This window comes from Diospyros lotus, chromosome 11 (assembly GCF_014633365.1).
Source record: "Diospyros lotus cultivar Yz01 chromosome 11, ASM1463336v1, whole genome shotgun sequence".
NCBI lineage: Eukaryota > Viridiplantae > Streptophyta > Magnoliopsida > Ericales > Ebenaceae > Diospyros > Diospyros lotus.
In genome coordinates this window covers 21,799,872-21,871,960 of record NC_068348.1, presented here as the reverse complement: position 1 = coordinate 21,871,960, position 72,089 = coordinate 21,799,872, and the positions used below count along the sequence as shown (strand labels likewise).

The window sequence follows — 72,089 nt, the reverse complement described above, 5'->3', positions numbered from 1 at the left end:
TAGCCAAGAGCAAAAATCGTCACTTGTTGGAAGTTGCCCGATCCCTCATGATCGCTAGTCATGTCTCTCACTCTCTTTGGGGAGAGACTCTTTTGACTTTAGCCTACCTTATCAACTGGTTTCCATCCAAGTTCTCAAGTTTAGCACTCTGCTTAGTGCTTAACTCTCTGCCTTTCCTTCATCTCACATTCATAACTCTTTTTCACTTTGGGTTTTTGGGTGTCTTGCCTTTGTTCACAATAATCAACCCAATCCCAGTAAGCTTGACCCCAAAGCCTACAAGCGTATTTTTCTAGGCTACTCTGCTTCTCAGAAAGGGTATGGGTGTTATCATCCTCCTTCCAAAAGATTTCTGATTTCCTGCGATGTTTCTTTTGTGGAACACCAATTCTTCTATCCCCAAGCTACTCTCTAGGGGGAGACTTCATCTTCATTAGGAGATCATCGTTGGGATCCAATAGCCGTATAACTTGTTAGACCGAACCTTGAGCAACAAGTTTTTCCTTTGCATCCTGTAACCTTACCTGCCCTTGATTTTCCCAGCTCTTTCTCTCCAAACACTCTAACCGAACTGGTCCCAAGAAAGACGAGGTGGGTGTGATTTGGCTGATCCCTTTAATTGCAGTTTTGGTACCATCAGTCAGGGTAACAATAGGCAAGGTATTAGAATAGGTAAGTGAGGAAAAAGGAAGTTCATTACCACACATATGGTCAGTGGCGCCAGAATCTATAATCCAAGGACCAATAGATGAGCCTTGAGTAACACAAGCAACGGGATTACTAGGATGAGACTGCTGGGTGGCCTGGAACTTCAGGAAGGCATCATACTTAGTTGCAAATATAGGTACCAATTGCGAACGTGGTGGAGATTTAGCAGGACTAGGATCGCTTTGAAATACATGAGCTGCATTGGTAGATGATGTAGGTGGAGCAGCTGGACATCCATGTTTCTTCCAGCATTTGTCCTCAAGAGGACCTAGTTTCTTACAAAAGGTACACTGTGGACGTGGGCGACTATTATTGCGTCCTCTATTTCCTCCTACAGTGGATGCCTGAGACATAAGAGTTGAAGATTTGGTTGGAGGAACAACATGAGAAGAAGAGGTCATATGATGCGCACCTATCATATTCAACAACTTTTTAAAAGAGTCCTTCATGGTAGGATTAGTGGAGTTGGTCAAAGTTTGATGCCTGATGGCATCAAACTTTGGTTTTAGGCCGGAAAGAGCAATAACCATAAAAAACTTCTCTCGTTGAGCAATCTGTTCGGTGCAGGTCGTAATAAGAGGAAGAAGAGCATCAAATTCTTGCTTGAGAGCCCAAACCTGCCCCAGATAAGATTCCATGGACAACTCCTGCTTGAGATTTTTGATATTAGGGACCACAGTGTACAAACGTTGGATGTTGTTTGTATAACACTCTTCAGCTTCCTTCCACACATCAACACAAGTTTCAAAGGGGCGAAAGAACTGCATGATGGACGGATCAATAGATTGCCATATGAGGCTACATAACTGGGCATCAACTTGTTCCCATTTAGCCCGATTAGCTTCTAGCACACTTTCAGCCTTTGTGGTAAGATGATTAGCTTAACCTTGCCATTTGAACCACATTTTGATAGAGGTTGCCCATGAGAGATAATTGGTAGACCCTATCAACTTGACAGTTGTAATATTGATTGTGCCAAGATTGGAGACAATAAAGGATTGAGAGGCAGCAGGGGAAACATATGTCGGTGTGACAGTAGCACCAGCAGAAATCGCGTCACTGAGATTAGACATGGCGAGGACTTTAACATCGGAAATAGCTTGAGGAGTAGTCGGAGATCAGATTTGGAGAAGCCAGAGAGAAGTGATCGGCAGACGCACTATCACGTGCTGATGCATGGAGGCGGAGGCAACGTGTGGCTATGGCGCGTGGGTGGTCCATTGGCGGGTTTTTGGCGGTTGGTCTATCTGATCGTGGCGAACCCTAGGGTGGTAGCGTTGTTAGCAAGTGGTGGCTGGACAGTGGTGTTCTTGCATGGGCAGTGACGGTGATACTGACGGTGACGATGACGGCTAGGGTTTGAAGGTCGCCGAAAAAAGATATACAGTGACGGTTATGGTTTTTCTCACTGGTGGCTCTGATACTATGTAAGAAAATAATTATGAGAGAAAAATCTAAAAGATTAGCCTCTCTTAATTTGTTATTTATAATATGCATAGTGAGCCTTAAACACATACGGGCTTAATCTATGGACTTAATCTAATTATAAATAAAACACACACATACAATAATTACAATATATACAGTCATACTAATAATTCTAATAGTTTTCTTATCTGATGTTGACTATAAGGAATTCCTATAGTTTCAAACAACTAAATTGTAAAATAAAACAATAAATATCTGTGTATTTCACTAATTAAGTGTATAAGGACTTGTATACATGCATATTGAAGCACGAAGAAATCTATGCGTGTATGGTAATATATTGCAGTAGATATTGTACGAGGAAGATGGGCAGATTGACCGATTCAAAGCTCGGCTAGTAGCAAAGGGGTTCACTCAATCCTATGGTATTGATTACCAAGAGACATTTTCTCCCGTGGCCAAGTTAAATACCATCCAAATCCTATTGTCTCTAGCTGCAAATTTGGATTGGCCTCTTCACCAACTAGATGTGAAGAATGCTTTTTTAAATGGAACTCTAGAAGAAGAAGTCTACATGGAAATTCTTCATGGCTTTGAAACCAATCATATGAGAAACAAGGTATGCAAACTCAAACGATCCCTCTACTGACTCAAACAATCACCTAGAGCTTGGTTTGAGAGATTTAAAAAGGCAGTCAAACAACAAGGGTACAATCAAAGTCAAGATAATCACTCACTGTTTATCAAACATACCATGGGAGGTAAATTATCCATTCTTATTGTATATGTGGATGATATTATTATTACATGAGATAACTAGCTGGAAATAAATAATCTCAAGGGCATGCTTGCAAAGGAATTTGAAATTAAGGATCTCGAAAATCTAAGGTACTTCTTGTGTATGGAGGTTGCAAGATCAAAAGAAGGTATCTCTATATCCCAAACAAAGTATACTCTAGACCTACTAAAAGAAACTGGGATGTTGGGTTGCAAACCGGTTGATTCACCTATGGATACAACTACAAAGTTAGATCTTGGCAAGGAAAGTGCACCAATTGACAAGGGAAGGTATCAAAGATTGGTGGGAAAGCTAATATACTTATTCCACACGCGGCCTGATATAAGCTTCTCAGTAAGTTGTGTTAGCCAATTTATGAATGATCCTAGAGAAGTACATATGAATGCTGTCTATCGCATCTTAAAGTTTGTAAAATTGATTCCGAGCAAAGGCTTGATGTTCCGGAAAACAAATAATCGAGGAATAAAAGTGTATAGTGATGCTGATTGGGCTAGTTCTGTTTGTGACAGGAGGTCAACATTTGGCTATTGTTCTTTTGTTTGGGGGAATTTAGTTACTTGACGTAGCAAAAAACAGTCCGTGGTTGCAAAAAGTAGTGCGGAGGCTAAATTTCGAGCTATGGCTCAAGGGTTTTGTGAAGGAATATGGTTGAGAAGATTATTTCAAGAACTTCAAGTGGCTATCCCTAAACTAGTTCAAGTTCTATGTGACAATCAATCTGCAATCAGCATTGCAAAGAACCCGGTCCATCATGATTGGACAAAACATGTTGAAATAAACCGGCATTTTATTAAAGAGAAGTTGGAAGAAGGGATGTTTCAGCTGGTATATACTCCCATTACAAATCAAGTTTCTGATATAGTAACTAAAGCTCTATCGAGAAGAATTTTTGATGGAATGAGATCCAAGCTTGGTTTGAACAACATTTTTTAGCCCAAGCTTGAGGGGGAGTGTGGATAATTAAGCTAAATTTAGAGAAGATTTATCCTTAAGTAAAAAACCGAGATAATGCCCCTAAAGTTTCAGAATTCTCAAAGCTGAATATAAGGCCGAATGTCTCTCCTTTTATTTAACTTATTTTGTTTCTTGTTTCTATAAATAGATTATCTATAGATTTAAACTAATTATGTTTTGTAATTTGGATAAGTTAGACTTGTACAATAGGTAGGATTCTTATCTCCTAATCTTGTATAAATCAAAGTCTATCAATGAAACCAGAATAACCTTTTTTCTCCAATTAATTCTTCATTTACCAAACCCCTCAGAGGTCCTAGTGTAAATTATATTTGTGACAAGCTTGGTACATTGATAGGTCCCGGTTCATTGGACTTATCAAAGAAGGCCCAAGAGGCTGTGGTAGGGTGGTAAATTGGCTGGCTGGCATAACAGCCAGCCATGTGCATAAGGGGTAGAGTGGGGAACACAACCCAGCAAGTGTGCGTAACAGAATGCGGATGAGGAGGAGAGAGGGATATATGTAGAGGGTGAAGATATTGGTAGGGAGAGAAGATTTTGGTATTGAGTTCTTGGGAGAGTTAAGGGCCTCTCGAATGCCCAATTTTTTTTTTCATTTTGTTAATTTCCAGCTTGTAGTTCCTTTCGATAATCAGTATCCTATCAGACATATGATATATATATATATACATGCTCCAGGGGAGTTTTTGTATATAGCTGTATGGTATGAGGGTATTTGTGTAAATTCATGTTATGGCACCTCATGTTTTATTCTCTGACCTGTATATAAATAACATACTTACTAGCGTATGGTGAGATTGACTAATGCCTTTCTACACTTTCAACTTAATCAATATCATTTCTTGGTTCTTGACACCCACAACTCTATAGGCTGTTACAGTAACATAATGTTGCTTCCATTTGGCATTTTTGTTACTGTAACTGTACCTTGTCAAGGAAAAGGACTTGATAAAATATGGCAATTTGTAGCAATCTATCCCTGGAAAAAAGAATTGATCAATCAAGACAGGTTCTAGTAATCCAATCTGTCAATAAAGAACAGATCTGAGACACTGTTGTGTTTTTGCCGATTCACAATTAGTGTATTCTTCAATTTGTGAGGATTTGGTTTCTCTGTTAAAATTTATGTTCTTAACTCTTGGCAGTTTCTTGTTTTCTGCAGGCAATGCATATCTTTTGGACATTGGAGATGATTATTCAAATACTGTTACGATGGGCTATGTATCTGCAAAACTATATGAACTCTTTCAAATTTTTAAATCATTCCGGTAATAGAACATCCTAAGTGCCTTTCCATTTAGTACTTTGACTTGGTCTCAACTTACTGTACTTATTTTGCTTGCAGAGAAGCTAGGCAAATGTTGTGCCTCATTTTTGTTGAAAGGATTGTAACAGCAAAAGTTATTGAAAGAGTTATGAAGAGAGTTGCATGTTTTTCTCATCTCAGAGTTTCTTATTTGACTGGAAGTAATTCATCAGTTGATGCCCTGGCACCAAAAGTACAGAAAGAAAATCTGGAATCATTTCGCTCTGGAAAGGTATCAACCGTCTTGTTTACATATGTGTACAGGCGGGTTTTCCATGGGAATTCCTACTTAATGAGTAAAATGTTAATAGGTCAACCTATTATTTGCTACTGATGTGATCGAGGAGGGAATTCATATACCGGATTGCTCTTTTGTTATACGGTTTGACCTGCCAAAGACAGTTCGCAGCTATATCCAATCACGAGGACGGGCTCGTCAAAATGAGTCCCAGTTTGTTATTATGCTTGAGAGGTAAGTTAAAGGCCATATTTTCTTTTTTCCTTTTATTGTTTTTTTTTGTTTTTTTTTTTTGGTTTTTTGTTTCTGGACTTCATGTCTTACATGTTTGTCTAATAGAGATGTAGTCTATGGGTGTTCTACATTTCTGTTGACATCCTGTTTCTATTTAGCATGCATTATTATTGATGTTTTTTTTTTTTTGCTGGTGGGCTAAGTACTACGTTTTCAAGTATTTTTAGCATTCACGTTTCCAAATGTTCTTATATCTGTAGGGGGAACATAAAGCAGAGAGATCAAATATTTGATATAATCAGAAGCGAGTATTCTATGATTGGTAGAGCAATTAATAGAGATCCTGTTACTGGGTTTGTAAGAGCATGCACTATCAGGGAAACAGATGCATATTATGTGGAGGCAACTGGAGCATCAATAACTGTAGATTCTAGTGTCAACCTCATTCATCATTACTGTGAAAAGCTCCCTGGAGATAAGTATGGATGTGCACTTTGTTTTTCCTTAAAGTTCCATTATCATAATTGTTGTGCTCAGCAGTCTTTCTGTGTTTGAGTAAGACTGCACTATCCTACGTATTCAAAGCTTGAACTAAGATATATTTCCTTTCTAGGTACTTCACTCCAAAGCCCATTTTTCAGTTCCTGTTGTTGGGAGAGTTATATCAATGTAAATTGACATTACCTCCTAATGCAGCCTTTCAAACTATAGTTGGTTCTCCATGTGGAAATTCTCATTTATCTAAACAGATAGTATGCTTTGATGCATGTAAGAAACTGCATAAAATGGGAGCTCTTGATGATCATCTTCTTCCCTTCAATGAAGAAACATCAGAAAATGATTCTGTTTCAAGGAGAAAAGGATCAATTTCAGGAGCAGGTAATGTATATACATCTACATTTTTCATGCCCTTAGAACCTTGGTCTTCTTTTTGAGTCTAATTTTTGTTTGTTAATGCATTCATATTCTAAGCCTAAATAGAATTAACTTAATGAGCTCATAACTGACATACACTAGGGAGTTCGGAAGCTACAGTTAAACAATTGCTTCCTGGACCTTATCGTTGATGTTGTTCTTTCAGGAGCTTAGTAGCTATATGTTGAATAATCGAGTACTATGCAATCCTACAAATCTTCCTAAATCCAGAAAGTTACCATATCTTGCAGGATCTGATCATATCCTCAATTCACAATCATATCCTCACTTTTTGGAAAGATCCTATTCTATCTTGAATATATTCTTGATTGTATAATCTATTTAATTTTGGCATATTCCTAAATGTACAGATTTCCCAGCCCTATAAGAGAAGGGTCTGGTCATGTAATCTGGATGTAGCAATAATATTTTTCATCTTCCATCTACATTGTTCATATTCCTACACTATATAATGTGCATCAAATACTTGATTCAATTTTTACATCTACAACCAAGTACATTACTTAAATTAGAACAATGACATGCCTGGTATGCAAATATCGTGACTTAAATTAGAACAGTGACATTCCTGCCATGTCAATTTCTGACTCTGGTAGATAATTGAGCAATAATGGCAGATCTTTTAACATCTGCTGGGGCTAGCTTGCTGGTGAACTGTTAAGCTAGAATTTCAAGGTAAAACAAGTCAATTGGATTTTGGACTCTGTGTTCATATTCTATTTGATGTAGAAACTCAATAAAGCATCAATATTGCATAACGTTAGCGCACAATTCATTTTTCTTTGATTTTCTTCTGAATTACATAGAAAAAGCCTGCATCATATTTAATGTTGTTGAATCATTGCATCTTGAACATTGGGAATGTGTGTGATTAGGACACACTGTTGGGTTTGGACTTGTGTGTCTGTGCTATTATCTCTAATATCTTATTGGAGATATTTTATGTTTTTTTTGGTTGTCTATAGGTACAACCAAGAGGAAGGAATTGCACGGGACGGCCTGGATTCGTGGACTATCTGGGAAGTGGAGTTTAAAACATGACACTGCCATTTTTCATGCCTACAAAATATGTTTCTCTTGTAATATACCTAATGTGATGTACTCCAGTTTCGTTCTTCTGCTTGAATCAAAGCTAGATGATGATGTGGGAAATGTTGAAGTGGAACTTTATTTAGTTTCAAAGTTTGTGAAATCTTCTGTTTCTTCTTGCGGGGAAATACATCTAGATGAACAGCAGGTTCAAGCATAACCTTAATGTAAAGCCAATCTTGTTTTATATCTCAACACCTCCAGTTACACTAATGCACTTTGTTTACTTACAGGTGGAGAAAGCAATGTGTTTTCAAGCATTTTTCTTTAATGGATTATTTGGAAAATTGTTTATTGGTTCAAAATCAGGGGGAGGAAGAAAGTTTTTGTTGCAAGAGGAGGAAGAATCATTATGGAATCAATCAAACATGTATCTGCTCCTACCATTGGCTTCATCAAATGATCTTCATTCAGAATGTTGGAGAATTAATTGGAAGGGAATCAACTCTAGCGTCTCTGTGGTAGAATTTTTGAGAAGAAATGCTTGGTTAAGTGCTGATCAATCTACTAGTGACCGGAGGAATTCATTAATTCAAGATAGGAACCACATTGACACTGACCAGAGTAGCACAAATGTCATTCACTTGGCAGATAAATCCTTTGATATGAAGAGCCTCAAGGACATGGTGGTTTTGGCCATTCACACGGGGAGAATTTACACTGTCCTAGATGTGATTGATAATACATCTGCTGAGAGTCCCTTTGATGGTAACTCTGATGCATTGCCTTCCAATTATTCGTCTTTTGCTGACTATTTCAACAAAAAGTAGGTATCTATTTGATGTGAAATGTTATGCACACTGCATAGTCTATTTATACTTTCCATTTTCGATTTTCTGATGCATAACATTTTCACTATCAGGTATGGTATTGTATTAATGCATCCTGGACAACCCTTGTTGCTGCTAAAGCAGAGTCATAAAGCACACAACCTTCTTGTGGATTTTAAGAATGAAGGTCTGTCAACTTGCATGCCAAGTATGTTTCTTTTGAATTTTGAGAAGGAATGCCTGCTGCTTGCGTGCTAAATATTTATCATAACAAATAAGTTGTCTTCTACTGCTTTCCTCATTCTTTGGTTTTACGGGCTGGAAGTCTTCCTGTGTTTTGTTTTCTTCAGTCTTGCATTATGATATCATTAGTAGGTTTATTTTGTATGTTATATATTCTTTTACCTTGTTCTTTAAGCTCAATATGTGCCTCAGAAGAGAAATTATGGAGACAATTAAATTCTAAAAGAATCTGCCTTATCTCTCCGTCTTTGTCCCTAACAATAAATAGGTTGAATACATATTCCTGGTGCTAGCACTTTGCACAAAATGTGCCTCAGAAGAGGCACAAAGGGCCCTTTTAGGGGAATCTGAAAAATCAAAGGGGAAAAACACACTAATGTCTGGCTAAGCAGTGCTTCAAATGTTCACTGACATATTTCATGCGTTCCTCCATTTGCTCATTCCAGGATCATAGATCCCTTGTTGGCTGGCTATCCATCCCACCCATCCACAAACAAGGAAACAATCGATCTCAGAATTACTATTTGATAATGTTGGAGAGTCGTAAGCTATTAAGGAGTTCATTAGAAGAATATGTAGCTGAAAAGGAGACATGCAGTGAATGGAGCCTGATCTGATCAAATGCAGTGAAGATAAGTCCCTAAAATAAGGATAAAAAATAGGATTAGATAGGAGTTATCTTACTTCGGTTGTATCCTAAAATCTGTTGTGTAATCTCCTAAATAGTAGGACTAGATAATATAGAAACTTGTATAAGTAGAGTTCTAGTTTTGAATCAATGTATCGAGTATTCTTCATCTTAATACTCGACCAACCTTTCTAGGTTTCTTGCCTAGGGACTGTGTTCATGGTATTAGAGCTCGGTTATCAGAGCTAGTATTTTAATCAATATGGTTGATGCTAATCCAGCAATCCCAACCCCTACGATTGAGGAATCCTCTCGAAGTTCAGTTTCTCAACCACCGGTGCAAGCTGCCATGACTCCTACCAACACTCTCACCATGGATAGCCAAACCTCGCAAATCACACAACACAAGTTGAACGGTAGAAACTTTAGTGAATGGTTTCAGTCCGTGACTTTGGTGATCAAAGGCAAAGGGAAATTCAGCTATCTCACTGGGACTGTCCCAACTCCTTCGGAAGAGTCCGTAGAATACCAACGATGGGAGGTAGAGAATTCTATTCTCGTGGCTTGGCTGATCAACTCAATGGAACCTAAGATAGGCCGAACCTATCTGTTCTATAAGACCGCAAAGGAGGTGTGGGATGCAGTCCAAGAACTATACTCTGATCTCAAAAACACTACCCAGTGTTTTGAGATCAGAGCAACCATTAGGACTACAAAACAAAGTGGTCTTAGTGTCACCGAATACTACAACAACCTAGTAGATTATGACAAGAGATGGATTTGTTTTATGATCCAAAATGGGAATGCTCAAGTGACAACCAGAAGTATAATAGGATATTGGAGAAGGAATGAGTATTTGATTTCCTCCAAGGGCTTAATTTAGATTTGGATGAAGTCAGGGGACAACTCTTAGGTATCAAGCCACTGCCATCTCTCAAAGAAGTATTTGCAGAGGTCAAACGTGAGGAAGGCAGGAGGCGGGTTATGCTCACACAATCAGAACCAAACACTGGTTTTGCCCTTGCTACCTCTAAGAAAGAAGAAACTTCTAGGGTTAAACAGTGGTGTGAACACTGTAACAAGCTCTATCATACAAAACAAACCTGCTGGAAGCTTCATGGGAAGCCTCCAAACTGGCAACCGAGGATTAAGAAGGAGAAAGAAAGGCCAACTTATGCAATTGCAAGTGTTCAGAATGCAGAAAAAGGTATGTGATTAAATTTAAGAGCTGATCAGGTGGAGTTCTTACAGAAATTACTGAATGGAACACATGTTTCAAAGGAATCAGATGGATCAGCAGCCAATCCTTCAATGCCTATACCTCAAAGAGGTAATTCAATGTTTTCTTTAACTACTAGAAGGATGAGTGATAGTTATTGGGTTGTAGATACCAGAGCATCTGATCATATGATTGGATCTATCAACATGTTTAAAAACATTCAGTTGAAGGATAAGGAACTAACAGTTCTAATGGCAGATGGAACAGTGTCCTCGGTTAAGGGAAAATGAAGTGTGTATGTGGCTGGTTTATCACTTGATTCTGTTTTATATGTGTCAAATTTGAAGTGTAGCTTGCTATTTGTGAGTTAACTCACAAAGGATTTGGATTGCATTGTAACTTTCTTCCCTTCATATTGTGTTTTCAGGACTAGTCCACGGGAAAGATGATTGGCAGTGCTGAGGAGAAGGATGGTCTTTATTGGGTATTGGATAACAAGTCTCTCCCTAGTTAGTTAGCTCCTAGTTTTTCCCTTTTAGTTAGCTTGAATTCTAAAATTTTGTTATGACATAGATGTCTTGGTCATCCTAGCTTTCAATATTTGAAACATTTGTACCCTGATTTATTCATCAATAAAGAATTGTCGTTTCTCAACTGTGATCACTACATACTAGCTAAACAAACTCATAGTTCTCATCAACCAAATTCATGCACTCTTTCCAAACCATTTCATTTGATCCACAATAATATTTGGGGACTAGCTAGAGTTCCAAACTTAAATGGTGCTAGGTGGTTTGTGACTTTCATTTATGACCACACAAGAGTATGTTGGGTATACCTAATGAAGGAAAAATATGAGATTTGTGCAATTTTTCAGAATTTCCACAAGTTCATCCTAAACTTATTTCAATCCTCTATTTGCATTCTTAGAACTGATAATAGCCGAGAATACTTTTCATACCCATTCACTCAATACCTTACTACAAATGAGATTTTACATCAAAGCACTTGCCCCTATACATCCCAACAAAATGGGGTAGTTAAGAGAAAATCGCCATTTACTTAAATGGCTAGAGCCCTAATGTTTACAAGTTCTACTCCAGACAAATATTGGGGTGAAGCTGTCCTATTAGCCTCTTACTTGATCAATAGGCTGCCAACCAAGGTCCTAAAATACCAAACTCCATTGCACAACACCGTCTTTCCTCATGTTAGGATTTTCAACACTCTTCCTCCAAAAGTATTCGGATGTGTGGTATATATCTACCAAACCATCCCCAATCGCCATAAACAAGAACCTAAGGCATTCAAATGCATATTCATTGGTTACTCACCCACTCAAAAGGGATATAAATGCTATTGTCCTACATCACAAAAATTGTGTCTTGTGATGTAACTTTCGATGAAACTAGATTCTACCACTTAGGTAATCTGTCAAAAACAGGGGAAAATCATTGGGATCCTACTGTTTAAATGCCTGTTATATTACCTATCTCTCCTTCTATTCCAAATGATGATCCTATTCAAACAGATGCAGCTGATTGTTCTCAGCCAACCACCTCAAACCCAAGAACCTTGAATTTTTATCTTCTTCAAGCCCTAAACCAATTCACCCATCAGTTGAACTAGGGGAGACTGATACAAGGGAAGACTTGAGTCCTGAAAAACCAATTAAATTGTACTCAAGAAGACCAAAGCAATTGGATCCTCAAATTAGCCAATTGTTAGAACCAAAGACTGGTCCAACAAGTGAGGATAACAATACAACAACCAGCGATTTAAATTTGCCAATTGCCATCAGGAAAGGGATAAGATCTTGTGCTAAATATCCAATGTCAAATTACCTAACTTATTCCAAGTTATCCTCCCAGTTTAAGGCATTCAATACAACCTTGGATGGAGTGATTATTCCCAGCAGTATACAGGAAGCTTTGAGCAATCCAAACTGGAAAAGGGCTGTGATGGAGGAGATGAAAGCATTGGAGAGCAATCAAACATGGGAACTAGTTGATTTACCAAAAACCAAGAAGATTATAGGCTGTAGATGGGTTTTTACCATCAAATATAGATCAGATGGGAGTATAGATCGTTATAAAGCAAAGTTGGTTGCCCAAGGGTACACTCACACACATCATAGTGAAAGGAATTGACATCAACACCTTTAAATAGATTTGGGAACATGGTCTTTAATAAATTAAAAGGTAGATGCCCAAATCTAAAATGCTGAAGCCATACATTAGGGTGAGTAGAGGTTAGCAAAGAGGAGTAAGGCTGGAATGGTCTCCTGCAGGTAGCTCTTTGCTTCTTTGTAGGCAGTACAACCCATTCAATGCCTTAGCAGTACCAATCATCTTCCCTGTTGTTAGATCTTGAAACACACAACCATGAGGTGAGAAATTCACATAGCAATTAAGGCTTTGGGTAAGCTTGTCAATAGAAAGCAGATTGGTGGAAAGGCTAGGTACATACAAGACATGTTGGGCAGGTAGGGATGGGTTCAAACGGGCATTTCCTTGTCCAACTATAGGAATAGCTTGGTCATTAGTAACAGTGATTTTTCTAAAGCTAGTTATTGGTTCATAGGTTTCAAAAAAAATCAGATTAGGTGACATGTGGTCAATTGCTCCAGAATCTAAAATCCATGGTTCATTCCTAGTTGTATATGAGGCAAGTGAAAGCTCAAAATTAAGGCACATACCTACTTGAGTTAAGGAACATTCACCTTAGAGAGTTTTAAGGAAAGATTTCAACTTGCCAATCTCTTCTGTATTCAATTAACCTAGGTCTGAGGAGGCTATTGAGTCAGCCTTTTCAGTTGTCTCCTCTGTTTCATTAGTGGAGAGATAGGCTTTTCCTTGGTTCTTTGGCTGCAAGTTCTTGAAACCTCCCAGCTTGCTTAGGACTGCCTCTTTACCATGCAATTTGAAGCATGTGTCTCTTGTATGTCTAGGCTTTTTGCAATACGAGTGTCACGAACCTAGGATTCGTGATAGGTTAAAAGAGGAATTGGAAAGAATTGAGGGAGGGAATTAAGGGAGAACAGTATAGAGAAGAAGATTTAGGGGGAAATGAGAGAAAGGGAAATTGGAGGGAGACAGAGAGAATTCTAGAGAGAAAATGAGAATATTCATTCAATCAATTTAGGCATAATCCTTCCAACCTCAGTTGTGGCTTATATAGAGCCTAACAACCTCCCACATGCTCTCATGTGCAATATAACAACTAGCCTAATTGCCTATAAAATAGGACAAAGCCCTATAACAAAAAAAAGAAAAAGAAATTACAATTATTATATATTGCATGCCAACTCCTACTATTATATTTATTAAACTATCCTTGGGGTCATGACAACGAGCACCAAAGCCCCTCCCTTTGCATGCTTTGATGAGGACTACTCTCTGCCTTGCAGAGGCTTCATCCATGTCCCCTGCACCTTTTTAGTTACCATAGTCGATCCCTCCATGCCATGATCAGAAAACATAGCTGCCCTTCTATATTTCTTCACTTCTCACTATAAAAAAAGATCTCAATTAGTGATGGCATTTTTTCCATGCTAAGTACTTGAGCCCGCCCTTAATTAAACTCATGGTTGAGACCTGCCAAAAATTCCACTATCTTATCTCTTTCCAACATAGAGGTTAAGATAATGGCATCCTCACTACACACCATTTTTATATCCTGACAGTGTAGATATTCAAGCCAAAACCCTTCCATCCGGTTGTAATATTCAGTTACAGTTAGAGTCCCTTGCTTTGTACTATTGATTTTAGTGTTAATCTCATGCACAACCGATGCGTCTTGCACTTTAGAATAGGTCCTCTTCACCGTTTCTCAAATTTCTCTAGCAGTAGATAAAAAACATACCTCTAGAAGCATGCCACTCCACAACCAGGACATCAACATCGAATCCTCCACATCCTAGGCAGCAAAGCTCGGATTTGTCGCCTTAGGAGCTGGTTCGATGAGATGGGCTATCTTCCCTCGGCCCTTCAGAAAAGTCCTCACCAATTGAGACCACTGAAGATCGATTCCACCATCCAATCTGTAGGAGTGGTGCATTCCCGGTGGTTCACTAGTTGAAGCTCCACCAACAGTCTGCTCAATGGGCATTGCTTCCCTTGTTGTCATAGGAGAAGCGGTTTTAGAAATCTCCAACATTATAGGGAGATATGTCACCAGCAAACAAGACGAGAACAAACAAATGAGGGATCGTGGCAATGAAGGCACACTAATAATCAGAGGTTTTAGGCTCTGATACCATGTAGAAAGTAGGCTGATGGATGTAGAATAAACAAGAATAAGCCACTAACTTTCTTGATTATGCATGGTATTACACTTTAAGAAAACTACAAAGAATGGAAAAATACTGTTGGAGAGTCCTAGGCTGCTAAGGAGTCTCACCGAAAGAAAAAAAGAGTAAATGCTAAGGAGTCTACGCAAGGAACTGGTCCCAATCTTGTGCTGATAAGTAGTGATAAGGAGGATTTGAAGACCCAAAGTGATAATCTAGATGAGTTCGTAAAAATCAGGGGAAATAATAGGAGTAGGATATGGTAGTTATTTTATCTTGTGTATCTTAATTTTCTGCTATATATTATCTCCTAAATATTAGAATTAGATAGCATAGAATTATATATAAAGACAGTTTCCTCGATTAATCAAAGTAAGATTTTGATTTTTCTCAAACTAAGCTTCTAGGTCTCTGGTTCTCTGCCTAAGAGACCTTACTTTGTTCAGATACATCATACACTATACACGGAAACAAAAGATACAACACAGAATTGGGAGATCTGTAAAACTGAACAGCTTTCTAAATATGGAGGATAAGATCAGGGCTGATTTTAGAAAGCTGATTTAGCATTCATCCCATTCCATAATTCCGTAGATTATTCAACAGTAATTTTTTAATCTATTTTTTGTAATAATAAATAAATATCTGAAAATATGAAAAAATGAGCAAACTACTGAAAAATGCAAGGAAAATGATAAAATAAATCTGGAAATTTTGTGTGGAACTTAATAAAAGAGATTCAATGAATAATAACTTGTTTTTCTGGAATTTTTGGAATTTGTTCCTGAAATTTATTTCTGTAATGTAAAATAAATATGCTAAAAATATGAGAAAATAAGAAAAATACTGAAAATTTAAATAAAAATGATGAAATAAATCAGGAATTTATTTTGGGAATTTAATAAAGAAATTCCAACAATTATAGACTTTATTTCTGGAATTTCTGAAATTTATTTGTGAAGTTATTTCTGCAATGTATAACAAATGTTGCTGAAAATATGATGAAATGAGAAAAATATGAAAAATTAAAAGAAAGAGGATGAAATAAATCTGGAATTTACTTCTGTAATTAAAAGATATATGGAGATTTGATTTTATGATTTAATTTTGTAAATATTTATGAAATAAATTATGAGCTTTAACAGAATTTCCAGATTTATTTTATTCGTCAAATAAATAACATACATGGTGAAAATGTGAAGTTTTAATAAAATTTGAGAAACGAGTTTAGGGAAATTTTTCAAAAAATTGAGGCGAATTATATTTTATCTGAACACAATTGGTCCCTAGGCAAGGAACCTAGAAAGGTTGGTCAAGTATTAAGATAAAGAATACTCGATACATTGATTCAAAACTAGAACTCTACTTATACAAGTTTCTATATTATCTAGTTCTACTATTTAGGAGATTACACAACGGATTTTAGGATACAATTGAAGCAAGATAACTCCTATCTAATCCTATTTTTTATCCTGATTTTAGGGACTTATCTTCACTGCATTTGATCGGACCAGGCTCCATTCACTGCATGTCTCCTTTTGAGCTGTAGATTCTTCTAATGAACTCCTTAATAGCTTAGGACTCTCCAACACCCCCCCCCCCCCCCCCCCCCCACTCAAGCTAAGAATAGATGTCTCTCATTCCTAGCTTGTTAATGAGAGTCTCAAATCCTAGTCTTGACATAAATTTAATGAGTACATCTGCCTCTTGGTCTGCTGTAGGAATGTATACCAACCTTATACCTCCCTCTTCAATCTCTCGTGGGATGAAGCTTTGATCAATCCGGACATGTTTCATTCTATCATGCTACACCGGGTTGTTGACAATGCTGATGGCTGACTTACTGTCACTGTATAGCTTTATTGGTTTGGTTAGAGGCATTTGTAGATCTTCCATCAGTCTTACCACCCAAATTAGTTCACAAATTCCTTGGACAATTGCTCTAAATTCTGCTTCAGCACTGCTTCTAGCCACAGCGGATTGTTTTTCACTTCTCCATGTGACTAAGTTTCCCCATAATTTTGTGCAAAATCCTGATGTAGGCCGACTATCTATAACCGAGTTTGCCCAATCTGCATCGGAGAACCCTTCAACCCCTCTTTCATTAGTCTTTTTAAATAGTAATCCCTTACCTGATGTGCCCTTTAGGTACCTCAAAATGTGATAAACTACCGTCAAATGTTGTTGAGTTGGAGCATGCATAAATTGGCTTATGATGCTCACGGAATATGCTATGTCTGGACGTGTCAAGGAAAGATAAATCAATCTCCCAACTAGCCATTGACACCTTTCTTTGTTTACTAGTGGATCATCATCCCTTTTTTCATACTTCCAATTTCTTTCTAGTGGGGTATGTCTTGGTTTGCATCCAAGCATTCCTGTATCTTTTAAAAGATAAAGTGTATATTTTCTTTGAGATATTATCATTCCTTCTTTGCTCCTTGCCACTTCCATCGCTAGAAAGTATCTCATTGTTCCTAAATCCTTTACCTCAAACTTTTCTTTCAATCTCTATTTTAGGGCTACAATTTCATTAGTATCATCACCTGTAATGATTATGCCATCCACATATACTATCAAGATGCATCTGCTTGATAGCTGGACCAAAGGTCATGTGTTTGATGTAAGTGTGGCCTATGAGTTCTTTCGTCTGAAGGGGCAGGCCAAGGTTTGGGCAAAGGCTGTGTGGCATCCTTGCCTTGTTCCCAAGCATGCCTTCATGCTATGGCTATGCGTTAGATCCAGCATTCTAACAAGGGATAAACTCCTATTTTTGGACATTGATCGGACTTGTCCCTTGTGCAATGAGGCTGAGGAATCGGTGGCTCACCTATTTTTCCTGTGCCCTATTAGCTTGGCAGTTTGGGCACATATCAGAGCGTGGTTGGGCATCTCCAAGGCCATGACTTCGATCCTGAGTACTCTTAAGTGGCTAAAGAAAGAAGCCAAGGGCTCCTCTTGGTTAAGTAATTTTTGATAATGTCCAATCTACAATTGAGGGTCTCGTTCGTAAGATTAAAACCTTTGTATACAAAGTAATGTTTACTATGTATTCTTATGTTTTGATCCATTTTGAAGCCCTTGCTTAAGGCCTATAGTATTTGGATGTTTATCAATGTTCCTGGGTATGCCCAGTGATTGTACGTACATTTTGATCATTTATACATATTTACCGATTGATCAAAAAGATGCATCTTTTTCCATTTTCATGTTTAGTAAATAAAGTGTGGTCGGTCTCACCTTGCTTGTAGCCAAATTGTTTCAAAGTTGAACTGAACTTCTTAAACTATGCTCTAGGGAATTGCTTCAACCCATAACGAGATTTATGTAACTTGCATACCTTGCCAATTGCTCCTTGTTCCTCAAAACGGGTGGAATCTTCATATATACCTCTTATTCTAACTCACCATTTAGGAATGCATTCTTGATATAAAATTGAAACAACTCCCAATCTAAGTTCACAACAATAGATAAAAGCACCCTAATAGAGTTTAATTTCGCCACCGGAGCAAAAGTCTCCTCATAATCGAACTTTCTTTGTTTCCTTTTTCCTTAGGACATTATGTTCTCCTTAGCCCTCTAGAGTGTCCAATTGTTCTGGGGCTAAGTGGTTTGTATCATTTATTGATGACTACACTAGGATGACATGGGTATATTTACTCAAAGACAAAGCAGCCATCGGCACTATCCTACCCTTGTTTTATAGGATGATTCTCACTCAAGTTGGGGTCTCTATCAAAAAATTCAGAAGTGATAATGCAAGAGACTATTTTAATCACCTCAATCAATTTTTCCAACAAGAGGGATTATTCATGAATCCTCGTGTTGAAACCCCTCAGCAAAATAGAGTTGCTGAGCGAAAGATAAAGTATCTCCTAAATGTTGCTAGAGCTCTCTTGCATCAACATTCAGTGCCTAAATCTTTCTGGAGTGAGGCAGTGATGATTGCAACCTATTTAATCAATAAGGTTCTCTCAAGAGTTCTAGATCAGCTTACCTCATTTCAGTGTCTTTCTTCCTACTTCCCAAAGATTGATCCTCATACCTCTCTTCCTTTTAAGGTATTCGGGTGTGTAGCTTTTGTTCATGTCTCTAAACATCATAGGGATAAGTTTGACCCTCGAGCCCTTAGGTGTGTCTTTTTGGGGCTATTCTCCTACCCAAAAAGGGTACAAGTGCTACTACCCTCCTACTCGAAAAATTCTTATGTCTAAGGATGTAACCTTTGTGGAGAATCAGTCTTTTTTCCAGTCTTCTACTCTTAGTCCTAAGGGGGAGATTACAGCTACTGATGATCATGATTTACCTATCATGGAAGTGTCTCAGCCATATTAGCCACATTCTCCTCCTAATCTCTCAACTTTACCTACTACTTATAATTCAAAGACAGTAGAAATAGGAGGGTAGCAAACATCTCTTGATTCTCCACCCTTTGTTCAACCCAAAATATCTCATGTCAGGTTTAAGGGCTCACCATACGTATACAAGAGGAAGGAACAACCCAATCCATGTGCTAAGCAGGGCCCATCATCTATCCCTCAGTCAGGTTTGGAGCTCACTCAACCCTCTGATGGTTCTCAACCCATTAATTGTTCTAATCCTATACATTATGATTTGGATCTGCCTATTGCTGTTAGAAAAGGGGTTCGGAGCTGCACACATCACCCTATTGCCCAATTCATTTCCTATCACAGGCTATCCCCAATTCACAAGAGTTTTCTAACCTCTCTTGATTCCATACCTATTCCTAAGACTATAGAAGAGGCATTACAAGATCAGAATTGGGCACAAGCTTTGCATGAGTTGGAGAGAATCAAACTTGGGAAATGGTGCCTAAACCAAAGGGAGTTCAACCAGTAGGGTGTAGATGGGTGTTTAATGTGAAATATAATACTGATGGAACATTGGAAAGGTACAAAGCCCGATTGGTAGCCAAGGGCTACACTCAAACTTACGGTATAGATTATTTGGAAACTTTTACACCTGTGGCTAAGATGACTACAGTGAGGATTCTACTCTCTTTGGCTAGCTGTTATGGCCGAGAGTTGATGCAACTAGATGTCAAAAATGTCTTCCTGCATGGTGACCTAGAGAAAGAGGTTTTTATGGAACCCCCACTAGGATTTACTAATGGAGTTGATGTAGGTTATGTTAGCAATTTAACCTTTTATGGGCTAAAGCAATCTCCAAGAGTCTGGTTTGATCAATTCTCAAGAGCTATGAAAGAAATAGGGTATTGGCAAAGCAGGGGGGATCGCACTCTATTCATCAAGCATTCCAAGAAAGGTACTTTAATAGCCTTACTTGTGTATGTAGGTGACATAATTGTCACTGGAAATGACTATGGTGAATAGAAGTTACTAAAGGAGCATTTGGCCCGTGTGTTTGACATCAAGGACCTTGGTAGACTTAGGTACTTATTGGGGATAAAGGTTGCCTACTCTTAAGGAATATATATTTCTTTCCCAAAGAAAATACACCACGGATCTATTGGAAAAGGTCGGGATGCTTGGTGGCAGAGCAACTAGCACACCTTTGGAACCTAACCTAAAGTTAGGTCACAGTGATAGTTCAGTGGTTGATCGGGGGATATACCAAAGGTTAGTGGGTAGATTAATCTATCTATCTCACACTCGACCTGACATAGCATTTGCTGTTAGCCCGGTGAATCTATTCATACATCATCCTACTAAAGAACACATGCTAGCTGTTAGAAGAATTTTGTGTTATCTTAAAGCAACTCTGGGAAAGGGTCCATTATTCAAATCAGGGAAGGAACTGGAGGTCCTAAGCTACATTGATGCTAATTATGGAGGCTCCTTTATGGATAGAAGGTCCACTACAAGTTATTGTGTGTTTTTGGGAAGAAATTTGGTGTCTTGGAGGAGTAAAAAACAAGGTGTAGTAGCCAGGTCTGGTGTTGAGGTAGAGTTTAAGGCAATGACACTTGGCTTATGTGAGTTATTGTGGTTAAAGATTGTGCTGGATGATCTAAAGGTTTCTATCAATGGTCCCATGCAATTACTTTGTGACAATCAATTAGCAATTAGTATTGCACATAATCCAATGCAACATGATTTGATCGTCACTTTATCAAGGAAAAGATAGAAGCTAAGGTGATTTGTATACCTTTTGTCTCTTCAGAAAATCAGCTAGCTGATTTACTAATAAAATGATTGCCTATCAAAAGATTTGAAGAACTTACAAGCAAGCTGGGAATGATGGATATTCAGTTTGAGGGAGAGTGTTGAATAATCCATGGAATTATGGAATGGGATGAATCCTAAATCAGCTTTCTAAAATCAGCCCTGATCATATCCTTCATATTTAGAAAGCTATTCAGTTATAGAGATTTTCTAATTCTGTGTTGTATCTTGTTTCCTTGTACAGTGTATAGTGTATCTTTCCATTCTTTGTAGCTTTCCTGAAGTGTAATTCTCATCCCTATTAATAGAGAGTGTAATACTGAGCATAATTAAGAAAGTTAGTGGCTTATTCTTGTTTATTCTACATCCATCAGCCTACTTTCTACAACATATTTTTTAAATATTTTTACACCAAAATTAAAATGTTGCAGGCAAACACAGGCACATACAAAACTAAAATATACAAACACGAAAACACACATGTACATACAAACACATACACATAAAATACACAAAAATTGCAACACATACCCACATTTATGGACAGTAATTTATCAAATATCAGTTAAAACATGTACCTTCAGCTGTGGGTTGTTGATTTAGGTGTGGGAGAGTGAGGAGAAGTGAGGATTTTGGAGAGAAAGGCATGCAGGTTACCATTTGGCATGTCTAGTCTGCTTGGATAAGTGAGGGAGAAGAGGAGCGATAGGTTATAAGCATGCTGGAGAGAAAACAGCATCTGTTGGTTTAATGAAGAACTGTTGGTTCAACCATTGTTTCTTCAGTAAAGAGTTGGCTGAATCAGCATCTTTAAGACCATCCCTTAAAAATTTTCCAACCCCGTAGTGTGTAAGTGTACACAAGCTGAACCTGCTATTCTGTGCTGACTTTAAGCCATACTGGCTTTATCACATTGTGGCTGCTAATGTGGAGATTTTGTGCTATATTGGTAAATATTTTCAAAATAGTGTATATTTTTGATAAATTTTTATTACAATAATGTTATTCTTGTAAAATATTCAAGATTGCATCAAGATCAATAATGGCACAGTTATAGCTATCAATCAAAGGTTGTAGCGGCTGATCATTCCAAGTAATAGCTATCAACAGGCACAACTGTAAATGTAATAATCCCTATAATAGCACATTTTCTAGATCTAATTTAAAAGTTTTTTTTTTATGTTTCAGGTTTTTCACATGGAATGAATTCAGGAAAGGGCAATGCAGTAGTTCAAAAGCCACGAAATTATGTACACATGCCCCCGGAACTCCTTGTCAATATTGATATACCAATAGATGTTTTAAAATCATTTTACTTGCTTCCTTCACTAATGCATCGACTGGAGTCTCTGATGTTGGCCTCCCAGCTTAGAGGAGAGATTGGCAGTCTTTCTAGCAATTCTTTGACATCAAGTTCCTTGGTTTGTGTTCTATTTTATAGTGTTGACTTTGATTGTGTTGATTTTCTAATGAGACACCTCTTTTTATCCTTCATCTAATTATTAGTTTTGTTGAATAGATTCTGGAAGCCATCACCACTCTGAGATGCAATGAAAGTTTTTCCATGGAACGCCTGGAGTTGCTTGGTGATTCAGTTTTGAAGTATGTTGTGAGCTGCCACCTGTTTCTTAAATATCCAAAGAAGCACGAAGGACAATTATCTGCTCGGCGCCAATGGGCCGTCTGTAATTCTACCTTACATAAACTTGGAACTGATCGCAACTTACAGGTTTAGTGTTTTGGCTTTTCCATATTGAAGTTCAGAACTTGATTACAAATGCATACTTTGTATTTTGTTGTTAGGCCATAGGGTCATCACATAGTGCTAGTTCATCAATTCAGAGGGCACACAGGAGCCAGATTAGATGACATATGTGTACACCCTTTGGCATACGTGACAAAGTAGATGCTTTCAAAGCTGAGTTTCCTTCCTCAACTCCCTTGCCTTCTGACATTTTAGATGTGTCCATCATGCCAAAGCAATAAGCTCTATCTCCAAGGTCAATTATACTTGTATGATACATATTAAGTGCTTTACGCTTCAGCCAAGATTGGTCCTCATCAGTTTTTCCTGGTGAAGTATTCATTTTTTTTTTTTTTCCCTTCAATGCACTGCATATTGACACTTTAGTCCTTGTTCACTTTTCATTAGCTTGGAGTGGACATATTCCTTTGCCTCCTGCACAGGTGGGAAGGTACATCTTGTCATTTATCAGCACCCACATAGTTGTCTTCCTTGCTTTATTGCAAAGTTTTAAACTTGTGATCAACAGCTGTACCAATCCATGTTCAGTCCAATTTAGTCCTCTTCCTAGAGATCAAGATTTGTGCTAGGTATGTGGGATTTATTTTTTGGTTGCATCCACAAGCATAGCGTAAGCACTTACAGTCTAACTTTCAGAACGAGCTTATAAGAGGACTTCACAGGTGACCTTACCATATGATGTTAGTTGGGTTTAAGGGTGCCTAACTGAAGTTGAAGTTTAGGTGGTACCTCACCATGTGATTTTTGGCATTTAGGTGGCTTATAAGGTAAAATCCTTGTATCTGAAAACATGAATTGATTTTGGTGATCAAATCGGAATATTCACTTGCTTCTGGTCTACTGTAGATCTATTTGTTATCCTACTGTTATTTACCTTTTCTTATCCACTTTTTAACCTTTAAACTATTTTCTTATCCTTTGATAGGGGTATATACGGGATAGTGCATTTGATCCCCAAAGATGGCTTGCTCCAGGACAATGTTCTATACGCCCTTGTCCTTGTTCATGTGGAGTGGATACTTTGCATGTGCCTCTGGATAGCAAATTTCAAACTGAGGATGCTAAAGTTGTTGTGGGGAAGTGCTGTGACCGGGGTCATAGGTGGATGGTTTCCAAAACCATATCTGATTGTGTTGAAGCTCTGATAGGAGCATGCTATGTGGGTGGTGGACTGACTGCAGCCCTTCATTTGATGAAATGGCTTGGCCTTGATGCTGAACTTGAGCCCTCACTCATAGATGAAGCCACTAAAACTGCATCTCTCCACTCCTGCATTCCAAAAACTAAAGAAATTGAAATTCTGGAGTCAAAGCTTGGGTATGAGTTCTCTGTGAATGGTCTGCTATTAGAGGCAGTAACTCATGCATCTGAGCAAGCACTGGATGTTGGCTTCTGTTACCAGGTAGCAAGGGAAAAATTTTATATTTTCCTTTATCTCTGCATGAAAATTTTAGCTGGGTGTATAACTTAGTTTGAGCTTTTCTTTAAGAGTCCAACACTGCCTTGGTGGCTTGCTGATGTAGGACAGAGAAGTAGAGATAGGAATTCGTCCTTCTATTTTATTTCTTTTGTTCATTTCCAAATTTCTTTTGTTTCCTTTAGTTAGTAGGTTCCATTAGAATCGTAATTAGAGTGGGATTATGGTTATTAGTTGCTTATATTAGACTAGGATGTAATTGAAAGTAGGTTTTGATAATTGATATTATTGAGATATTTGAGTAAGTTTATTGATTTAAGTTTTCTGTTCATTCTTATTTTTGGGGGGCATCAATTGTATTTATTGTAAGCCTTTACTAGCATGTGGACTTTGAGTAGTCATTTTAGAAGTTAGCCTTGCAGACCTTGGAGTAATGGACTTCCAGAGCATGTACTTCTGAGAGAAGTCCAGGGAAAGAACTTTACTAAACAAGTGTGTTCTTGGTGTAATGACTTCTGGGGTGCAGAAGTCCATTCACAAGTTCCGTTAAACAAATTCCATGGTGGTGAATCTGTGAGGAGGGCATCCATAATATTTTATGAGTTTGGTCAGTGCAATAATCACCAGCCTGGACAATCACTTTCTTATGTTTGATAGGCCTTTTGACCACAGAGAGAACATTATGCCTAATTTATGATCAACTTAGTATTACTTAATCAGTATTCACATGCTAATATTTTCTAATTGTAACTAATATAGTATATATCTATTTACATGCCTCCATATGCATGTATTCATCTATATGCATCCCATATGTGTTTTTACTGCGCTCTTAGATGGAAAGTTGCCCTAATAGGAAGAAGAAATATTTCCTTCTAGATAGTGATATTTTAATTTGCTTTAGAAACAAACTTTACAAAGTTCTATAAGATCTTAACTTTCTTTTCATTGTTTCTTGCAGAGGCTTGAATTTCTTGGTGATTCTGTATTAGACATACTTATTACATGGCATTTGTACCAAAGCCATAAAGAGATAGATCCAGGAGAATTGACGGACTTGCGTTCAGCCTCTGTTAATAATAATAATTTTGCTCATGCTGCCGTGAAACATAACCTTCATCAGCATCTTCAGCATTGCTCTGGGTTTCTTTTAAGTCAAATAACAGAGTATGTGAAATCCGTTTCTGATTCTCATAGCAACTGCAATACCTTGCAAGGCTTGAAGGTTCCTAAGGTATTTTTTTACCGTGGCCCATTTATGACATTTGCAGTACAAGGTTTGAATTTTTTTTTTTTTTCTCAATTGACTGCAGATAATTAACATGAGATGAGAAATACATCACCCAACTCTCATTTCTTTATCTACAACATAATCAGCAGTGGGGGAAATTAAGACTATCACTGTACAATTGTTATCTAGGTCTCAATAACCAAAGTATCATAGCAACCAATTGAATCCCACTAAACCACATTGGCATGAGCAAGGGTGGATATTAATAAACTGTGTTGGTTGCATTAATTTATTTACATATGTTATATGACATACCATATAGTATTTCTTTACTGTTTGCTGCTTTTCTTGTTTCAATTAATTGCCCTTGTGTTCTCTGAAAAAAGGTAATAAGAAATTGATCTCCCTTGGTATATGTTTTCTACTGCAGGCTCTTGGAGACATGGTGGAAAGTATTGCAGGGGCAATACTTATTGATTCTAAGCTCAATCTAGATGCAGTGTGGAGAATCTTCAAACCTCTTTTATCTCCCATTGTGACCCCAGATAAACTTGAACTTCCTCCATTACGCGAACTGATTGAATTATGTGACTCTCTTGGGTACTTTATAAAAGAGGAGTGTATAAAAAAGGGAGAAGTGGTACATGCTGAGCTCAAATTGCAACTTAAAGACATTCTATTGGTTGGAGAGGGAATTGGGCACAGCAGAAAAGTGGCCAAGGGACAAGCAGCTCTTCATTTGTTGAAGGACCTGGAGGTTTTTCAGCATTTTGTTGTTTTAAAGTCATCACAAGTTTTCTTTTTTCCATCAAGAATCCTTCTCCTCTCAACACATTACACTTAAAAAGCATTTTTATCTGAGATAATGGCTAAAAAATTGCATTGTGAAAGATACTAAAATATGTGTAACCAGCTATCTGTTTAATTAATGTATGCCCCCACCCACCAAAAAATGGGGGTGGGAGGAGTCCTTTTACTCCAGTGTAGTTTCTTTTTTCAGGGGACTATCCAGACCAAAGTTACTAGGTGCATTAAGAAAAACAATTAGGCTCATGACAAATTAAAACATTTTCCTTATTGTCTAATAAGTAGATTGATGATATATTCTGACTGCTTGTGAGACTCAGACTGGACAACCTGCGATTGATCTCATAATAGTTTCATAATAATTTTGTGTTGGAGGCTTTTCTAGTCGTCAAACATATCCATGTATATAGTAAGCATAAGATTGATGATCATTTCTACCTTTGGTTTATTAACAAAAGATGCTGCATTCATTGTATTTTTTCGTCTGTAATGTGACTTTGGTGTTCATGTAGCCAACCCCACATAGTGGGATAATGGCTGGATATGTTGTTGTTAATGTGACTTTGGTGTTCTATTTCCTCTACTGGAACAGAACAGAGGAATTGCGAACTCCAAAAGGAGAAAACAAGAATCTGATACAGTTGGTGATCTGTCTTCCCAAGACCTGGGTAAGAATATTTGCAGTGGAACTGATGTTGATCCTTCAGAGCCAATAGCCCAAAAAAGGAAGTTAACTGCGAGTCAGTTGCATTTGGATCCCTATAGAAGTCCTTCCCATAGCGAAAATTCATCTACCAAATCCTGTGATTCTAAGATTAACACTCCAGGTATGCACTCATTATAAGTTTTTCAGAAAAGGAATTGAAATTTGAAATGAAGATGCAGCCTTGTGGGCTAGTGCTTATACAATTTAGAATAACTTTCCAATTGTAAACCATTACAAAAAGGAAATTATTTCAGCAGTTTTAAGGTATTTAGTTACTTGTAGTCTTGTACCATATTTTATCATGAAATTATGAAGTTGCATGTGTCGGAACATGTCTGTCAATAGCTATACGGATGAGAAAGCACATGATATCACCATCCTCTTTTTTTTTTTTTTTTTTCAATTCTCAAAATATCTTTGTGGTATAGCACTATATCGAATTTGCAATCTACTGTAATATGTGCAATTGCAAGTGAATGGGCACATAGAATATATCTATATATGACCTCGTTATTGACTTGTTAGTATTAACTCATTGGCATCTCTGGGGTGCTTTGTATTGCATTCATTTGTCAAACGCTTAATAATCATTTTTTATTTTAGCTTGTCAAAGTTTTAGGATACAGCCATGTAAGAGTGAAGCATTGCATCACTCTTTAACATAGTAATAGTGGGAAATATAGCATGCACTGGGAATGCCTCTATAGAAAACCTAGGAAGATTATAAAACCAAGATATGACTTGACAACCTAACTAGAAAAAAGTTTGTTGACTTTCTCTAGAATGCTCTGCAGAGATCCAAGGACTTGCCCCTATGGTTGCTAATTTTTGTTTGGGCACCAATCTGAGGTTCATTTACAACATTGAAAATCTAAGGTCAAGCGGTAACTGACTGCTGTTACATGTGTAAGATGGCTGCATGTTTGTTTAAGCACCTTTTTTTACATTATGTGGTTGCTATAGATTACTGGAGTTTGATTTATTCTAGCTTTGATGTGGGTATCCTTAGTTTTTTAACATTTTTTCTTGGGGTTGTGCATACCCAAGATGGGGCTTGAGCCATGACTGTAACACTGTTATTTTGTGTTATGTATTGTATCTGATAGGAGAGGAACTTAAAAGAGCTCTCAATGAAGTTGATAGTTTGATTCATTGTGTGAAAATTTACATCCTTACCTCTCTATTTTTTCAATTGAGAGGACTCTTTTCTCTGCCAGCTCCTTTTTCATGGATGATTTACACCTATATGTAGAAAGATTATTTCTTTTTATGCAGGGTTTTGTGCTCCATTTCTAGCAGTCTATTGATATAGTTTTATCTCAAAAATAGTGTAAAAGGTTTGGGTGCCTGCTAGCTTGTATCAGCTTTGAGCTTTCATCTGAATTAAAGCTTGGCACTGCTCTTACACATAAACTGGATTGTCTTGTGGGGAAAAAAATTGGCGTTTTATGTTGCTGTTTTCCTGTTTAACTATGATAATAATGAGTATTATTATTATTATTTTGGGCAGTTCTTGCATCGATTGACATGAAGAAGGGAGGTCCTCGGACATCTCTTTATAGCCTCTGCAAGAAACTGCAGTGGCCCATGCCAACCTTTGAAACGACAGAGAACAAATCAAGGTTAGTCCCACAAAACCATACTCATTGATCTTGCTATGCTCATTTAGAATATTTGGATTTGTTTACTTAATAAGTCATTGACTTTTCTGGTAAACTTTCATTTTAACTGCTTCGCTTATGATATTACGGATTGTTTCCTCAAGTTGTTATTTGACTTATCTATATAAGGCTCCGTTTTAGTGATGTGAATTATTCACATCACTTGTATTTGACAAAACTGATACTGCTTTTGCACAGAACTTTAATTGAGTTTTGTGAAGGCTCTGAAAAGAGAACCGGTTTCAACAGTTTCGTATCAACAATAACCTTGACCATTCCTGAGTTTGGTGACATCGAACAAACTGGAGACCAGAGAGCAGACAAGAAGAGTTCGTTCGACTCTGCAGCACTCGTCATGCTGTTCGAGCTTGAAAGGCAAGGACGGATCTCCATTGAGGGCGTGAAAGTGTAAGTGAGCGGCAAACTTCTCGTATTCTTCAGCGGTTGATGAAAGGTGGGATTGAGTAATTGTTCGTTTATTAGACTTGGGCTTTTTATAGCTTTCTCAATCAAAATTGTTCGTTTATTAGACTTGGGCTTGTTATAGCTTTCTCAATCAATTGTATGTAAAAAGTAGTAAGCTAGTAGGACAATCAGGGAAAACCAATTTCTGCAGGGCTAATAAGATGCCGCCATTGTCCTCACTTGCTGTAACTAATGATGCGTGCATAGTCATTACCATTTACCAAAGCAGAGGACCTGAGTCTTCCTTGTCTTTTCTCTCTCTTCTGTGTTTTCCTCCACTTCGCATTGGTCTTTATGTTTCTCTGAAAGCGCAGTTAAAATTAGGGGTAGGTGTTCATGAGGTCAGAAACTGACTGCCACTAACTTTCTTTTTCGCCTCATGACATGACACCAAGTCATCGCGCATGGTCTTGTAATGCCAAACCATGTGCCCTATCTCATGCTCTCTATTTCCATGACTCAAAAATGACTATGAAATAGCGGATTTTGGCAGAGGGTCGCGATGAGCTAGTGGAGGATCTAATGAGCTGAGCTACAACAATGCTAATTATATTCTATTTCTATTTGATCCCCTAGGTTTTATATTAGACCCATCCCCACTTTGTTTTTTGTCCATGCATTGTACTGCTGCTTGTGTTTTGTTACAAAGTATGTTTCGTTCGTGCTTGCTTTATTCAATCCCGTGCTTCTTGCGGCTTTAGGGTTTAGGATTCTACAGGCATTGCCTTGAATTTTTTTTCTTCTAAAGCACTATATTTTTTTAAAAAGAATATAATGTAAAACTTGCTACCGGTGGCGACGTTTTATGTAAGGTGCCGCTATTATTGACAGTAGTGAATTTAGTTCAGCCCATTTCCTTCACATTATTTGCTTGGAATACCGTGCTTGGTCAAATTTTGTGCTTTGGAATTCCCTACTTGATGATACCCTTAGTATGTATTGCTGGCTGGTGCACCATCCAAGGGCGATCAACTAGGGGGAGGGATCTTTCGTTCTGAGTGATCGATCTGGCGGTGCTAAGCGATGTAGTCATCTAGAGCCCCCTGAGTAGGGCCCTCTTGCCTTGGAACCACAGTTGCATGCCATCGATCCCACAAGTTTAAATGTGCCTGCCTAGTGATAGGTACTCCAGTGGTATGTCCCCACCGCCCTGCCTGTCCAAGTCATACAGGTCCGTATCTATGTCCCTCCGTGGGGGGATGTGTTGCACCATACTAAATCAAATCCTAAATAAAAAAAAAACCCAAAATACATCACTAAATCAAACAATCACAAATCACATCCCAACATCCAAAAACCACAAATCAAACCCTAAACACATATAAAATAACCCTAAATCAAGCCGTTAAACCTACAGCCAAATTCAAGAATCCTAAATCAACTAACCTTCAATTACAAAACGGTTATCCAAGCTAGTCCTTGCTACAATTTTGGTTTGCCTAATGTTGATTCGAGTCTCGTTGACAATGTGCAAAAGGTATTTTCAAGCTAAATTTTTGGGAGATCATATCTACCATGATATGGTGGGGTCTGTGTGGCTCTGTGCATCGTGGGTGATTAATATGGTGCTTCATTACGTTGTGTGATAGGGTTTGTGCAAACATTGTTTGTCCCTCGTGATTGTTTAGAAACTCCATCTATCACATTATGGAGTTTTACCTAACTCACATGGATGGGGCAATTTGCATAGCCTCAGGGGAATTAGTCAGGACAAATGTTCGAATACCAAATGTTACAAAAAAGAAAACTTAAAAAACCCTAAGTTAAATCCTAAATCCAAAAATTCCAAAATCAAAGCATAAACTCAAACCATTTTACTTCTCACATTAGAAATTTATAGATAAAAAGGTACAACATGTGTAAAGGTACTTGTCATACATGAAGCCATTGTGAAATGCAAATGTGATCTTGTAGGCGAGGTCAATGGTGACATAGGGAGAACAATAGGGGGAGAGAGATCGTTTAGGTGGTAGGGTCAGATGGAGAGGTGGCACTAATTGCTAGCAATAGATAGGTTGTCAAGAGAGAGCTTCTAGTCTTTTGGTTTTCATCCGTCGAACCCTTATGCTAGAATGAGACCAAGTGATAGCAAAATTATGAAGATTTGCATTTTGAAAAATGTAAAATAACGAAATGATGTAGAAAACAAGTGATTAATAGTAGCGTAATATGACTGATATCGCTGCTAACAATGATGAAAAAGGTTTTATCACTACTGTTGGTAACGTTTTAATACCTTTTTAATATCATAAACGCTACTAAGAACAATAAATTCATGAAATATTCTAACATTTTCAAATTAAGTTGTTCCAATTGTTATCTATAAAACAATTTTATTCTCACCTTGTTCTTTATATAACAAGTTTGGCGATCAAATAAGTGAATTCACTACAGCTTAGTAGCAATATGTAGCATACCATGTTACTAGCAATGGCTAGTTGTAACATGGCTTTATGAGGTGGAATATTTATAGAGTAGTACGTTGAATATATAATTTGAAAATGTAGTATTTTATTAATTTATTTTAAAAATTCCAATGCCTTTTACTAGGCTTAGGCTTAGGCTTAGGCTACGTCTATAGTTTTATTTTGCCTAGAAAAAAAAAAAAAAAGAAGAAGAAAAAACCTAATCATATGATTAGGGGTTCCGTAATTTACTTATTTAATTATTTTTCCTTTAAACTCACTCTTTCTCCAAACAACGTGACGAAGCTGTAAATGTCATTAGTGGAATCGTTGTTAAGGTTTATCCATGCTCTCAGTAAAATTAAAATTAAAATTAAAATTAAAATCAAAATCAAATTATAGTCATAGCTTGGCACATTTCTTGCATTGCTAAATAATTATTCTTATAACAAAATAAATTTAAAAAAATTACACGTGGCATCCTTAAAGCTTAAAATATTTGTAAAAGTTACTCCTAACATTTGAGAAAATATGATGAGTAGCTTTAAGATTTAATGTTACATTATAATTTTCACTCCCACTAGTTAACCCTAGTGAAATATTTCAAAATGACCAAACTATCGTGATTTAAAAAGTTTCTCTTTCCTCACCATTGCCAAGAAGTTGTTACCCCTATTTTTCTCCTCGACTGGACCTAGAGTTGGCAAATGGGCCTGGTGGCCCATGGGCCTACCCTCCTCTTAGCTCGGCTCGGCCCGATATTGTAGCAAATAAGCTGAGCTGACCTGGTACTGTAGCAAACGAGTCGTGATAGGTTAGTGATTTGTGACTCGCAACCTTATCCAACCCACCAAAATAGCTCGGCCCAACTCGCCTTAGCCCATTTATTAAGGGCCATAAGGTCGTGTCGGGCCCCCATTTCCTATTGCCCGGCTCGACCTGCCTCCCTCGAGGGCCAAGCGAGAGGCGGGCCAGTCCGGCTTGACCCGTTCATTTTCCAACTCTAGTTGGACCCTTTCTTTGGCCATTGAAAGATTGCAGCCACCATTGTTGCCCTTGTTCTTTTTTGGGGTGCCTTTCTTTTCTGTTTCTTCTTTTGACCAAATCACACTTGTTCTTACCACCCTGCTCTTATTTGATGTAAGGTAATTCTTCTTCTTCTTTTTCTTTCTCTCTTTATTTTTTCTTTCTCTCTTTGTTTTCGATGATCGAACCTTGCTAGGGTTTAATTTAAACCTAAATGGAAAAAGTCCACATTTTGGGTTCAAACCCAATGGTTAGTGATTGGCAATGACAGGTGATCACTTGTTTTTTTTTTTTTTTTTTAAATTCAAATGAGAGATAATGAATAATAAAATTCATCATTTTGCTCATTTATTTAATCATCACAACAAAACAAAACAAAAAAAAGTTTAGAGACGGAAATTTTTTTATATCTAAATGAACCAAATTCTGTATCTAAACAGTTCAAGATAGAATTAATGACAAAAAGTCAGCTGCATCATTAAATGGTGTTACTCACCGATTAGAGACAGAATTTGGCTTCAGTCTCTCTTTAGAGATGAAAATAATTTCATCTTTGACCTAAAAAAATTCATCTTATAATTAATTTTTCAATTTTGTCATAAAAATAATAAAATATTAATTAAAAATTCAAAGAAAGTATTTTTTGTCTCTGAAAAAGTGATTTAAGAAGGGATATTTTTCCATTTCTGAAGTAAAAAAATTAATGTTTAATCACAATTTTAATTGGATTCCTGAATTTCATAAATCCAAAATCTGCTTTCAAATGGGAAAAAATTCAATGCAAAAACCTGTAATATCTCCAATTCCAACAACAATCACACCACTAATCCATAATCCCAAAGTTGGGCACCAAAGATAATTTAAAACAATCATTTGAGAAAAACAAATAAAATAAAATAAAATCTTCCAAATACACGCAAATAAAAAAATATTAAATTTCAAAAATGTCATTGTGAGGCTCCTTGTCAATAAAATCTAAAAACAAATAAATAATAAGATATAAATTTCATAATCTCAAGGCTCTTAATCAACATACCCATCATCATCATACCTATGAGCGTCGGTTGAGTCATGAGCGTCAATAGTTGGAGGAGTGCGATTTTGTTCACCCCCTTTAACGGGGGTGAACATAACCCCCAAACATTTTAGGGGTTAAAACTAACAGACGGGCCCCAAAAAACTAACAGAGGGGTGCCCTATGTTAGTTTTAACCCCCAAAACGTTAAAGAGGGTGAACAAAATCACACTCGTGATTGGAGTGGCTAAGGTGGATCAACTAAAGTGGTTGGTTGAGGTGGATTGACTAGAGTAATCCAGGTTGGTAGAGGATGGATTGAGGGCATCTGGACAATTCCTAAATGTTGAAAATTGACATGTATCATCTTTTGTTGCTCATGCAACTTAGTGGTTAGACTAGAGATTGTCTGACGCATAGTGTTAATCTCATACCGAGAGACAACCTTATTTTAGGAGACAACAATATAATTAGGATAGGTTGTCCCTAGGCCAAATATGCGCCCCTTCTTATTCTTTCTTTTAACCATATCCATATAAAAGACTGTTGTCAAAGGTAGCTGAAAATTGACCTAGAGAACTCTCATCTCCATATGCACATGACGAATCTCTCATTCTGTCGCATTTTGATGCAAGTGAGTCATGTGAAGCAAAATTGAGTTTTATATTATAATGATAATATGAATATTAAATTTGATTTAAATTTTAGTACTTACAACAATTTGTTCAGCTTTTGAAGAAATCCAAGCTTCTTCATTCTTAGAATGCTTAATGCGAGCGAAGAGTTCAAAACTAGTTGAATTTCTCTTCAATTCACTTTTTTGCAAAAGACAAAAGAGGCACGTTTCAATAGAATTAAATACGAACATGAGCATGGGGCATAACCAAAATTAATGCAATAATATGATTGTTAATGATGATTAAATAGTACCATTCTCTTTCTATGCTAAGTTGCAGAGATGAAACCACTTATGTGAAGTGATGAACCTTCATTAGAGCGTCTATTTTGGCTATTATTGTTACTCTTTTGCAACCCTTTGGGATCTTGCCATTTTTCTTCCAATTCCTTCCTTACATCAGGAGGAATCCATTCATTCTCTTCTATCATCATCATCTCTTACCTTGTTCATTGCATTTTTTAGAGCTTTAGAGCACTTGCTATTGAAGTGTTTTCTGACTTTCTTTTCATCCTTTAACAATCACTTATATTTCTTCTGCATGTAGGAATATTTTTAAAAAAAATTGAGTGAGTCAACATCTTGTATAAAAAATATTGTTATTCAATCAAAAATACACTTTACCTTCACCCTCTAATCCACTTCACTCCAAGATCTCCATGCACCATCAAATTTGGCTTTCACGGTGTTAAGAGATATGGCCCGATAGTCCCTTAGTTGGCTTAAAGCTACAAATGAATAAAAAATGTTAGAACCAAGAGAATAATTAAAAGGTAGGTGGTTTATAAATACTTAATCCAACACAGTGACAGGTTGTATCCATATACGGCTATCTGTCGGATCCATCTACCCAAATGAAGGTCGGGGAGGCGATTTTGTGGAAGAAGAAGACGCCTGTGAGGAAAGAAAAGGTACATCACCACACTGGGTTTGCTGTGACCCTGTAGTAAAATTATTTGTGGTGGGTAGTGGGGAGGGTAAAGAAGTAGATGGGTCTATCCCCGTGCATAGGGTCACTCTACCCCACCTCTACCTCAATCTGACATCTATATGGAATAATTAACAACATTCGTATAAACTGTGAGGTTTAGAGTAAGATGTAGAACACAATATATATAGTCGCATAAATGCCATAATTTGATAGAGCAAGGTACATAAATAATGAAAAACAAACGGTTAAAATTACATAGAAATAAAAGTACACATTCAATCTAATTAGACAATGTGTTAGTAATTGAAAATTTCATTAATGCCATAATTTGATAAAACAAGGTACATAAAACAAAGTAATTGAAAATTACATTAATAACTCTAATTAGACAAGTAGAGTTATTGTCATTCAAAACCTAATTAAGACTCTATGTTAGTAAATTTGACATTAGATGGAATAGACAAGTTTTTGTCTAATTCTTCTAATTTCGGTTCCTATGATTTGTCCAATAATAGTAGTTATCCATAAACCCCTTCTTACATAAATCTTTTATCATCTCATCAACCAATTTGTATTTCTTACATTTACATTTTAAACAAGGACATCTCAATTTTACTGGGGCCTCAAAATAATCTTGAGCACATGCAAAGTTTATAAACTCTCTTAACCTCTGAATAAATTCTATCATTCAAAAGTCAATACTAACTCAACCTATATTATCCATTCATTTCCTATGCTCAAACCTAGCAAGTTAAGGAAAAGACTCAAAACTTTCTTAACCTGCAACAAATACAAAATTGTTGTAAGCTCAGATCCAGCCAGTTTCACTAGACTAAACTACCCTTTTCCCATGTTTCACATCAAATTAACTTGAAATAAGTTTAATATTTGAGTAATGGGACATGCTTGAGTTCTATACATATCATCTTTAACTTAAAAACAAAGTAACAATTGCAAGTGACCTCAATGCACCTAAAACTAATATTAAATAATCTCCAATAAGCCTTCACAGGGATGGTGTAGTGATAAAATTTCATATGAAATATGAGGGTTTAAATAAATGCGACAACTTGCTAAAAGGTTTAAGTTTCACATGAATTACATTGAATGTCCAGTTTTAAGTGTGTATAAATTATGTCTACATTCAAATTTACTCGAAAAATGCACCAAGGGAAATGTCACCTGCCTTTAGAAATTAATCAAGCGAAACTCGAACGCTTTAGATAAAAAGAAAAAAAAATCTCCAATAATCTCCTTTGTCAAAGACTACTACAAATATGATATATAGTAGTTGAGTTATAATGAAGAGAGATGAAGCAGTTGGCGAGGTGAGAGACTCGTGTAAATAGACTTGATCATGTGAATATATGTTACCAATAATTAATGAGACTGACCTCGATTAATGGCGTGGGACCTCAGTAGACTGAATTTTCCTAGTCGGCGGCGGAAGCACCTGCTGCTAAGGTCGAGGCGGCGACGGCGAGGTTGGCGGAGCTATGACAGGGAAGGAGAGGGATAGGAGACGGATGGCGGAGGCGGCGAGAAAGGCGGAGCTATGGCGGAAAAGGAGAGGGAGAGGGATAGGGAGACGGACGGTGGAGGCGGCGACGAAGACGGCGAGAGTGGCAGAGCTATGGTGGAAAAGGAGAGAGACACGGATAGCGGAGGCGATTACGGCAGCGGCGGCGGCGACGGTTAGGAATAGGGACATTTGTCGAAATGAGCGGGGAAGGGGGTAAGCACGTGCAGAGACGGAAATTTTCCGTCTCTAAATCTAAATCCGTCTCTGAAGCCTGAACAACGCCTTCTCCCAGAGCGAATAGGGACGGAATTTTTAAATAATATTAATATGATAAAAAAATATATTTTTTACTTTTAGACCATTCCTAATTATATATTTTTTATTTAGAGACACATTCCGTGTTTTTCTACTTATTACTCTCATACAATATGTATTATTAAACTAATAATAAAGATATAAAATTAGAGACAATTTTTTTTAATTGAAAAAATTATCTCTAATTTTGTTTATATGTTCTTCTTCTACTACTAAAATATAAATTGTGAGTTTTCATTATAATCTCTCTCTAATGAGAATTTTTTCTTCACTAACTTTTGTCCGTAATTAGGGTTTTTTTTATAATAAATAAGAGAAATTATTGTTATTTTTAAAATGTGAAAGAAAGTTTTGTAAGTATCTAGTTATTATAATTTATCTAGTTAGTGTTTGTTAAAATGAATAAGATAAGATTAAAATATTTTTTTGACCAATATATAAAATAATCAAGATAAACCTAAGAAACAATACAAGAATTTTATTAAATTAATTGTTAAATTTTTTGAAATACATTAGGGGAGATAAATTAAAAGTTATTTTTTCTTGTTTGTAAGGTTTAAGATAAATTTATTTGGAGGAAGGAGAGATAAATTTATCTAAACAATCCAATATAAAAAGTCATGTGACTTTTTTTTCAAGAGTTATCGAATAAATTTAATAAATACAATAAAAAATATATTTATCTAAAATACTTTTCATATTTTACTTTATTTTTTCCTACATATCTTGAATAACAAACACTACAACTCAATACACTTAAAAAGAAAATATTTGGAGGACACACTTGGTCTCGAACTATAGATGGTGATGTTGGGTGGGCCTAATCCAGGTTAGCAACTGTAATGATATATAGCCTTTATATCAAATTTTATTTCTAGTGTTCCTAAGAGTTATGAAACCATAACCATCTAAAGAAACACATCTCTTTGAAATGATACCTCTTTGAAAAAGAGCACAAACCATTGAAAAAGATTATGTTTTTTAGAATAGACATGTCTTTAAGTATACCTAAAATATATACCATTTTAAATCTAAACAAAATGACATGTGTCTCCATATCCTTATAACACTAATTGCAACCTAACCATATATAAACCAACACCCCATGGGCTAAAGCCTAAAGGCCAAGCAAAGAAAAGGGACAAATTTGACAACACACTCCCCTCAAGTCAATTTCGAGAATCCAGCCGACCTTAACTCCATGACGATATATAGCAATGGGGAGGGCGAAGTAGGCGAGACAAGTGGTGAAGGCGAGCGTAGGCCGGCGTGGGGCGCATTACTAGATGCAATATTGCCCATTACCACTGCAAGCGTTGCATGCATGTCACCACCATTACTACGCCGTATTTATATAAGTAAATTGTAATCGTACCTACGTCTAGCTATCATTCATTCATTCATTCATGTGACTCTATTCAAATTTATTTTCCCATTAAAAGACCACCTTGGAGATGATATTGATAACGACCTGCACCCAGCAGCCATATGCACCAAATTTATTAATAAATTTCCTAAATCTAATAAATTTGTGTGGCCGGGGGGGGGGGGGGGGGGGGGGTATCCAATTGGGCTTTTTTCCTCCATTTTATTGGTTGCAACTTGCCTTTTGCAAGTCAGCCGAGTTATGTTTATATTTCTATATCTATATATAAGAAGTGTTTGATGATCGCTCCTTGTGTCTCTTTTAAGCAGCTGCTGGTAGATGAAAATGGTCCCATATGTATACGTATGAGAGAGAGAGAGAGAGAGAGAGATGGCCGCCTCCCCACTAATGGCAGAAAGCGACAGAGGCTCAACAGATAGACCAGAAATCGCCGGGTCGATCCACCATCTGCTCCCTCACTGATGATCAGTCTGGGATGCCCTAATTCGATCTACATGCAGAAGAAAATGACTTCTTTTGGTTTGTTTTTGCTAATTTCTTTTAGTCTTTGACATATATATATATATATATAAATAATAAAGGATAGGATTCTAGCTCGCCCATATAAATAATAAAGGATAGGATTTTAGCTCGCATGGGCAGCCTAGTTAGTCAAGAAAGAGGCACAAAGTGCCTTTCGTGGTGAATCTTGGATCAAGACCGAAAATCGAGTCTAGCAAGCGACAGTGTGGGAGTACCTCTCTCTAAAGTGAGGGGGGCTCCTTGTGCGCGGTGAGTTTGGGTCTAGCCACTGCGTTCGGCTGGGTCACCATAATTAACCTCCTCCCACGTCCTGTCGGACCAGATGTGAAGGACGTTCGGGATGAACGATTTTACCTTTGGATCAATAAAGGATAGGATTCTAGTTATAAAACTATAAATCATTTTGACGTATATAATACTTTTCATTTTGCCTCCAGTAGGGCTATGACCTCTGGACTACCTGGAGGAGAGCAGAGAGTAGACAGCTCTAGTTGAGGATCACCTACTTCAAAGTTCAAAGGTCCTCTCGCCTTTGGCCAATGCTTCCAGGCTTTCGTACGTGTTTGTTCATTGGGTCTTCTGTTACGTCTTAGTTGCTTTTACTTTGCCCCCTTATTTGCGGCGCTTTTAATTTGTTTAATGGCGCCTCTATTTGTTTTTGTGCTCTTCCTGTGCTTGTCTTTTGACCTTTTGACATGGAATCTATTGATTAAAAGAAATAATAGACTCCCACAAGTATGGTGTAGGGGTAAAGTATATCAAATTTCGTATTAGAGTTTGAATCAGTGTAGAAATTTATTAAAAAGTTTAAGTTCTGCATAATTGCTCTGAATGTCTAGTTCTTAAATCCTGCATGATTGTTCTGAATGTCTAGCTCTGGATCTGTATAGATTATGTCTGTATCTGAATTTACTTAAAGGATACATCAGAGAGAAAGGTCATCCGTCCTTAAAAATTAATTGAGCAAAACTCAAACACCCCAAGAGAATTAAAAAAAAAAAAAAAACTCTCACATTTTAACAAAATAAAAAGTCCCATCAATCTATTGATTTATGCACTTTCCTTGTTATTAGCAGACAAGTTTTATATTTTCTTTTTGCCATGTGAAATATTATAGTATGTAATAAAATAAGTATTGAATTAATGTTAAGGAAAAATATCTAAAATAAAAAACTAATTATTATTAGTGCTTCTTCAAAACATAGAAAGAAAATATTATAAATAGTAATTAGGATTGAATAGCTAAAGACTCAGTTTAATTTGGGCTCATTCAAACTCTTTTTATTTATTTCAATAAAAAAAAATTCTAATCTTATTAGTAAACAAACATAATTTGAGCTTATGGTACTAATTTTATGAACAATTTAAATATAATTGAGAAACTATATATGTTGGAGAGATTTTCAAAAGAATTGTTATAACATTTCACTTGTTTGGGAAGAGATTCAAGTAAAGCAACTAAAGATTGTACCATTTCAAATTCTATTTATGCACATGAATGATTGTATATCTTTGGTGAAGGGTTGTAACACACAAGAATTAATTATATCCTTTTGTGAAGGATTGTAAAGCATATAAATGGTTGTATCTTTGGTGAATGATTGTAACATTATATATAAATAAATTGATGTGTTGTTGGATCAAAATACTTAAGAATTCATATAATTTTTCTCTCCTTAATTCTTTTCTTACATTTTTACATAAAACTTTATATATAATATTTGTGCATACAAAAATCAATTCTTTGTATTCTTTTATTGTAGAATTAGAATATAAAGCGCGGATCTTGTGTTTACTATTAATTCCGTGTGTTTGGGTTTATTTTCAGAAATTACACTTTCGTCAACAAACATTACTTTTGATTCCATTGTATTTTGAAAGTTTGTTTGGATCACTTGTACATTGCATTTTGAGATAAACAAAGCCTAAGGAAAGTGAGTTTTCGTACTTTAAAATTTTTGAGTTACCGTAACATATTTGTCATTATACCACCATAATTTTTTTATAATATATTAATTAATTATTAATATAATATATCTAATTAGTATAGAAGAAAACTAAGTTTGATAATAACATAATAAAAATTATAAATATAACAAAAATAAAAGATAGAATAATTAATCATTTTCTATTGTTTCGTTACTTATTTTAAGATTTTTGTTTTCAAATTTAATTACCCATATGCTATTTATTTAAGTGGTGGGGACAATTTGAAAAATGTTTACAAACCAATTTGAAGAGTGGCAACTGGGGGCCATTTTGAAAAAAATTTACCAATGTCATATACTAAGTATATATTTCGCAAATCTGAGGGGGCTGGGGGGAATTGCCCCCACTCAAGACCATGTGACTCCGGCACTGCATTTATAACTCTTTTACAAAATTATTTGTGTATTTTATAATTAAGATTTAAAATTAATTTAAATCCCATAATCAAGTAATTTTACACTTTATATTAATATATGTCCTATCAATTTTCATTAATAGAATTTACCTAAAAATTCAAAAAAGACTAAATTTTAATAAAAATAAAAATATAATAATTAATTTAATACAAAATGTAAAAATATAAGGACCTAATATAATAAATAATGTAACCGTAGAATCTTTAAAAAAAAAAATGACTGTGACGATGGTGAAAAAGAAAAGAAAAATGGCGCGGGCACCGCCGGGCAAAGCGTAGCGCAACGTAGGTGGTTGAATCCAAGTGGAGCGGCTCGCAGGCTTTTGGGGAATGGATTGGGGAAGTGGGGTGCCTACTTATTGTCCCTTTCGTTGAGTCCCACGTGGCAGCTGCGCTTTGATTGGAGGCTCAGTTCTTGACCCACGTGGCGTCACTGTCAGCACCCACAGAGAAAAAGCAGCCGTTGATTATCATCTGTCACATCACCCCCCCCTCTCTCACTCACTCTCAGTCCTTGCAGGCGGTCCCACCCCCGCCCTTTATGAACCCCCGCGGGGGGGATTCTATTTTCTTTTTTATATCATTTTTCCATATTTATCAACTCTTTGCAATATTCTAATTACTAATTAGAGACACTGGACTTTATTAAAGTTTTTAATTTGAGATTAAAAAAAAATATTTTGTAATTCTAAAACGTCAATTTAATAATAAACTTTAGTGTCTCAAATTAATACTTTACTGTCACATGTTAATATCTAATAGTAAATTATTAATTTATAACATTAGTAATATTTAGAGGGACAGTATAATGTATCTGAGACCAAGCAGTGCTGGTGGTGCCACATTATTAATTGACGCTATTTATTCTGGAAGTTAATTGAAACTGAGTTACCGCTGCCTCTGCCCCGCTTTCTCTCTGTGTATTTATTTACGATGCTCACCTGCCTCCCCCTCCCTTTAAATTATTATTATTATAATAAATTACTTTTATCTTTAATATGCGTATATTTAAAAATAACAAATTATATCATTTTGTATTAATTTTTGTCATTTTTGTGATTCTAAGTCCTCCCGGCACTAAAATTATAAATTAACATTTTGTGGAAAATAATAGGCAAAAATAGTATAATTATTTAATATTTATACAAAAATTAAAAATTTGGAAAACCTTAAGTATGCATTGTGTTAACTTTAGACTCGAATGGTTAAGAAACATTGGTGATTTATTATACCTAATTGTTAATGTAAAATATTATTTATTTATTTATTGCTATTAAATCAAATGCATTTATTATAATAAACAGTGAAAACAATCAATTAAAAGGTAAATTTATTGTATATTATTTTAATTATAAAACACTCTTATTGATTGATAATAAATATTTTAAAATATAATTTATTTATTATTAATTAATCAAATTATTTTGATGTGAAAAATAAAGTATTAAAAAAATATATTTTTTATTGCTCAGGCGTTCTTAGGAGTTAACTCACTTTTATGTATTTATTTATTCTTTTACCGGAGAGGAAAGTGTGAAAGGAATCGAGACGAAGAGAGAAGATTACATGCACAAATGGATTCTGTTGGCTGGGTAGGTGGGTGGGTGAAATGCATTCATTCAAATGAGGCCGTCGAGGGCCAGGCGCCAGCCAGCCAGTCAAAAGCTTCATGAATCCACATATATGTATATATATATAAACAAGGAGAGTTAATTTCAATCTATCTATCTAACTATTTTCATTTATCCATCTGCGCGTGATCGAAGTGGATTGGTGGACGCAGGGCTTCTCTCTCTCTCTCTCTCTCTCTGCGATCATCAGATCAGAGCGGAAGACGAAAAGAGAAAGCGAGAAAGAAGCCAATGCTGCATTTTAATTTGATTTTATCCACAGCCAGGCCTGCTTTCCTCTCTTACTTTCTTCGTCTTCTCACTTGTTTCTATTTTTTTTTTTTATTCTTCTTTATTATTATTATATAATATTGTTCAATTCTTGTGCATTTACGGATATGCGTCTATTCATCCTGCAGTCAAATTTCATCCTTCTTTATTTTATATGATAATTTTTACTTTCAGTCGTGTTCTAGAGATTATCTGATTTTTAAAAGATTCTTGAAGTTCATCCGGAGAACGTATTTTCTTGCGATTATCTGGTTTTAAAATCAGAAATAAGTTCTTAGATTCATATTAACATAACAGCAATAGATTTTAGCTTTTATGTCTGAAATATTTTGCTAATTCATTCGGAGAACGCATTTTCTTGAGATTATCTGATTTTAAAATCAGAAATCAGTTCGTGAAATCATGACCAAACAGCAGTGGATTTTTTGTGGCTTTTTTGTCTGAAATATTAGTTAAGTCATTCGGAGAACGTATTTTCTTGAGATTATCTTGTTTGAAATCAGAAATCAGTTCATAGAATCATAACGAAACAGCAATAAATCTTGTCTTTTGTGTCTGCAATATTAGCTACTTCATTCGGAGAACGCATTTTGTTGAGATTATCTGATTTTAAAATCAGAAATCAGTTCGTGAAATCATGAACAAACAGCAGTAGATTTTTGGCTTTTTTGTCTGAAATATACGCTAAAAAGACGTATAGAAGCCAATAAACGTGTTTGGAAGGGAAGAAAATTGAAGGCGGAAGAGAAGAGGGGATGGGGAGTTTGTGTCTTTATCAGGCTGCATGGTGCTTTTACAAAAGGTCCAAGTTCTCTGTTTCATCATTCATGAACAGACATTAATCATGTTGGACAATTCAAACAGAAATTCTTGGAATTTCTTGGCTTTTTATCATTTTATATTGTATATAACGGGGAAGGGGTTGCAACAGTACTGGAATTTCTGATGTCAGTTTGTATAACCTTTTCCTAACGTTTTAAGAGCCTGGCCTGGTCCCAGAATGCGTAAACTTCCAGGCACAGATGTATGCAGATTATTTTCGGCGTAATCTACCCCCTCCATTTCAAATAGGGTGACAGTATTTAAGAGTTATTTTCACATTAATACAGTGTTTGTTAATTTGGATATAGATCGAAAAAAATAAAATATAATTATATTTATTAATTTTATCTAAAAAAAATTATGTAATTTTTTATTTTAAATTTTTTAGATAAATTTATCTCTCTTCCTTAAGATAAGTTATTTTGAATTTTAAAAATAAACTATCTTAATACAATCTTATTTTATTTATTTTAACAGAACGATACTTAAAAAATGTTAAAGAATGCCATAAATACTTCTAATTTTTTTTAAATAGGATAATGAAATTTTATTCAAGATTGGACGGACAGGGTGTTCACGCTTGGTTGGTCTCCTCGAATAAAAAAAATGTGTCCTTTATAATATTTTTAGATAATATTTGTTAATCAAAATATAAATTGAAAAAGATAAAATATGAAAAATATTTCAGATTTTTATCATTTTCAATGTGTTTATTAAACTTATTTGTAAACTCTTAAAAAAGAAGTCACGTGACTTCTTATTTGAGTTTTTCATATATGCGTATCTCTTCCTTCTCTCAAAATAAATATATATTAATCCTCACTGATAAGAAAAAATAACGTTTATATTCTCGAATATATTTCAAAAAATTTAAGAAATAAGTTGATAAAAATTTTAGAATATTTCTATATCTTGATATTTCTATATCTTGATTTAGAAAGCATTCTAAACTTATCTTGATACAATTTTATCTTATTTATTTAAACAAGACGATAACTTAAATATTATTTATTGAACCTATTTATGCCTTTTTTAGCATCTTTAATATGTGTAATGTAAGCGCCAGTCTTAATTGTGTAAGTATCACTAAGCCTTCAAATATTCACTCGTAAATCACCCAAAGGAAAATCAAGATCTAACTTCTATCACAAGTTCATCTAGTTGCCTTTTTGTATTTTGTATTTTTTTTTTGGTTATTCTGGAAATTGAAATAATGGACCTGTGGCACCTGTCTGGTTATGAGGCCAGAAACTGTTGTCAAGAGCTTGTCAATATCTTGATTTCAAAGTATTTCTGTTTTAGAAAATAACAAGGGATACATTTTTATTGATTCCAAAAGGTTATTTTTCATTATCAAAAAAAGAAAATAAATTTTCTTCTCTAACCAAAAAAAAAAAAAAAAAGAAAATATTTTTTTTCATACGCATGAGATTATTCAGAACAGGCATTGAATCAGTAGGATGATACGAAAAAAATGCTTGCCATTGTTATTGTTTCTAGAAAGTTTTTGATGTCTGGTTGACAATTATAAACATTCATTTATTAATTCAATAAACGAAATAATTTTAATTTTTTCTTTGCTCTCAATTAAAATTAATTAGAGCATACTACTAATTGCTGAGTTCTTAGTGATTCAAGAGAAATATGATACACTCCTTGTGTCTTGTTTTTCACATCCTTAACTTTTATCTCAGGAATCATTCATGAAACTACCAAATTGTAAATGGTTTTCTAACATTACGTGAAGTCATATTTGAGGTAATGTGGGAATGAGATTGCACTTTATAATGCCAACTGGGACTATTGAGTGTTTTTGGACTGGAAAGTCTCTAGAAGAGATTTATACAATATTGATATGTGTAATAAATATACAAACATTTTGTATTTTGACTTTCCCTTTCGTGAGATGGTTTAATCCTCTCCATAGCATAGAAAGGCCATACCCCTTAATTAATAGGAAGCTGACTTTAGACCTTTAATTTGACTTTATAATATAATATATTTATCTTGTATGTATAGCAATGGAAGTCTCTGCCCGCATCCTTCTCTTCTCTATTAGTTTAGTCCCTAGTGGCTTTTATTGACCATGACAATGTTGCCATTTCGAGTCCACCCCTTGGAGTAATTCATATTACGTTGTTAGAATGGTTAAAATATATATATATATCATTGAGGGGGCAGTCCAATTGAATCTAGCTAGGAGGTGTATCCCTTTTGAATCTCTCTTAGTAGTCTGGTCATTTGAGATTTATTAGTTCTATTTAGCATGTAATTATCACTATAAGGTAGCAGGAACTTTTTTTCTTTTTTTATTTGTGTTAAAAGCCTTGTAAGAACATTATTGGTACTCGAGTATGTTAAAAGCCTAATATGAATATATTATTGATTTTAGAATCCTTTGTCCTTTTTATACTTTTAAATGTAATATTCATTTACAAAAATAAAAAAAGAGTCAAAAGTGACTTTTTACCGTAATCCAAGCAATTTAACCCAATCAAACAACATAAAATTATTCTTGTTTCAAATGATTTTAGTGTAGGCAAAGGTTTTCATATTTGGATAATGTTTTTAGATGTAATTTTTTATTAATTAATACGAGATTATAGCTTGGAATTTGCTTTTGACAGTGAATATGATTATTATGAATCACAAGACGAAATTAAAGGTAAGCGTGTGTGTATATATATAGAGCTCTTGTTATAGGGATATTGGATGACGCACGCCCTGCAGGATCACGCAGTCAGATTGATTGTTTTTAAGTCTTGGTGATATGTATGTATATCAATGATGTGAATGCGTTGTAGTTGTCAGGCGAGGCGGTGATACCTTGGCGGTGCGTTGTCACGACGGCGACCTGACGGAGACAAAAGTACGTGTAATTTCATCGCTATAGACCTGGTCACAGATTCTATTGGATTCCGTGATTTACCTCTATTACAAAAATCTTGAGACTGAACTGTAGGAGGCTCTTAAGGTGAGAGATTTCACCTTTTGATCCCAACAAAAAAAAATCAACTCTAGGTCATTTTATTTAATTAGGATCCTTCACAGTCAATTAATTAATCTCCTAGACAACAATAATATATTATTTTTTTTTTATTTTCATCTTATTTTTTATAAGATTTATATATTTAATATCTAAAGTAAATATGTTGTTTAGTCGTCTTATACTTCTTTTACTAACTATCAATTCCTTTTCGTTAATTCTTCTCATAAGGGATTTGTTATTTCCTTATTTAATAAAGCCATTTTAATTATGTATCCTGCATAATATTTTTAATAGAAATCATTCCAATAACTTTACTATCATGTAATTTTTTTAATTTAGCTACAATATAAAATTTATATAAAGTAATTTAACTTATTAATGATTATATGGAGAACAGAAATATATATTCAATATTAAAAAAGTCAATATAAAGTCAGAACAATGATATTTTTATGTAAGAATTTTACAAAAATACCTTCTTCTGAGAAGATTCTGGTGGAAGTTAAAAGTACATGTATTAACTAATTAAAAAAACAAAAAAAAATCATTCATTTTTCTTAATTTTTTTATGGCTGACATACATTTTCCGAATGATTGATGTTTTCTCTAACCTCTAGAAGCTAAGACCAAAAGAAGGGAGAAAGGAAGAAAAGGCCGTGTTTTGCCCAAATAGGAAAAAATCCCAAAAGAAGTAAATACCTGAGGCCACTATTTATAACAGCCGCGAGACACCCACAGTCTCTGTCCCTGCAATTTGTACTTAGCCTTCCGAAAAAGGCAGCCATGATCATCATCTTCCCTTCCCCCGCGGCCACCGACCTTCTAATTTCCATCTATTATTAACAGTAGATAGAGAGAGAGAGAGAGAGAGAGAGAGAGATGAGGGGAAGATCTTCACGGCAAGCTGGAAGCGTCAACGGCGGAATGGATCATCAGATTGCCAAAATTGAAAAGCTCAAGGATGAACAGCCCCATCTCTCCGGCGCCTACATCCGCAGCCTCGTCAAGCAGCTAACCTCTTCCAGAACCACCAAGGACCCCGCTAGCCCCGGCCGCGACGGCGACTCCTCATTCCCTTCCGCTGAGGCGCAGCCATCGCCGCCGCCGCCCCAACCGCACAAGAAGCAAGTTCGTCGGAGGCTTCACACCACCCGGCCTTACCAGGAAAGGCTCCTGAACATGGCCGAGGCCAGGCGGGAGATCGTCACAGCTCTCAAGTTCCATAGAGCGGCAATGAAACAAGCTAACCAACAACAGCAGCAGCCGCCGCCGCCGCCGCCGTCACAAGCGCCGCCACCCCCATCGGCAGTACAACAAGGAAAATTAAACTACTTAGAAAACTTCCCCTACTCAACCGCTCCATGTTGCTCTCCCCAAAATCCTTACTCCTGGCCGGCGGCCGTTCCTCAGATTCCTCCTCCGGCAATCGCCGATAACCTCAATAACCTGCCACTTCCGGACCAAACCCTGGGCCTGAACCTCAATTTCCACGACTTCAACAACCTGGAAACCAGTACTCTTTACCTTAACAGTAACAACCCGTTAATCTACTCACCCTCCTTGTCCCCATCACCGTCATCGTCATCGGCGGCTGCGGCGGCGTCTCTTACCGTCGACGATGTTGCAGAGCCCAGAGGCGTAGGTTTGCACGCTGCAATGGACGACGAGGAGATGGCGGAGATCAGGTCGATCGGAGAAAAGCATCAGATGGAGTGGAACGACACCATGAATTTGGTGACGTCGGCGTGGTGGTTCAAGTTCTTGAAGAATTCGGAAATTGGGGAGGAGCAGAAAGAGAAAGGTGAAGATCAAGAACAAGAAACAGAAACGGACGGGTATCGGCCGTTTGAGGAAGCGGTGGAATTTCCGGCGTGGATGAATATTGTAAACGACGACGGCTACTGCTTGCACCAGCGTTATTCCAATGATCACTGCTTGGATGACGACTTGCAAGATCCTGCTTTGCCATGGTAAGATCTGCTTCTTCCTTTTACTACCATTCTCTTTTCTGTTCCTTTCCTACCCTACCTGTTCACTTCACACCCCCGCCCGCATTTGGACTGAGACTAGCTACTGCCTACCTCTGCCTACCTCTAAACTCCCTTTTTTTTCTCTATATATCTCACATCTTATTAGTTTTCATCCAATTCGTAGTCTGATTGAAAGAAAGACCTCATATATAGCTTAGCTTATATCATCTGTCAACACAAAGAGAAGCCTTTGTTGATATATATGATATGATATCATAATATTATACGAACATCACATCGTTACAATGTTGTTTTAATCAGATTTTTCTTTCACAGTTGCTAATTAATTAAATTTATTGATTGATGTATATATGGCATGGCAGTGTCGATATCGGAGAGATTGAAGGGATGGACGCAGAATGGTTAGCCTGAGAGTGATTTTTATTTTATTTCTTTTGAAATTGTAATCCAATATTTGGCCATGTTTTACAATTTCCTTTGCTAGCTAGCTAGTTAGTTAGTTTCTGTAATAATAAAGGCAGGCTTGGCTTGCAAAGAAGAGAAAATTGGCAAGCCACGGGAGAAAAATAATTTGAGAAACACTATATATATCAAATTTGGGTTTTGCTCTTCTCAATGCTTAATTACATTTTTAGCTATTTACTTCTTCTTTACTTACACCCCAAAAAACATAAACAACTTATATAATAAGATTATTAAACTTGGACCCTCTCCGAATGGCCCAAGTCTTAGCTTTAATTTAGACCCCTCAATGGACTGGGTTTGGGCTTTGCGCTAGCCCTAATCCAAGCCCATCACTGTTTTTTTTATGGATTGGCTAATTAATTAAAAGCTCTTTTAAAGATGAATTTAAGTTATCTTAATTATTATTATTAGAACATGACAAATCGAATAGAATACTGAGTGGTAGTTGATGATGCACCACCACTGCACTTTCAAGCCGTCCATGGTCATGATTTTATTAAAGTAAGCTATACGTATAAGAAGTTGTCGGCTTGCCGAAGCATGGACAGTCAATCCCTCTTTACGTAACTACAAACATAAGAATTAAAGAGATGCGCGCGACTTTTGAGGTGCCTTAAAACAACATAGGCTAAGGGCATACCCTCCTCCCCTTGCATTTGATATACACAATCACCGTTGGACCATGAATAATAAAGTAACGAGTCCTAATGTAAAACCATCAAAAACAATATATATATATATATATATATTAATGTTTTTGTTTGTTTCTTGGCACATCACTAGCTATGAGTCTGTGAGCAGAAACATTTACATGGGCGAGGAGGCTTCACAGGACAAGATTGTCATGTCATGTTGTTGGGGCAGCAATGTTGTAGCAATCTTAACGGGAATTTTTTAATGGCATATATAAATGATTGAAATATATATATTTATAAAAGGATACTACCCCTCAATGGACTTCAATTGATGTCTGTCATCACTCATCAGTGGCAGGTAGTGTACGGCTTTTTATTAGTTCAGTACATTATGGGTATCCATGATGTAAATTTATTCCACCCTCTTAAATTTGTATCACTACATTTACTAATTTCAGAATATATATATATAAGATATAATATTACATACTTTTGCATTTGTTTGAGAAAATCCATAAACATTGGGTACAAAGCCCTTACAACCCACAATAATAATAATAATAAATAACAGTTTATATAATATAGACAATTACAAGGCCCGAATTGCCCTCTATTTCGGGAAAAGATTCGTGTAAGGAAAAAAAAAAAAAAAAAAGAAAATGAGACATTAGTTCCACTCCTATGTTTTTTTTTTTTCTCTCTTATTTTTAAACTTATTATCCCTCAAGTATTTTTTAACTTTCGCTTATCATTATTACCTATTACACATGCTTTCACAAATTTTGTTATCAAAGTCTAAAATAAAGTTTTCTTGAACTTAATTGTATACATACATAAAACATATCTTTGATATATAAATATCTTTAATATACTCTTATTTATGTAAATCATTTTTGTTAAAAATCATTGTTTTGAAATACAAGTCAAAAGATTTCAAATTAAGCAAAACAGAAAAGTGTATTTCGAAACATACAATCTATATTTCAAAACTAACAAAACAATGAGGTATATTTCAAAACATATATAGTAGATTTCGAAATCTACTTAATATAAAAGTTTTTTTTCGAAACATAGTATTCTTCCATCAACCATTGTTTTAATTATCTAAAAATTTATACGAATCCCAATTCATCATTTTCTTGAAATATATTTGCCATAATTAGGACCAACATAAGAGAATCCACAAATGGTAAGGAAAAGTCTCAATAAGCTGATTGAGGATTGTCAAATGGTTTATGCATCCCATTATATCTTGTACTTATAGACTATATTATATTGTGGATTGCAGTAGAGCTAAATTTCAGGTAACACAATAAACCATCAAACGGGTGAGTAATTTTTCTTTCCTTTTTGTTTTTTTAACCCAGCAACAAAAGGGAAACCAACATATCATAAAGCCAATGAGTCTTGTGATAGTCCTACCCAACTATGACAATCAAAAGAATTTTAGGATCATAACTAAAATATGATATTGTAGCATGAACATTGGATATCCCTTGACACAGTCATCAATAATTTTTTACCAAAAGAATATTTCTATCAAAAAAAAGTAAAGTTACCTAACTTATTTCACTCAACCAGTGCTCAAGGCCAAAACCAAAATCTTGACTTGCAACAAAGTCCGAGCTTGCTCCCCAATCCAAAAAATAGTCATCTCACAGAAATAATACAAAATAAATGTGTAAAAAAAAATGTGTAATGAGTCATGACTCTTAATTTTGTCTTACTAGTCTAAAAAAAACCTTAAACACACTCAACCAAAAGCAAATCAAATAACCAATAGATAACAATACATGTCATATTGGAGAAGTCAATTGTCTAACCTTCTAAAAACACATAAGAAAATGGCAAGATACTTCCTAAAACACATATTGGAGAAGTCAATGTTGGTCCCTTGACACACATAATGGCCACTCAAGAGGAGGGGTGAATTGAGTGATTAAAAACTTATTGAATTGATTCCTTCCCTTATAAAACTCTTGAGATTTTCTTATACACAAAATACACTTGTTATAAATATATGTTGTTTGGAAATGATAGCAATATAAATACACAAATAACGACAATATAAACACAAGATATATAGTGGTTCGATATATCCAACACCTACTCCACTCTCTTAAGGTCAAACCGACACTTGAGGTTCCACTAAAACCACCACTAGGTTTCCACACAAGATCACCTAGCAAACTTGTACACCCCGAGGTTTCCCCTTAGCTCACCCCGGAAACTAATACAACACAATAATACACCTAGATTACTTGGGCTCTAGGATGCCACTCGCAATCCACAATCTAATACAAATAAATCAATCTTATGTCCAACACACTTGGATTATAATGGATATCAATACAAGATCAATATACAAGGCAAAATGAAATGATACAAGTTACCAATAAGAAGAAAATTTCTTCTTTGCCTTGAGGCTCCAATGGATAGATCTTTGAAGCTCTTTGGCTCTTGGATTGCTTTGATTGAGTGCTTAAGAGCTTGGGTGTGCTTTAAGAAGATAGGAAATGGTAGAACATTAGCCTTTTTCAAATTTCTCATCTTGATATTTATAATGGGGCTCCCAAAACGACCTGTAACGACTCCAAAAATTCGACCGTTGGAGTTTGGCAGTCGACTGTTCAAACTGACGGTCGACTCCGCGACACCCACAGTCGACTCTCATTGGCCTACAGTCGACTCGACAGTCGATTGGCCAAAACCCACTCTCGGCTACCTCGACTCTGCATAAACAAAGCTGGGCTATATCGACTAATGCACATCCACAGTCGACTGCCATTGACTTACAGTTAACTGTCCCTCACCAGGAGTCGACTCTCAGTCCAGATTTTAGAAAAATAAGATTTCCTTTGATAATACAATACATAGCATAAATTCATTACAAAATATTTACATTCATTTAGTTTAAGTAAATGTCCACATTTTCTTTTATTTATATTTTACCTTTCATTTACTTTAATACATAAATATAAATAACAAAGTACCCCCATTTGGATTCAATAAAAATATCTAAAAAATCAAAATCAAAATAGATAAGAAAGTAGATTTTGGGTTTTAGAACAAAATCCGATTTTGACGATTTTAGCACTTCCAAAAACATACTTTCCATTACTTGAAAAATTACTAAAAATCATTTTCACAATAATGAATACTAGTTATGAAAATACCGGGAGTTAGTTTTCCAAAAGGAAAATATTTTCTTATATGTTCCCTTATAGTGTGCTAATATTCTACTTAGAATCAAATAGCATTTCTTGGTTCATTTTGATACACAAAATACTATAATACTTAACAAGTATCCAAAAATTCATTAGGGGTTTTAAACATACTAAAAATAGTTTTACTAAAATTATATTTTGTTAAATATCAAAATACATAATAGGTTGATTGGAGCAACTTGGCTCAACAGTCAAATGAACTAAAATGCCGTATATGCTTCATTTTGAATCTGTAAAATAATGCAATAAACAAATATTAACTAATACATTAAACACATCAAAACAGATACTGAAATACTAAGAGGCACAAATTCTCTTACTTATAAATGCATGAGTTTTTAAATTTTAAATTTCCATAAGTGCAGGGCTGTCAATGGTAACATTTGCTAATTCTAAAACAATACACAAAATTAATTAAATAATTTAAAAGTAACAAGTATTGAACTAAAAGTAAAAAAAAAAAAAAAAAAAAGAGTAACAATTAGTTTACCTTCTTCAAGTTGGTCAACATGATCCAAATCTTCTTTAACATTCATTAGGGTGGTAGATGACCGAATCCAATCTTGTTTACAAATCAGACTTTCAACCACTTTAAGAGAAAAATAACTCTTAAATGGATCAAGTACTCGACCCCCTGTGTTGAAGGCAAACTCAGACGCAACAGTAGAAACTGGAATTGCTAACACATCCCGAGCCATAAAAGATAGAATAGGAAACCGATGACAATTAACTTTCCACCAATTCAAAATGTCAAAGTCATTAGTTTCCTCCTCACACACTTCACTTAAATATTTATATCATTCTGAAGGCATAATTGTAGATCCACTACCACTGTCATACTACTTTTTGAAACGAGAACTAAGTAAGTTTGGTTTGCGAGATTTTCCCTTCTCAACATTCTCCTATTTCACCTTGGTATCACAATGGAACTCCATAAAGCAATAGTTGTATCTCCCTTTAATCTGACCTTCTGAATTTATAAATTTTGTAAAATGATCACACACATATGACTTAGTTCTTATTGTTTTTCTTTTTACCTTTTCTAGTGATGTTGCACCTCTATCAGCTTGATATTGGCTACCTTGACTTGGTACTATTGGTACAAGTCTTGAACTATCATCCATACTAGGGATGTTTGTTGTGTGACTGGTGTCTTTTTTTCTTGCCATCTAAAATTAATACAATTATAAATTTGTAATTAATATTTATTGTATTTAAAGAATGAGTTTAAATATATTCTAGTTGTTGTCATTTGATTTTTGTCTTAGGGAATGAAAAGATCTCACATCATTTATAAGTAAAACAATTGAGGCATTATGCAATATGTTGACAGATTGTTTTTGCTTATGTTTTTTTTTTTTTTTCTTCCTTTCCTTTTGATTTCTGTTTCAATGGATTCCTAGATTAAGGCATTATGTGGTTTAATTTAAGCTCGATGAAGGCATTTTCTTTAATTTGACAATATGTTGACAGATTATTTTTTGGATCTGTATACTGTATGTTGTTTAATTTGAGTCCAATGAGGGCATTTTCTTTAATTAGGAAAACTTTGGTTGTTCCAATACATGTGTTTATTTCATTTTGTTATTGGTGTTCATTTTGGACGGTGGACAGATGCCGTTGATATCTGCAAAACAAAAGAACAAAATAAATATAGAGAGATAGAGGCATAGAGCAACTAAGAAAGAAAGAGAGAGGAGGAGGAGAAAGAGATCGCTCGAGAGAGAGATAGAGACAGAGATGTAATGAGTCGATGATAGAAGTAGAACTGACCTATTAGACGGCGGTGGTGACAAAGGGCGGCCAAAAGCAACCGACGGCGATGGTAGAAAGCGACGGGCGATGGTAGGGTTTTAGTAGAGGGTTAAGGTTTCGATTTCGGCCTCTTCTCTCTCTCTCTCTCTCTCTTGATTAGAAATCTGGAAAAGCCTCAAGAATGCCTTCTTTCTACCCTCACGCATGGTTAACCGATTATATCACAAAATGACGTTATTTTATGATACACAAAACAACGTCGTTTAAGCATTGGTCTGTTCGGAATAACCGATTAATCGACCACCAAAATCGAGCTTATTTTAAATAACCGAACCACTCATTGCTAACCGAATCGATAAGTGGTTACCCGAACCGAATTGGTTGGTTCGGTCTGTTTGGTCCAATTAATTCGGTCTAACCAAACCCCCTACACACCCTTAGTGACGGGAGGCGACAACGATTGCAAAACCACGACAAATAACAATGATGGAAGCGACGACAATGAAAGAAAAGATGATGACGATGACAGCAAGGCTAGAGGTAATGGCTTAGATGGGGCTTATGAAGGTAGCGACAAGAAGAAGATGGAGGAATGAGGTTGTAATGTTTAAGGACAGAGAATGAAATATTAAAGTTTTAGAAAGACAAAATTATAAATCATTTAATCAATGAAATAAACTTCTAATAACGTTTAAACTCGATTGTATTTAAAATTTTTAATGTTTAGATGCCAGTGGCAGCTTATAAGCGGTCAGGAGTGCCAAACACCCCCTGCAACTGACTGCGTGCCGCAGCCTCGTCCGCACACGCCAGGCCTCGTTTCCTCCTTTACATTTTCATCTCTCTCCCTCTCCCTCTCACAGCTGTTGGTGAGTTGCCGTTCAAATCTGTATTCAAGGTACTATAATTGAGTATTGTTCTGGGTTCCGTTTTGTTTCTCTCAGTTGATCAACTCAAGGCGATCGGTTTTCTACTTTATGGAGTTGGCTACTTGTTCTTGTTGTTTCCGGGGTGTGAGAGTGGATTCCCCATCCATTATCGGGAAGAATTTCATAAATTTCTTCCTCAACGGCAACAAGTTTCCGAAGATTGAGAGGCGGCGATTGGTGCCCTCCGTGAAGATGGTTTCGAATCGATATATTGGAACGAACAAGAACAACTACCTGAGAAATGCTGCTGCTGATAGAATTTATCAGAGGATGAATTCTTGTTTGGTTATTCCTCCGCCCAACGGTAAAAAGCCTCGCGCAATTGTCAAATTCCTCGGCGGTGCCTTCATTGGGGCTGTTCCCGAAGTTACATATAGGTGAGAGACAAGATTCTGATCTATCCTGTTCTGCTGTTCCTGATTTCGTTCTACTTTATGTGATTTGAATGTAATTTCTGAATTTCTTAACATTTTATTCTCATGATAAAATATAAAAGCAATGTGCTTGTATCTCTTATTGGCTATACGCCCTCTGTACTTTTCTGGCAGCTATCTACTTGAGCTTCTAGCAAATGAAGGCTTTCTTATTGTTTCTGTGCCATATAATGTGACCTTTGATCACGCTCAAGCTGCTAGAGAAATTTATGAGAGGTTTAATGCATGCTTGGATCAATTTTCAAGAGCTGGATTTCCGATTGCCAACCTAACAGCTGCTGATTTTGACCGCCTTCCAGTTTATTCGGTCGGCCACAGGTGAGTTAATCGCTGTGCCATGTGTCTGGAGTTGTGATTTTTTCTTAATAATCAATTTATATACTTCATGGGTTTATTTTTAAACACGTTGCCTTGTGTTTATTTATCACCATTGAAAGAACGGGTCATTACATTACATTGGAATGATCAAATACATTTAGTTTGAACTTTACCATGGATTGAACTTATATATTGTTTGGCAGGAATATAATGCTTCTTCTGATAAGACAGTAGGTCAAAGTTGATGGTACATTTATATATTGAAGAAATAAAATTAGAAATTTTTATAATGTACCTGCCAGTGTTTCATGAACTTGGTTATTCCTCTGAGATACACTTTTCTAGAGACGGTGATTGTATTGTTAATTTCATGAAATCAGGCTGTTAATTATGTCTAAATATATTAAGGAAGTCCTAACTGAACGCATATCAAGATGTTCCCCATATAGTGAAAAGTCACCTTAAATTATAAGAGTTCCTGCTTTCTAGCTGCTATGTTCTTGTCATGAGTGCGCACTGGCAAGTCTCATTATTACCTGTTCAATGTGGTTCATCTCTATATGAAGTCATCGTCATCTTTCTTTGGTTAATGTTATTTGCAGTAACGGTGCCCTTCTTCAAGTACTCATAGGAAGCTATTTCTCTGAGAAGATTCCGAAGGTTGGTTTTCTTTCATTCTTGGCCTCTAGAACGTGTTTGTCTTGCTGGAGCAGATTAAGAGGGATATTTTAAGATATGCATGTATATATACAATATGTTACTTTCAGAAGCAGAATATGCATTCTAATTGCCCTGCAGTTCAAAATAAACAAACAACTCTTGGAGTATGACAAGGAATTTCTTGTATTGCTTGTTGAAGGCAAATGCAGTAATATCATACAACAACAGGCCGGCATCAGAGGCAGTCCCTTATTTTGAGCAGGTAAATATTTTATTTCCTAACGTTTAATGTTTGTTATTCAAAAGATCTTAGTGGTTACCCCACCTAGCGGGATTGATGTTTGTGATTATTATCTGTGGTTATTTTTGTCAATTTTCAGTTTATCATCCAAGATTTCGAATGCTTATGTTATTGCCGTTTATCTCTTAATAATCTAAAATCCTTTTGATGTACAGCTCTTTGTTGTAGTCTTTAAAATTGGGAAAGACGCAAAAGAGCAGTCATTACTAGTTATTGTCACTGGCTTGCCAACCCTGTTTGGGAATAATAAAGAAATGTCTTGTTTAATATTGAATAACTGACAATGATTTCACAACTCTCCAACTCATAAAGTTTTGTTATCAGAAAGACATTTACTTTTCACAAAATTCCATGAGTATGTGCTCTAGTTTGTTAAGATTGATTGTACGTGTATCATAGAGGCATGATGGCGTCTTTCAGTTACACTCTTATGAAGGAGATGTATGCTAGTTTTATGTTGTAGTATGTTATTTGAAGTCGTATTTCTTCTAATTCTATTTCTGTACAGCTAACATAGGTTCTTGCATATAAATATCTAGACAAAATATATGCAGAAAAACTGCACTCTATTTGAGTTTGAAGCAAGGAAAAAAAATGCAATGTATTCAATTTCCCAATCCTGAGAATGTAGGTATTAGACAAGCAAGAAAAGCTATTGCTTGCAGAAGCTATCTTATTGCTTTCTAATTTAAAAAGGTTAAGATATTGCTCACACAAAGGTGGCCAATCAACACGGCGTCAAGCCAAGATTTGATTAAAGATCCATTGCGCACCTCAAAAAACACAAACTTGTCTTCCTGAACTTTCACATCCTTTCAAAGGCCTATGTTATAAAATGACTTACTTAAGCTTGTACACCACCTTAAAGAGCTATATTTGGCCTCAATGAATCTCCTTAAGACTTGATCTCTATCATATGCAAACCTCCATAACTACTTCCCAATAAGATCCTTATTTGAAATGTTTATGTTTTTTCTAATACTCAACTCTTACCAAGGGAGAGCAAGTGTTATCCCAACTGATTAGCTGCTATCTGAACTCATCTCTTCGGCAACAACCCCCCCCCCCCCCCCGGGAAAAAAAAATTAGGAGTAGGAATGGAGAAAAAAAGACTAGAAATACCTAGGGACACTAGACATGGTGTGGTCTTTACAAGAGTAGCCCTTCTTCTTTCAGATAAATATTGTCTTTTCCAAGAAGCACGCCTAGATTCACATCCCTTAGTTACACCACCTAAAACCTAACATTTTGTGGTTTTAGAGGCTGAGCTGGGCCCAAAAGGAAGACCTAATTGAATTACAAATACTTGTATAGAGTTGTTTGACAATAGACTTTACCAAAAAATCTCCTCTGCACTTGATCAGTGTCTATCAACCTTACTGTCCTCCATTGATGTCTTGAGCCTCTTTAACTCTATGTAAGTATGAGAGAGGAAGATCAACCTTTTCTTTTGTTCAAATAGGTATAAGCTAGGGTTTAGGGGTTAAACAGTATTTACTGATATGCCCTTAGAAATAACGAATAATTAATAGAACCACATGCTAATAATAATATCTCTTAACTATTAATTTATTTATATTATGTTTTAGGGTATTGTGTAACTTAATTATCCACCTTTATCAGTACTTGGTCAGTTGTGAGTAATATGTTCAACCTTTTCTTTTGTACACTTTTTTTTGGAATCTATAGGGATTTCTTTTTCCTATTATAAAAATTCAGGTGTTCTTTTTTTTTTTATTTTCAAAAAAAAAAAAAAATTCTACTAAATCTTTGTTTGTTTTTACATATATCAATGGGAAAATGGTTGTTATTTTCTGGACATTTAGTGACACTTAAGCTTTTTCCATGAGAACTTGCTATTTCAATCTTCTATATTTTCCACTTCTTCCATGAAAAATGAGCAAAAGGGAGGGAGGAAGGAGATGACATGAAGTGTGACCAAGTAAAACCAACTTTTGATGGTGCACTGTTATGCAAGTGAAACACCAGTTATGTTCAAATTACATTTTTCTGTCTGAAATATAATCCAAATGAGATCCAGGTGTGTAAATTATTATATTTAATTTGAATGTAATGGGAAAAAAAGGACACTTGATTATATAAATGACCTCCCTAATTGAACACAGCTATGAAGGTTGACTTACAGCTGCTCCTTGAACCAGTGACTGTATATTTCACGTGGTAGTTGTCATTGATATTGAAACAATTATAAACTTCAGGATTGCTTCTTTGATACTTTTGCAACTCACTGCTGCTTTGAATATAAAGACCATGTAACCCCCCTCCCCCCCCCCCTCCCACCTCCCACCAGCAACAAATCACTATTGTGCTAGTCTTAAGGTTTTGTAATCTATGTGCAGTTGGGTCCTCTAGTTAGTCAAATGATGCCTATTGTGGAAGCATCCCCAATGTATTCAATGGCTAGGAGTGCCTCAGGTAGACGGTCTTCTTGCTCTACTTAATTTTTTCTTCCCTTTTTTCTTTTTGTTATAGTTTCTTTTTTTGTTCCTTAAACAATTTTACAGCTTCTGTGACTTTTTTGTTAAGAGTCTCTGCTAGGTGTCTCCTTTAAAACAGCAGTCTTTGCAGTAGCGTTTACCATCATCGGATAAATATATGCTTGTCTCTTCTTCTTTATGCTTTTTCAACTTTGGGAGTTTGACTATCCTGTCTTTAGCCTGACATTCTTTCGGCCCTTGAATTTACAAGGGAGCACTTAGCAAAAAAAAAAAAAAAAAGAATTTACAAGAGAGCATGGGAGGTGGATCATACCTCTTCATCTTTTGCCTGTGTGACTGTCATTTTGTATATGCCCTATGGTACTTGCTACCATGGTCCTATGGTCCAGCTTCTAACTAACCACCCTCATTGGGACAGGAACCTGAACTCCTAAGTTTTCTGGTGGATTCAACCACACCTTGAGAAAGTTGGCAAGAGGTATTGACCATGAGTTTTTTTTTTTGAGTATTCCTCCAGGCAATCGATACAAGAATATTTTGAGTATTGACCATGAAATATTTGGTGGCTGTAATGCTTCTTCAACTCTAAAAAAATCTGGTCTATAACTTTGATTTGGTCGCTTCTCAATGGGTAACTTACCAGAGTCCATTGGTGACTTATAGAATTCATTAAGCCAAAAGTTATGATCCTTGCTATAAATGTCCTGAGTAAATTCAGGAAGCAGACAATCTGTTGTGATTTTATGTTTTCCATTGAACTAGATAAATTTAGGAGCAAGTCTATCCAAATGGATGCATATTGGTATCTCAATTGGGTAATAACAGTGATGATTAGGATCTGGTTGGGTGGGACCATAGCCCATCATACAGTGCTTAGTATGTCATTGAGGGCTGATGAATTCATCGCTATGGTGCAATAGTTGTTGACATGGAATTCAGTTTGCCATGGCATGCCATGGATAATTGAGCTGTTCACAGAGAACACAAACATGATGGACTAGAGCTTGGTTCTGCTGGATGGACTTCCATCACAGGATTTTGAGGTTGAATTAACCATGGAAAGGCATCTTTAATGGAGGACATGGTCTGTTGAATTGATGCTAGAGTAGCTTTTAACTGAACAACAGGATTAATGGGGGTTTTCTGATGCAGAAGTCTACTATGAAACTGGCAAAGGCAGGTCACTCTATGAATGTCAGATAACTCATGACTTCCTTTAGCTTGAGATTACTGATATTTTAGGTGTGCTTTGCAATTTACTTTTATCTTTGGTGCCATAAAACATGAACTTACTTCCCTAAAAGAAAATAGAGATTGTTTACCCTGATGTGAAGAAACCAGAAGGTATTGGATGTGGGATGATTCAACTTGGTTGGAGAGGGAGAGTGGCAGCAGTATTATTTGCAAATGATATTGTTCTGATGGGTGGGACAAAAAAAAAAAAAATGTGAATAATAAACTTGAATTATGGACACACCTTCAAATCCAAAGGTTTTAAATAAAGTGGGTTGAAAACTGAGTATGTGGAGTGTGGATTCAGTAAAAATAGAAGTGTGGATGTTATTGTGAAATTCAGGGATCAAGTTATTCCAGAAAAGGGTCAATTTAGATATCTTAGACCGATTTTTCAAAAAGAAGAGAAAATTATCAAGGCAAGATGATTAAAGTGGAGAAGTCCATCATTTTGTGCAATCATAAAATTCTCTTAAGGCTAAAATGAAAGTTTTATTAGACGGACCATCTTTGTTGTATGGCTTAGAATGTTAGGCAATTATGTGCTAACATGTGCAATTATGAGTGTGCATGAGATGAGAATGTTACATTAGATTTTTTGCCCTACAAGAAATTACATGCAATAGGGTTACAGTGGCTCTTTTTGAAGATAAGATGTGGAAGTCATGATTAAGATGGTTTGGATATGTTAGAAGAAAACCAATAGAAGCTCATGTAAGACAAGTAGATGAAATGAAGAAAACTTGTAGCAAAAGAAGAGAAAGACCAAAGAAAACTTGGTGGAAAACTCTTAAGACATAACATAGGGCATAATAGCCTCATAGAGGATATGACCATGGATAGAGGTGCATGGAGGCCTAGAATGCATGTAGCCAACCCCACCTGGTGAGATTAAAGCTTGGGACTGTTGTTGTCATTGTTGTTGTTGATAAGATTCTAATTTCCATTGCAATATGCTAAAGGCTATGCTTGAGGTCTTTACTCAAATGGAAGCTTGAATTTATCTAACTCAGCCAGGAAAATTTGTCCTTGTGGCTTGTCATGGTCTTTTGTGTAAAACTAATCAATAGGGCACATCCCTTGCTCTGTTCCTGCCTAAAGTTTGGAATGGTGGTGAACCTCTACTTGTCAGCCTCTCTTTTTTAGCTTCTTTAGGATTATTGGATTAAATTCATGTAGGTTCAAATTTTGATGTGTACTCACCACTTCCATTGAATATTCTCCATGTTATAGTTTACACAGCTACATCTCATCTACAATAGTACTTTGTGTTGGTGTTCAATTATACCGTTCTCTTGTTTTGACCATTAGTAATGATATCTCATTTTATGTGAACATACTTGTTGATGTCAGGTTTATGCAAGCTTGTAATTGATTTTATTTATTTATTTTATATAAGGCAGGCAATTTCATGATGCTCAGTTTATACATCCTTGCAGTTGATTGAGACTTATATGTTACTCTTGACCTTTTCAGTTTCTCCCACTTCTCACCTGTAAAAGTATGTAGGAGATGCATGGAGGGTGCTACTTGATATGGCTACAATGATAACAGACAATGATAAGGAGGCTGTAGTTTCCTTGACAAAATTTGTCGATCAGTTACCCTCTGTATTCAATCAGGTAATTTGGTGCATAAATGATATTCATAGAAACTGCATTACAAGCAGAATTTATTATTTCTATGGTTAATGATTTATGCCTTTTCTAGACTATGCTCAAGTCAAATTACTTCAGATTCAGTTTGCCAATAACTGGAGGTATAGCTGATGTTAATATTCCTTTTTCTAGGTAACACAAGGAACATCAGAGTTCACGCCACCACCCTCAGAGAATTTTGATTGCTTTAACAAATCATACAACGTCAAGAACACGTTACTGGTATTTATTGTCTGATACAAGGCCTTCAAATATTTAATGTGGTGATCTAATGATTCTTGTTTCCCAGGTGAAGTTCAATTTTGACGCAATTGATGAGACTGATCTCCTTGACAATACCTTGAAGCCCCGTGTGGAATCCATAGGTGGAACATTGGAGAAAGTCCTATTGACTGGTAACCATATTACACCTTGTGTCCAGGTAACAAGTTGTTTTCATTGCATGTGTCCTCCATGCATAATATAATGTGTCACATGCCTATACTTTCCAATTGATAGAAATATTTAGGTTGACATGCCAATGCTCTCCTTAGCTTCCCTCAGTTGTAAAAATTCAGCACATATCATCTTATGCATGAAAGTGGAGACTTACCAAAAAGATAAGAAAGTGGTATGTGGGGTTCATATAATTTCAGTTAGTTGATAGTGGTGATCCACCTCTACCAAATCTTTATGATCTCCCCTCTCCACCCCCCTTCACCCTACCCCCAACCTTTTTGCTGCATGATGATAGGCCAAGAGGACAAGAAGGTTAGTGTAGACCTTGATTGGCCAACAAATGTATTTCTTTTGCCCGTACTTGTTCTAGCCATTTACTCAGGTGGTCATGGCCACTTACTGACCACATTTTAATCACTTCCCTCTTTTCCACCGCATGTTCAGGAGCCAAGATGGAAAGTAGGTTACTTTTACACTCCAGCAGATGCTATTGCTCAAGGGCTTAAGATTCTTTCACTGAATGATACCAGAGTCCTTTCAAGAACCATTGCCAACTGGTTTAGGGGTCTTGAAGAGTAATGCAGGCCCCAGGCTTTAGGTAAAACTCAAGTTCTACGGAATCTGGCTGGGTTCTGCCCCTCTTTTTCATTTTTCTTTTCCTGATCTCAATAATAATATTAACAAGTCACAGTTTCAAGTTATGGAAATAGCTCCTTTTCACAAAAAAAAAAAAAAAAAAAAAAGGAAGGGAGAGGTTCAAGGTTGTGTACAAAAATGATCCTCCCTCGACCGTTGCAGAGCTGGATGACTTGTGCAATGATGACGTCTTTTCCATAGCATTAACAAAATCAATAAGCTTTACTGCACTCTTCTTTTCTCTTGTTATGGTTTTGTATTTTTATTCTCTTTATATGTTTGCAGGATTTTTAGGTTGTGTATATTGTATAAATACTTGTAGAATGAATTGCAGCCACACTGCCGCTGTAGCATGTATCTGGATGAAGAAACAAGTGCAGATAAATCTTATGGTGGACGAAACTACAGACACAATCCTGAGGCTATAGTACTGAGATAATACAAGGAAATGATATGTCTGCTATTTTACTTTAATTATTCCTTTACAGTTCGGGTTAGAGATCAGAGACATGTTTGTTATGGTAATAACTTCGTTCTGGAAGTCTCTCAATTCAGCAAATCTTTATTATTTTTGCTTTGTAGTCGTGGAAAGCTGATATTATTCCTTTTTAAGTTAGAACTAGAAACAAAAATTACTTGCAGAAAGAGAGCTAAGAATTTGCTTCTCAAAATAAATAATTAGGCATCCATCCATCCCTAACAAACGTGCAAGTTTCCAAACTTTGTGCAGGTTGGAGTGTTGTATCCGCAAGAGCCTTTCCTCTACACTTTTGCAAAAGGATTTTTTATTTTTAAAAAATATTATCAAAATAGTGTTGATCCAAATATATTTACCCAAATAATAGCGGATTCGCGAGAGCATGGGATGCTATATGACAGGGACGGAAACGCTCTCAGTAATAGCGTTTTTATAGTTGGGGTTGGGCTAAGAAATGCTTTTAGGAGGAGCATTTCTATGCTTAGCAGAGACTGAAATGTAGGAATGCTCATACGAAGAGCATTTCTATATCCATAGGATATTTGAAGTTAAGTATAGGAATGATCTTTTCAAGAGCGTTTTATATTTAGACAGAATGTTTTTATATTTGGATAAACACCGTAAAATAGAAACACTCAATATAAGTGGGTTTTATATCTCTAGAATAGAAATGCTTTTAACAAAGAGCATTTCTACCCCCACAATAAAAACCCTAATGTATAAGCATTTTTGTCTGAATGACATCACTTTGATTTGACAAACTATTAAAATCACGCATTTTTGTCCGAATGACATCACTTTAATTTGACAAACTATTAAAATCACGCGAGCCTCTCTCTATCCTCACTTTTCAAACCCTACTTTCAAAGAGCTTGGGACAGCAATTACGTGCTTAGAGGTGATGACAATGAACAACAACCAACTTTATAAGTATATTTTATATAGATACTGTGCATATTATGTATGTATATATACCTTTCTTTGTGAAAGAATGCCTCGACAGCCGATAAGCTGTTGAAACAGGTTCAAATAGATAGCATTCAAAGTTATCTCTTAACTGGTTTATTAGAGAAAATTTAACAAATAAGGATTAATTTAAAATTCCTAAAGTTTAGACTATGTTTTTGAATTATTTGATTAGTCTTAACTATAGTTTTTTTGTGATAAGTTATCTCCCATAGTTAAGGAAGTATTTGAATAGATTGTTAGATAAGCATGACTTATGTATTTAAACAATCCATTGAACTCAAAAAGTGTGGTGTTCTTTTTTCATTCTATGCTTTCAAGTTTTAGTTGAAATTCCTTTACCTCAATAAGTGTGGTGTTCTGCTATCTGTTCCTAAGCTCAATCCTTCACGAAACTAACAAATTGGTATCAGAGCCACTATTCTTGAGGAGCCTATGAGATTAAGAGAGAGTTTGATTGTTTTCCAAAAGGACTATCAAGCTGTTTTTTCATTAGTTTTTTCTTGATTAGCCTAATCATCATGCAATCTGAAACACCATTCACTGCTATATCACCTCCAGTGTTTCAAGGAATAAACTATCATATTTGGGCTGTTAGGATGGAGGCTTTTCTAGATGCAAACGATCTCTGGGAAGTGGTTGAGGAAGATTATGAAGTTCCTCCATCACTGGACAATCCTACAGTTGCAGAGGAAATCAAAGGCAAAGTCATGCCTATTATCTGCTATCCCCAGTCATTTTCACAAGAATCATGACTCTGAAGACAACAAAAGAAATCTGGAATTTTCTCAAGAAGGAGTATGAAAGAGATGAGAAGATCAAGGGGATGCAAATGCTGAACTTAATTAGAGACTTTGAGCTGCAACGAATGAAGGAATCAGAGACCATTCAATAGTACTCCGATAGACTTCTAGAGATTGCAAACAAAGTGAGATTACTAGGAGGAGAATTTGCAGACACGAGGTTTGTCCAAAAGTTGCTAGTTTCAGTCCCTGAAAGGTTTGAGACAACAATTTTAGTCTTAGAAAATACAAAGGATCTGTCAAAGTTAACCTTAGTAGAACTCTTGAGTGCTCTTCAAGCACAAGAGCAAAGAAAATCTATGAGGCAGGAAGGAACTATAGAGGGAGCAATGTATGTCAAGTCTCAACAAAAACAAAATGACAAAGGAAAGAAGTAGGGGAAGAAAGAAGCTGATGCAGCTAATGGGAAAACATGTAGCAGTGGGAAGAAAGAGTATCATCCATGCCAACATTGTGGAAAGAAAGGTCATCTGCCATATAGATGTTGGAAACGACCGGATGTGTAGTGCCATAAGTGTAAACAATTGGGGCATATTCCAAAATTTTGTAGGAATAAGTCTCAGCAAATTGTAGAAGCAAAGGTAGCAGACCAACAATAGAAAGAACAACTATTTGTTGCAGCAAGTTTTGCAACAAGAAGTCCGTATGAAAGTTGGTTGATAGATAGTGCTTGTTCAAATCATATGACAAGCAACCACGAGTTATTCAAAGTGCTTGATAAATTTGAGTCTACTAAAGTCAAAATTAGAAATGGTGATTATATGGTAGTTAGGGGAGAAAACACTATAGCCATAGACACTAGTGTAGGTACAAAAATGATCTCAAATGTTCTTTATGTACCTGATGTAAGCCAGAATCTACTAAGTGGTGGTTAGCTACTTGAAAAAGGCTTTAAGGTTTTATTTGAAGACAACATGTGCTTGATTGATACTTGATGCTAAGGGGTAGAAATTGTTTAGAGTAAAGATGAGAGGTAAATGCTTTCCTTTAAATCCAGTGAATGATGAGTAAGTGGCTCAAATAGCCACAATCAACATTTCTGAATTGTGGCATAAAAGTTTGGGGCACTACCATCATGAAGCTGTGTTTCAAATGAGCAAAAAGAAATTAGTGCAAGGTCTGACACTGCTAGATAAAGAGTTGGCAGTTTGTAAGGCTTGCCACTATGGGAAGCAAACAAAACTTCTATTTAAGGCAGCCTCATGGAGAGCAAAACAGAGATTGCAACTCATCCACACTGATCTCAGTGGACCAAAACTGGAGGTATCTCTAAATGGAAGCATGTATTACTTTGTTTTTATAGATAATCTAACTAAATTTAGTTGGATTTATTTTATAAAATTCAAGTCTGAGGTAGCTAGTATTTTCTGGAGATTTAAGACATGGATAGAGAATCAAAGTGAGTGTAAAATTCAGATGCTAAGGTTTGATAATGGGACTAAGTATACCTCAAACCAATTCAATAAATTTTGTGAAGCAACTGGCATTGAACATCAGCTCATTACACCTTATTCTCCATAACAAAATGGTGTAAGTGAGGAATAACATAACAATCATGAACATGGCTTGGTGTTTGATGCATGAGAAAGGATTACCAAAGAAATTTTGGGATGAAGCAACGAGCATTTCAGTGTTTTTACTGAATAGGTTTCCTACTGAGGTTGTGCAAGGGAGAACACCTTTTGAGGCCTGGTATGGTTATAAACCTTTTTTGCAAAACCTAAAAGTATTTGGATGTGTTTGTTTCTCTTATGTTCAACAAGTTAAGAGGGGTAAGCTTGATAGGAGGGCTGAACCAGGCATTCTCATTGGGTACAACAATGTTTCCAAAGCATATAGGGTGTACCATCCTCAAACAAACAAAATTGAGGTGACAAGAGATGTGCAATTTAAAGAGAATCAACAGTGGAACTCGAATGAAGAAGAAGGAAAGAACTTTACAACACCTTTATCAAGTGAACAACCATCAATGGAAGATGAAAACATTGGTGATTTTCCTGTTAAAGGTACAAGAATGCTGTCAGATATTTATCAACGTTGCAACTTAACCTTGTTAAAGCCTGAAAGCTTTCATGAAGCCTAGAAATATTCTCATTGGATTACTGCAATGGAGGAGGAGCTTAGTATGATTGAGAAAAACAACACTTGGGAGTTAGTTGGCAAACCTAATGATATGAAGATTATTGGAGTTAGATGGGTGTTTAGAACAAAGTTGAATCCCGATGGTTCGATTAACAAGCACAAGGCTAGATTGGTGGTGAAAGGCTATGCACAAGTGGCTGGAATGGACTACTTTAAAACTTATACACTAGTGGCTCGTTTAGATACAATCAAGTTGGTGTTTTCCATTGCAACTAAAAAAAAATGGAAGATATTTCAGTTTGATGTCAAATCAGCCTTTTTAAATGACTATCTAAAGGAGGAGATTTTTATTAAGCAATCGAAAGGATTTGTTATTAAGGGACATGAGAATAAGGTGTACTTGCTTAAGAAAGCTTTATATGGATTAAAGCAGGCTCCAAGAGCCTAGAATGCAAGGATTGATGAGCATCTCCTAAGTTTGGGATTTAACAGAAGCTTGAGTGAACCTACTTTCTATACTAAGCACTTTGCTACAAATTCCTTGATTGTCTCACTCTATGTAGATGATCTCCTGGTTACTGGAAGCAAACTCAAAGAGATAGATTAATTCAAGTTGGAGATGATGAGGGCATTTGAGATGATCAATTTAGGAGTGTAGAAAATATTTAGAAGAACAGAAGAACTTAACTTCATTCACTCGGCAAGGGTGTATAAATACATGAATACAAGATACCTACTCTCTATAGAACTCTACTCTATTTACAAGATACTTAAACTATTTAAAATACAAACTAACTATCTCTTATTTTAATTTAAACTTAATCATATTCAAATTAACTTATCTTCTTCTCCTTTTTATCTCTTTATCCTTTCTATAATTTCCCCTTCCTTATCTTCAGCAAACCGACAACTCTTATATTTTCACCCTCCCTCTCAAACTGGGCTGAATGTGTTATTCAGGCAAGCTTGCAGCTTAATTCATTAAATAATCTTTTTGGTAGGGCCTTAGTGAGAATGTCAGCTACTTGATTTTTTGTAGAAGTGTAGAATAGCTTGAATACTTCTATCTTCTCTTTGTTAAACTACTTATCAATCTCCACATGTTTTGTCTAATCATGATGGACCAGGTTTTTTACAATACTGATGGCTGATTAGTTATCATATAATACTTGAATTGACTCTGTCACATTTACTTGTAATTCATGGAGTAGTTTTCTTAGCCATATTCCTTCACAAAATCCTTGAGCCATGGCTTTAAACTCAGCCTTTGCACTGCTTCTAGAGACAATTGATTGTTTCTTGCTATGCCAAGTGATTAGATGTCCCCATACAAACGAGCAATATCCAGAGGTTGATCTTCTATCTAGGATTGATCCAGCCTAATCAACATCACTATAGACTTTGATCCCTCGGTTTGTTGTTTTCCTGAACATTAATCCTTTGCTTGGAGTTAATTTTAAGTACCTAAGGATGCGATAAACTGCTTCTAGGTGCTTTTCTTTGGGACCATTTATGAATTGACTTACAATACTCACAGAAAAGCCTATATATGGCCTAGTATGTGATATGTATATAAGTTTTCTCACCAACCTTTGATATCTTTCTTTGTCAACTGGTGTGTTTTCTTTGCCAATATCTAATTTTGTTGTAGATTCCATAGGAGTATCTGCTGGTTTGCAACCAAGTATCCATGTTTCATTTAGGAGATCAAGAACATATTTTCTTTGGGAGACTGAAATCTCTTCTTTCAACCTTGCAACTTCCATACCTAAGAAGTATCGTAGACTTCTTAGATCCTTAATTTCAAACTCCTTTGCAAGGACTTCCTTGAGGTTTTTGATTTTAATAATGTCATTTCCTGTAACAATGATATCATCCACATAGACAATAAGGATGGAAATTTTACCTTCCTTGGAGTGCTTGATAAATAAGGTGTGGTCTACTTAGCATTAATTATATCCATATTTCTTGACTGCCCATATAAATCTCTCAAACTAGGCTCTCGGGGACTATTTAAGTCCATAAAGTGATCTCCTTAGCTTGCATACTTTGTTTCTTGTAAGCTTCGTTTCAAATCCATGTGAAATTTTCATGTAGACTTCATCTTCTAGATCACCATTTAGAAACGCATTTTTTACATCTAACTGATGTAAAGGCCAAACCAAGTTTGCTGCTAGGGACAATAAAACACTAATGGTATTTAGTTTTGCCACAGGGGCAAATGTTTCTTGATAGTCAATTCCATAGAATTGGGTGAGTCTCTTTGCTACAAGTCGGGCCGTGTACCTGTCAATCCTTCCATTGTCCTTATATTTTACTGTAAAAACACATTTGCAGCCGACAAGGTTCTTTCCGAGAGATAAATCAGTGATAACCTATGTCTTATTTGTAATGCCCCACTTTCCCGGGCGCGTCATAAATTGAGATAATTCTGGGACAATAAAATTTTTTTCTTTCAAACTAATGCGTTCCAGAATTCCCAGAATTCCTATTCATTGTTCTCGAAAAAGAATCATCATACACATCAAATGCGGAAGCAAGGATCGAACCTAACATCTTAACATTGATCATAAATCAATTCTTACATCATCGTTCATCAACATAACTTAATACAAAGTATAAGTCCTCAACTAACATTAATCCTAAATAAGGTTATACATCATTATTTCTCAATCCGTTCAGAATTCAAAGTAGCAGAATTTAAATACATGGGTTACATTACATACATTTCATTTATCATTCAATTCATCAAGCACTTTGTTAAATGTCATTTCATGCCTCATTCATTCTCGTATCTGCTACAATCTCCATATGGAAAGTTTGAATATTCTAGGGACAAAACCCAAGTTAGATGATGAATCATCTAAGTAAGGGTACAGAAAACATATTTCGTGTATGAATGCAATGTCTTACTTCATCGTAAGGGTCAACTGCACCCTTCATGCTATTCACCATTTTTGCGGCCACCTCTTTCGAAGTCGGGGTGTATGGGAGCACCCTTGGTAAAGTAGCGGTGCCAGTTCGTACTCCCTACGACCACAATGCGCATGATCAATGATATCAACGTGTACATATGCATTTCATAGCATGTCATGTATGCAGTCTACGTGATGGATACATATCAGAGCATGTCAATATGATGAAAGCATCCCTGAGGATTAGGGTTTGAAACATAAATCACCTACAAATCAAGCATTTTCCATAAAGCTAAATCTAGTTGGGAAGTACCACTTACCTTCTCAAACTTATCAGGCTATCTCGACATTCCCGCCTTGCCTCGAAACTCGTGCATCGTCTCGATTTGCGTGCCAACCTCAAAATTTACACAAATCACTTCAACTTAAGCCTCAAAGCATCCTAATCACCATATTTATTTAAATAAACATTAAAACCTATTTTTTTCATAATTTCTTGCATTTTCTTTATTTTTCTCTCTATTTCTACCTATTTTTCCTCAATCAATCCAAACTAAATATTTTTCAAATATTTCACTAAGAAAATTCATAAAATAATATTTCTAAATTTTTAAAATTTTCTAAAAAATTTTACTTACCTTAACTTAGCCTCTCAGGCTTCCTCGGTATGCATGCCATAATCTCAAAACACGTGCCTGAATCATTTTCTTGACCAAAATCTCCAGAATA

The 72,089-nt window shown here is 35.9% G+C and overlaps 3 protein-coding genes across 7 annotated transcripts in view; all 3 read left to right on the top strand.

Annotated features, from left to right (window-relative positions):
• The window catches only part of LOC127812691 (endoribonuclease Dicer homolog 3a), a 79,717-nt gene extending 50,430 nt beyond the window's left edge, over window positions 1–29,287 (top strand). Inside the window, exons 10-25 of one of the 2 annotated variants that reach the window (XM_052353201.1) lie at window positions 5,073–5,178; window positions 5,256–5,448; window positions 5,528–5,688; window positions 5,949–6,167; window positions 6,302–6,567; window positions 7,590–7,861; window positions 7,947–8,479; window positions 8,576–8,670; window positions 22,199–22,431; window positions 22,530–22,739; window positions 23,701–24,177; window positions 25,154–25,426; window positions 25,854–26,180; window positions 26,823–27,057; window positions 28,447–28,558; window positions 28,796–29,287. In XM_052353201.1, the coding sequence (XP_052209161.1) occupies window positions 5,073–5,178; window positions 5,256–5,448; window positions 5,528–5,688; window positions 5,949–6,167; window positions 6,302–6,567; window positions 7,590–7,861; window positions 7,947–8,479; window positions 8,576–8,670; window positions 22,199–22,431; window positions 22,530–22,739; window positions 23,701–24,177; window positions 25,154–25,426; window positions 25,854–26,180; window positions 26,823–27,057; window positions 28,447–28,558; window positions 28,796–29,009 (3,926 nt within the window). In that variant the 3' untranslated portion in view covers window positions 29,010–29,287. Of the gene's footprint in view, window positions 1–5,072; window positions 5,179–5,255; window positions 5,449–5,527; window positions 5,689–5,948; window positions 6,168–6,301; window positions 6,568–7,589; window positions 7,862–7,946; window positions 8,480–8,575; window positions 8,692–22,198; window positions 22,432–22,529; window positions 22,740–23,700; window positions 24,178–25,153; window positions 25,427–25,853; window positions 26,181–26,822; window positions 27,058–28,446; window positions 28,559–28,795 lie in introns of both variants that reach the window. The other variant, XM_052353200.1, reaches the window with a different exon arrangement.
• Window positions 29,288–44,902: 15,615 nt separating this feature from the next.
• On the top strand, window positions 44,903–49,575 carry LOC127812499 (uncharacterized). Its single transcript, XM_052352903.1, has 2 exons — window positions 44,903–48,947; window positions 49,331–49,575. The coding sequence occupies exons 1-2, from the start codon at window positions 47,857–47,859 to the stop codon at window positions 49,377–49,379; spliced, it is 1,140 nt and encodes a 379-aa protein (XP_052208863.1). The 5' UTR covers window positions 44,903–47,856; the 3' UTR covers window positions 49,380–49,575.
• A 6,239-nt stretch (window positions 49,576–55,814) lies between these two features.
• LOC127813734 (uncharacterized) lies at window positions 55,815–64,684 on the top strand. Of its 4 annotated transcripts, none has more exons than XR_008026179.1 (10): window positions 55,815–56,356; window positions 56,528–56,731; window positions 57,334–57,391; window positions 57,591–57,653; window positions 60,053–60,128; window positions 62,894–63,006; window positions 63,175–63,264; window positions 63,332–63,437; window positions 63,925–64,078; window positions 64,451–64,684. XR_008026179.1 is itself a non-coding variant. In XM_052354864.1 (10 exons), exons 1-9 carry the CDS (start codon window positions 56,028–56,030, stop codon window positions 64,057–64,059), a joined length of 1,200 nt encoding a protein of 399 aa, XP_052210824.1. In that variant the 5' UTR covers window positions 55,815–56,027; the 3' UTR covers window positions 64,060–64,078; window positions 64,451–64,684. The 4 variants fall into 4 exon arrangements, 2 of the variants coding, with proteins under 2 accessions (XP_052210824.1, XP_052210823.1); XR_008026178.1 differs by having other exon boundaries at window positions 64,402–64,684; XM_052354864.1 differs by having other exon boundaries at window positions 63,332–63,463.
• The last annotated feature ends 7,405 nt before the right edge of the window (window positions 64,685–72,089 follow it).

What these genes read in the sequence shown, in the direction of transcription:
- LOC127812499 (XM_052352903.1), top strand. Translation starts at nt 47,857, where the DNA reads ATGAGGGGAAGATCTTCACGGCAAGCTGGAAGCGTCAACGGCGGAATG. An exon ending in CAAGATCCTGCTTTGCCATG is followed by an intron (nt 48,948 to 49,330) that starts GTAAGATCTGCT and finishes ATGGCATGGCAG; the next exon opens with TGTCGATATCGGAGAGATTG.
- LOC127813734 (XM_052354864.1), top strand. Translation starts at nt 56,028, where the DNA reads ATGGAGTTGGCTACTTGTTCTTGTTGTTTCCGGGGTGTGAGAGTGGAT. An exon ending in GTTTATTCGGTCGGCCACAG is followed by an intron (nt 56,732 to 57,333) that starts GTGAGTTAATCG and finishes TGTTATTTGCAG; the next exon opens with TAACGGTGCCCTTCTTCAAG. An exon ending in ATATTACACCTTGTGTCCAG is followed by an intron (nt 63,464 to 63,924) that starts GTAACAAGTTGT and finishes CCGCATGTTCAG; the next exon opens with GAGCCAAGATGGAAAGTAGG.